Source organism: Thunnus maccoyii, chromosome 16 (genome assembly GCF_910596095.1).
Source record: "Thunnus maccoyii chromosome 16, fThuMac1.1, whole genome shotgun sequence".
Classification (NCBI taxonomy): domain Eukaryota; kingdom Metazoa; phylum Chordata; class Actinopteri; order Scombriformes; family Scombridae; genus Thunnus; species Thunnus maccoyii.
This window is the reverse complement of record NC_056548.1, coordinates 3,932,823-4,004,911: the sequence shown is the minus strand read 5'-3', so window position 1 is coordinate 4,004,911 and position 72,089 is coordinate 3,932,823. Positions and strand designations below refer to the sequence as shown.

The window sequence follows — 72,089 nt, the reverse complement described above, 5'->3', positions numbered from 1 at the left end:
TAGAAGACAAGGCTTCTACAGAGGAGTCTATCATAAACTTGCTCACTAATCATGTAAGTTTTGGTTCATAATCTCTCTCATTCATCCTGCCAACCCGGGCCAATATGCCTTGACGCAGAATGAGAGCCACATGACAGGGAGTGATGAGGAAAATGCAGCAAACCACATCAAGGTCAAGTTATTTATCCCCCAAATAGCTTATAATAGCCCACAAAGTTATTAATTAATATTCAGCTTTTTTGCTGTATCATATGTTTCCCTCACAGCCCGGTGCAGGTCCGCAGATGAGGAAAAACAAGTGTCTGAACGTTTGTCCAAATGATTAAACAAAGTTTTGCTAAATATGGCCACAGTCCATGCACCACAACATAATAATACTAACAACAACGGTATTATTATTATGATTAGTGTTAATTAATAGTATTGTTGTAGTAGTAATAATTACTGAAGGGAACAGGCAGCTGTTTGCAGGCCTGATACTCTGTCTGATTCTCTCATTAATTACAACAGAATGGATTTAGCTGGTTAAATAATATTCTCTGTGTGCACAGCTGCTGAAGCTGGCCAGAGTGGAGGGAAGATGAGGAGCAGAGAGACAGAAAACACACTGGAGTCTCAAAGGTCCATATAATTTGTTTCAATCAATAAACAAAAGAAATTTGAGTGCCAATACAAGAATAGCATTAAGTCTTCCAACCTGCTTTCTCCTTGTAATGTAACAAAGGGCAAAGAAGAGTGAAGTAGTAACTAAACAGACACCTAAGTTTGCTCAGAAAATGATGTTTTTAGATCAGTTCAGACATGATCTGGATCAGTAACTTTAATATCATTCACAATGTTGTCACCACAGCTGTTCATCACAGCTCAATCTAACAAACAGCAAATACAAGAAACAAACATCAGTGGAACAAAAGGTACAAAAACAAGATTTGATGTCTTTTCTCTTTGTGTGCATCCACATATGAGTTCATGTTGTTATTGGATACTTTAAAAACCTAAAATGGATAGGGACAGATATTGAACTAAAGAGAAAATTACATTTTTTGAGTTCGATGAAAACATGAGGATACAGTCGACTTAGAGCGACAAGCGAACTGAGAGAACAGAGAGTGAGCAAACCTAATAAACAGATATTATTTTCCTATTTGGAGGCTGGATGATTCCCTCCAAGCTGCCCACATATTTGATGTTTATGTTAGTTTGGAGAGCCGGGATGCAGGCCTCCTCCTTCTCCTCTTCCACCTCCTCCTCCTCCTCCCCCACCAGCAGCCTTCTGAGGCGAGGAGAAAGGATCAACCTGGATTTCTGACATGTCTGTTGTGTTGCCATAGATAGAACATGCCAGGGGCTCTGCTGGATAGATAGCTAACAATTTATCTCCCTGCAGACGGGACCCCCAGACTGGTAAACCCAACGCCCACATCTCCTGCTCCCCTCGCTCCCCTCCCACGCTGTCTATCTGTCTGTCTGTCTGGACGAAGGGGAAGCTTCAGTGTTTCTGCCCCGGGGGGTTGAAAATACACACTGACAAGACGTGTAGTCGAATAACAGAAACAGCAGAAACATGTCTGCTTTTTGTTTTTAACAAGGGGTGAAAATTAGCTTCAAGCCAGGATGTCTGTAAACATCCACCGTGCCAAGTGTGTCTTGTGTTTTGAACCAGTAGCTCCAGTACAGGAGAGTTCACACACAGACAACACAGGCGGCCATGCCTTGAAGGAGCAGCTCAACAACCCCAAAATGTTTCCCAACAAACACTTTGGCTACGTTCAGACGACGGGAACTTCATGCTCTACACACTCTCCTTTTGTTCTGCACATTTATATCAATGAAAGTAGATTAAATCTCAGTGTAACACAATATAATTCTTTACCACCACAGACCACAAACTCCAGAATGACCATAAATGAACACATCTCTTAAACAGTTTCAACAAAAACTGAACGTTTTGTCCTTCATGAAGGTGGGGTTTACTGCAGGGATGTTGTATTAGACTGCGTTATTTTCCCCTCGGTGTACCTAATAAACTGGCAACTGAGTGTAAAAATGCTAGAAGTGTGGCTGATGATTGTCTCTCAGTCCAGAGTGAACAATCTTAACAACTATCAGATGATTTCCATTAAACTTGGAACAGATATTTATGGTTCATGTGGGACAAACCCTAATTTATTCAACATTTTTAGTAGCATACCTCCAAAATGAATGGCTGAATTCCTGTCAGCCAGCAGCTGTGGTCTTGTCTGAGATAAATAAACAAACAAACAAACATTGGCATGCCTGGATATGTGGTTAGACAGAAATCCAATTTTAACATATGATCCCTGGCCTTATGCTTCATCCTTGTAATACAATAAAATAACAAAATGAATCCTGCCTTAGTTCTACAACAACTCTTGAAATGCTGAAAACAAAAGTTCAACACTTGTCAAACTGTTTACATGTTTAAGTTTGAGACAGATCATCATGTACAAAACATTTCATTTTTCACAAATATGATTTGGAATATCACATGCTGATTTTAGCATGCTAAAACATGCTAAATGTTAGCATTTTGCCATGTACAAATTATCATTAGGATACATGAAATGTGTTTTTGCCTTAGCTGTACTTGGATATAAATGCTAAAACATGCTAAATGTTAGCATTTCACCATGTACTTAGCTGTACTTGGATAAAAATGCTAACATTTAGCATGCTAAAACATGCTAAATGTTAGCATTTCACCATGTACTTAGCTGTACTTGGATAAAAATGCTAACATTTAGCATGCTAAAACATGCTAAATGTTAGCATTTCACCATGTACTTAGCTGTACTTGGATATAAATGCTAACCTAGCACTTTAACATGCTAATGTTAACATTTTAGCACATTTGTTATTGTTTTTTGAAAGCCTGTATAATTGGCCTGATGTTATCCTTTGTGACTATACTATAAGCATCTTTTTGTGAAATCAGGCTGAAATTTGTGATAATACTCAGAAAAGCTTCCAACACCTCTTTAAATATGAATTTTAGAGTGCTACAAAGTCATAGTTTAAACTCAACAATACCTCCCAAATTGTTTTCTGAGTAGGTTTGAATTACTGTCGGGCTGGAGCGGGAAGGTCCATTGAAGGTCTGACAGATTAACTGATTTTTTCCCCTCAAAGGAAACTTCCGCTCGAAATATGCTGCTAAAGATCTATTTGTTTTTTAGCAGCACATTTCCTAGCACAGTTAAGTTTCAGGCATCTAGCAGAGTGACAATAAACAAAATTAAAATTCCTCAAGCATAAAAACAATCTTTGTGCAGTGGAGAGGCCGGATGCAACTTCATCTAAAACATTTAAAAACAGCCTGAGTTGATTTTTTTAGTGCCTCTTCCAAGTTTTCTCATCTGTAACTGGTCACTTATTTAAATTCAGAAGGGATGGGGGGATGAAGGGGGGGGATGGATGCTTTTCCATCACTTTCATTTTCCTCTCTTGCAATCAATAGTTAACAAGGGCTTATGCTTTAAAATCTGTGCTAACAAGGGCAGTGCCATTCCAGCAGTTTTAGGATTTAGTTTGGCCTGGAGGTATAGAGGCCGGCTAATAACTAAAAACACAAAGCTCACTTCTCCTGCCAACATGCCCTTGAGCTTTATTTTTCCCCTTCATTGCTCATTTGCTCAGGCCAGGTAGAGCTGAGTAGGAACATCTGTAAGTAAATCCATAAATATTAGTAGTCCATATTCTTTCCCCACTCCTGCAGTCTACTTAACATACTGAAAGTCTCAGCAGAATGTGTTTACGTAACCCTTCAATCGTTTCTATTCTGTTTTACTGCTTATTTGACATTCTGTTTGTGTGCTGCTATTCTAGTTTCTTTCCCCCTACTGAATCCTGTTATTCTGCTGCTGATGCAACAACTCTTTCCTCTACAGGGATCAGCTAAGTTTAATCTCTAATTTAATAACCAGAACATTTCTGGTGAAATCCCTGGCACCAATAAGAGGGCTTTTTAGCTCCTGAGTGGACGCTAACTGGAACTACATCTGGAATTAGATGGAAACCTCAAACTGACTCTGAACTCTAACCCCTCTGAACATATAAAAGCAATGCTGCAAGCTCCTGCAATACTTTCCTTAGAGGTGATAAATCAGGACTAAATCCTAAAAATATCAGCAGAGTCTGCAGCTAATTCACAGTGAACAATTACTGCATCCGTGAACGTTTGAACATTTTTATATATATATATATATATATATTTTCTGGCTCTCTACTTAAAGGGGACATATAATGTATATAAATATGGTAATACATGGTCAAAGTTCCAAAACTTGAGGTGAATATATGTAAAAATGCTCCCTGTAAGACAAATTTCTTTGTCTTGAGTCTTTTTTACTTTACCATGAGTGTCCATAAACTGCCGTTAGCTTTATTGCTGATGTTGTTCACGTTGTCCACTCGTATATTTCAGACCCAATTTGGGCTCGAACGTGTACGAATGTATCTAAGAAGTTGACATTTCGAGTAAAGAACAAGAAAAAGAAGTGAAATCCATCTACTGTAGTTTGTTTATGTAGCTGAACCAATCAGAACAGAGTGGGCTCATCAGGAGGCGGGCCTTAAAGAGACAGGAGCTAAAACAACCTGTTTCAGACAGAGGCTGAACTGAGGGGCTGCATAAAGGGCCAGTATAAGATAAATAAGGAGTTTTTAACTGTAAATCATGCAAAGATATTCCAGTCGAGCCCCAGAACATAAATATAGAGCTGCAAATGTGCATAATATGTCCCCATTAAGCACATAGGATCTCAAGTGAAACAATAACTACGATGGTAATGTGCTGACTGTCAATGTCCTGCTGCACTGTTCAAAAATTGGGGGACTTTTGTACAAAAAGGGCTACACAGTTCATCTAATGTGGATGTAAAGACCCATAAATTAAAGCTGAAAGTCGGCACTTTAACCTCAATCATTGATAATGTCACATCTAATGTGCTGGAGCACAGTGCCAAAACAACAGATAATATGTCATAATACCGAGCAGAGCGCACTGTAATTATCTGCTACAACCATTATTGACCCCAGAGAGGAGATGCACTGTGCACGGGAAGCACTGTAATTAGTTCTGGGTACCTCGGTACATTTTTTAGTATCAACCAAAATGTGTCCATGGTATCAAAAATAGAAGCAAAAGCTGGAATTAAATGGTCAGATTTGAATTTTACTGCCATACTGATGCTGCAGTGATGCCTCAGACCTCCTATGAGGGACAAACATGCCTGCTGTCCTCAACTACAAGCTGATATTTCAAAGCTTTGCTGACCAAGAACTCAGGGAGTAAACATACAATCTTTCATAATGGATATAAAAAAGCAGCTTAACTGTTGCTTGTATTTGACCGATAGGGATGACAGTATTTCTACACTGACGCTGCCAACAGTAACAATATTCAATACTCGTAGATTCAATCATTTTCATGCCAAAACAATAATATATCCCTATTAATTTATCTGTCTAGTGGAAAACACAGCACTGACAACATTATAATGACTTGGCAAAAGACATAATTAAACATATGATCAGAGAGAGCAATGCACAAAGAAGATAAATTCTCATCACATCATGTTTTAGTAACAGTTTCTTTTATCAGGGAACATACAGTTGGCTGAAATTCAGTGTTTGCCACCAGCAAACCAACATTATGGTCTTTTTTATTGTTCACTTTGGAGAGATCGAGTTATCAGTTATCAGAGTGTGAAAAGTCACTAAATCCAACGGAAAAGTTGCCAAGTTGGCAGCGGTGGAGGAGCACTTAGGGGAGACACTGAATATGAAAAGACATATTTCCACCTGATGTGTGTGACCACTTAAATACTCTTTTCATAATTTCATATCTTCTTAAGATGTGGAGCAGTAGGCGGACTATTTGTTCAGTATCTGGACCGGCAGTGGACTCCTGCCAGACCAGAAGGATGAGACCTTTTAGGAGGACCAGGTGCTCAAAGTTAAATAAGGCCACACACACACCAGCATAATTTACAGCATCACCTGTTGAATTACAACCCAAATAGTGTTCTGTTGGATCTATTAAACATCACACAGCCAAAGGCAACACACTCTGCAGGCTGGATGAGGCTCACTGAGAGCCGAGAACCATAATGACCACAGTATAGATCGTAAACTGTCAGGACTGAGGTTTTGTTATTATAAGTGTGAATGAATGGCAGGATCAGCTCAAGGCTTCCAGTATTTTTTTTGTCTGAAGGACTGAAAATGTTTGAGTGAATGGAATATAAAACAATTTGCTTTCAAAAACAAAACAAAAAAACCCTGAGTGGTGAAAAGGCTGCTCCTTTTTAGCATATACACATTGTTTCTAAACAAAAAAAATATGCTTTTGATATGATGACAATCTCTCTGATCCAGAGCAGAACATGTAGCGCTTCAAATCCCATAACTGCAAAGAATCTTTAAAAAAAAACAACTACAAGGCTTACAACAAGTGGGACGGAAAGGAGAGAATCTTTAAAGACTATAAAATATGGCTAAAAATAATAGAGAAGCAGAGTGAAAAAGTTGTGCAAGAGACAGTTAAACACAACCACGCAGCTGTAAAGTCTCTTAAAAGAAACCCGCACGAGTTCATTTCATAATTTATTTTAATTTACATCTTCGTTTCTGCAAAAGAAAACATAGCGAGATCTATATTTAACAGCTCCGAGCAACACAGCGGAGAAATATTTCTAAATATTTATAAATCCTTCGACACCATTTGTGCTGTATTTCAGAACATGTTTCGGCTGAAATACGTTATTGGATGTTGGATTTTTAATTGTTCTAAAATAGAGATGTCGGTGAGTAAAGACTCAACTTTGTAGGATTCTTTAATTTACATTTTTCACAACCAAAATGTCTCGAGTCAGCACATCTTTAAGATTTAAAACAAAAAGAAACATCCGCTGAGCTGTTATGTATCATTTCTGATGCTTCCAGACTTTAACAGAACTGAATGAAAATCAGAGAGAAGTGTAGCTGCAGGATTTTAGTGAAATAAACTCTAGACATGAATATTTATCATAAAAGTAATATAAATGTCCCCAGATAGTGTGGATACTATATTTAACTGAGCTCAGAATGTAAATTAATCTGTTATTTTTCTGTTCTGTTCTGCTTTTTCTGCAGAGATGAAGTTTCATCCCATAGCGAGACATGATGGAGCAACATTTTCTCCCCAAGTAGCAGCACGACTGTGTCGTTAGCTGGCGGCTAACGGCTGCTTGTACTGTGAATTAACACAAACATGCACGATCACTTCATCTTGTAAAATACACCAAAAAACACACACCTGAATACTAGAAATACAACGTGATTGATTTTAAACACAAATGAAAGTCTCTCTAACTATCTAAACGTCACTGCTGAGCGTCTGTGCAGGGTCGCAGCTGTGCTTCGTTAAGGCACATCACGGATGACCTTTCACCTGCTGCAGGTCATCATGTGACATAACCTGAATGACAGCAACCAGGTCATTTTATTTATAGCTAAAGTATTATTAATTGTTAAATGTTACTCTTGAAAAACAAACATTCAATACGTCATTTTGGACGTCAAGGTCAAGGGACAGTTGCTCGGACACCTTCAGCCCCCCCCCCCCCCCTCCTCCACCTGCATGTGCCTAGATGAGAAAAAAGGAGGGAAGGTGAAAGGGAGGCGAGGGGGGGGAAATGAAGCCTCAGGAGAGGGGAGGGCAGGTGATCAGACCGGCTTCCCACAGTTCTGCAGGATCGTGAGAAAGGCGGCGAGGATTGAGCCCAGCCGTCCAGAGCGTGGGCTAATTGATTTAAGCTGTTTCTACGGAAGGATTTACCTTGCTGGTAATTAGGAGGTGATTTCTGACAGTGCAGCGGCTCACCGGCCCGAGAGCCCCTGCGGTCGGATTTACACCGCAGGATCAAATCCAAAAATCTCACTCTTGGTGTTTTTTTTGTTTGTTTTTTTTAAGCCATGCGGTCAAAATTTGTAAATCTTGTGACAAAAAGGTTTTTGATTGTTCTTACACAGTAGGAGATTAAACGCTAAAATCTCAAGCTGACAATCTGTGAACTGACTGGCTTTGAAGTCAAAATGATGATATATAATACACTGCAACAAATACAGTTATTACAGAGAGCTTAAAGTTATTGATTGACAAACAGAAACCAGATATTCTATGTGTTAAAGATAAATGCTGCAGATGTAGATCTGATGATATGCTGGAGTTTGTACCTTCGAGTTGCACTAAGATGCAAGAATTCTGTTCTGTTGCTCCACATGAAACTGCAGAGAAAATTCCTGATACCTATTTCAATTTGTTCAAGATGAAAGTTCAACTAGATTCTGTGTCATTGCAGGATTTGGCCAAATTTGTTAATGAATAAGATGAAACAACTTTCATGTTGAGCAGGATGTTGGTAGTTCAACACTGGGAATCTGACCAAATACCTTCTCTGATTATCTCCGCTATCTCGACTGCGGCTTATGAAAAGTTATCATTTAAGCTTCGCCACATAACTGATCATTCAAGTGTTTACTGCATACCGAAGCAGCTTAATTATAGAGCTGCAACAATCAGTCAATTAATCACCAACTATTTTGATAATCGAATAATTGTTGTTTTGAGTCATTTTTTAAGAGAGAAATGCAGAAATTTTCTGGTCCGAGCTTCTTAAATGTGAATATTTTCAAGTTTCTTTAGTCTTTTATGACAGAAAACTGAATATCTTTGGGCTGAGGACGTCAACTTCTGACATTTTATAGTTGGAACAAGTAATTGATTAATCGATAATGAAAACAATCATTAGTTGCAGCCCTATTAATTACAGTGGAAGCTGAATGCTATAACAGTGGGACTTTCAATGTATTTATATTTAACAACATATATATATCAGTGTTTCCCTTCGGTTGACTGCTTTGGGGTGGCGGTGGCCTCGGGTGCACTGAGCAAAACTCTTCTTGTTTTATTCTTCTCCTTTTTCCAAGACCTCTAGATGTGCGTTCATGCATAGACATTATCATTGTTTTGTATTTCATATGCAGGTACTGTTGATTTCTCTCCACAGACACAGTAAATCTAGATGTGTATATATTCATATTTGCAGATTACTATGGATGTACTGGTGCGTGCATGTATGTATTGGACAGATTGTGGATAAACCTGCAGATGTTGGGAGGATACACGTGTCTATTTGCATTATTTCAAGGGGGTTGCAGAAAAATGATGTAAAACACTTCCACAACATACAATGCATCTACCTGTGAATATGCATAAACATGCAAAATAAAGAAAGAAAGAAAACAAATATTGATGTTCTCCATAATAATAAATCATGAGGTTTGACATTATCAAGCAGCAGTCATTAAAGTCTAACTTTAGCCCGTGCCCCAGTACTTTGGCACCGCCGTCTAAATATGGAAACCCACATGGAGTCAGATTTTTCCATTTGTTTGGACAACATTTCAAAGATCCAAACTGTGTCACAGATGCAAAAAAAAAAAAAAAAAAAGGCAAATTTGAGCCGGCAGAGTAAATTCAACCTTCTCAAGCAGCGCCTGGTTTCCCTGAAGCGTCACGGTGCCAAGTTTGACTTTGCTCTATTTTAAGCCGGTCGACTGAGGTAACCTCCTGGGTGAGAGAGAGAGAAGCGAGGAAACCTGCTCTACTGTGACACAGACTCTCCTCCCACCCACCCACCTACCCACCCAAAAAAAAAAATGTGTTTCTGCTAGTCACAGGGGTTTGAAACATGTATCATAACTTCAGCTAATGATTTGTAAAAATATTCAGAAAATGCATCGCTCTACTTGAAGAGATGTCCCACTAAAATACTTAAAGTGGAGCAAAAGAACTCAACTCATTAGCGGCAGCATCGTTCTTCAAGGTTAACCATGACTTAATTCCAGCTCTCAAAGACGGCGCTAATGACTGTTTTCATTTGATTTAATGACACTAAACACCAGCAGGTTGGAAGATGTTGATTATGTTGCTTTAATGATTAGTCAATTAATTGCCAACTATTTTGATTTTATTTAAAAAAAAAAGTCCTAAGTAACTTTGAATTGTGAACTGTTGGTCGGTACCAAAGAAGACCTTTGGCTTTAAACAGTGATTGACATTTTTCACCTTTTTAATAGCATTTTATAGACAAAAACAACTAATCAATTAATTGAGAAAATAATCAACAGATTAATGGATAATGAGCTTGGACGCTGCGAAGATGAAGAAACAAACTGAGCTTGAAAGTATATTATTGACCTTGGAAAGAGCAAGTTGACATTTTGACAAATGGACATTTTCCTGAGCTTTAAGCTGCATCTCATGGCCTTCATCAACAGATGGAGTTTGCTCTGTTGAAGCTTAGGAAAATTTGTGGTAAGTAAGTGAACCGAACTCTTCTTCAGGTTTCAATGTTTGTTTTGTGTGTTGCAAAAATGTGTCTAAATGTGCTAAACAGCCACCAAAACAAAGAGATTCATACTCAGATTAGTCTCAGTAGCATCTTACTACTTAATCATTTCCTTGAAGTGTGTGAATCATGTTAAATAATCTTGATTTCTTTGCTTCTTTACACTTGAATCCAGAAATTCACAAAAAAAAAAGCCTTTAAGACTGAAAGCAAAGTGAGAGAGTAGTATTTTGTAGTAAAAGATGATCGTCCAGATGGCAGCTCAGAGGATGGAAGAGCTGCTCGGAAGCCAAATTGCCGGTTACAATGCTCCGTAAATAAAACAGCGCTCGGTGCCAAATGAGCGCGTCGGCCCGCGTGGACGTGTGGGAGACTAATGGCTTAGAATTAGCTGTAGCATGTGGGCCGTCTGTCAGCGCTATCGGCTGGTAAATGGCACTTTGGGACATCTGGGTCAAGCCTGCCTCCTCTGCACACAACCACCCGCCTGGTGCTGAGGAATTATGGGTACTCTTGTTTGTGTGTGTGTTGGCTTCCTTTCAGTTCATTTTTCAGGTTAATTTTATTGGGAAATTTCACTTGTGGAGGAAGCGAGGAAAGAAAAAAAGGTGTGAAGCTCTTCAGGTTGATGAAAGATGCAAAAATAAAACATCCTGTTTTCTAAAACTGATTAAATTAACACGTCTCACATTAAGATTAAAATTAAATCTTCACCTACTGGAAAAATACACTCTGTTAAACAAGCATTTCACTCCCAAACCTCATCTGAAATCAGTTTTTCATTAAAATGAGAGAGAAAACATCTGCTTAAAGCTATAATATGTAACTATTCTGCATTCAAATGTCTATCCCAAATGTTTCCAACAAATTTCAAACCCAGAGAAATCCATAATTTTAATCAAGGTAACAGTCTGTTTCATTTGGTCAATGGTGTCATACCTGCCTACCAAAGAGTAAACTTGCACAAGATGCATGCGTTAGCATTGTGGTTGTCCACCAGAAACTGTCATAAATGGACTTTTATTCAGTTTTAAGCCACATTTTTATGATAAACTTCTTAGATTGTCGTATTTAACTATATATTTTAACCAGATGAAGGATTTTAATCATCGGACATCTGGATCTTAAGTTATTAGAGAAACAATCGAGCTCAGCTAGCAGCAGCTCAGCTAGCAGCAGCTCAGCTAGCAGCAGCTCAGCTAGCAGCAGCTCAGCTAGCAGCAGCTCAGCTAGCAGCAGCTCAGCTAGCAGCAGCTCAGCTAGCAGCAGCTCAGCTAGCAGCAGCTCAGCTAGCAGCAGCTCAGCTAGCAGCAGCTCAGCTAGCAGCCTCTCCCAGATGTCCTGTGTTTATTTTTTTATTTTAACCCAAACCATGATCTTTCCCTAACCCTAACCAAGTGGTCTTTGAGCCTAAACCTAACCAGACCTTAACCACAGCGTCGTCCCACCATAAAACATCATTATTCAACGGGTAGAAATGTTAGCATGCTACGTTTGTAGAAATGTTGATATAATACATATTACACGTGTTGAAATGTTCAATGCCAACATTTTCTTCTGGCGACTGGGTTGTGATTTAGGACTGTGGTATTAATGAGGGTGGTTACTGCACTTTCTCCACTCAGATTTATCCTACCAGTGCAGAGATCGAACCAGCAACCCTTCTCCAATTTCCTACAATTTACTTTTTGTATGAAAATACTGGATGTCTGGAACAGTGGACAAAATACACCCACATCTTCTAAAACACAGTTTACAGCTGCAATTAATTATTTTCATTATGTACTGATTATTTTATCAGTTAATTGTTTTGTCTACAAAATGTCAGAAAAATAGCAGAAAAATGTCTGTTTTCTAATTTCACGGTGACGTCTGGTGACATTTTATCTGATCAAAAGTTCAAACTACAAAGTAAATCTTCAAATCCTCACATCTGAGCAAAGGTTTGGCATTTACTTAAAACATAACAATTATTTGATGATCAGAATGGTTGATGATTAATTTTCCGTGGATCGATTGATCGTCTAATCGTCGCAGCGCGGTTTGCAAACCTTTTCTTGTGTACTTGTCATGGTTCTGTCCCAGTCTGACTCTGTGTCCCTCCACCTGTCCACCAGATGCACTTGAACTGGACTGAGTGGCAGAAGACCTTTTGTACAGGAAATTAAAGTTTGCTTTCACACTAGTTGTTTTAAGGAAATGTGACTGAGGACTGTTGCTCGCTACACGCTGACCCTCGAAGAAAATAAGTGCAAAATTGAGCTGAAACTCGGAGCGACTGTTGTCTTTCAGTCTTATTTTTGTTGTTACAGGCGGCTTTAATATGCAGGACACTCGGCTTGACAGATTTATTGGTTCATGTTTATGCCGACAGCAGTGTTTCCTGTCTTTAAGGTAAAGGTTGGCAATGCAATGCTGCAGTTTATTTGCTAAGTGTGATGTGTGTATTGAAGTTATATATTCATGTGTATGCTGGGTTTTTAGTTTTCAGCTCCCGTGTTCCCAGCCTGCTCTTCCGCCTCCCTCCACACCTGCCCTTGATCAGTCTCGTTAGCCCCGCCCCGCTCTCTGCATCTTCCTCAGCCAATCAGCTCCCAGCCTGCACCTTGTGTCTCACCACCTGTTCCTCGTTGTTTCATTAGTTCAGTTTGTATTTAAGTCCTGGTTTTAAATTCAGTCTGGTTGGATCGTTTGGTCAGTTTTGTTCTGTCCTGCATTATCATGAATAAAGAGATATTCTTCAGTTTCTGCTGCTCCTGCGTCCTGCATTTCCTGCTATACACCCCTGACAGAACTCAAATATACATTACTTTATTGATCCAGTTCATCAAATCTGCCGGATAGATATTGGATGGACGGATTGATTCATTTATTTACTTATTTATTTATTTATTTATTTATTTGAAGTGACCAGAAGTGACCAATCTACATCAAATACTTAAACTATCGCTGCTACCTATTACTTCCTGAAAGTGCTTCAAAATAAATGCATTCTAACATAAAGTCAGTGACTTTTACTGTGAAACTTGAAATGTTGACACTGCCATTTGAAGTTTGCTAACACTATCTCAAACTGAATCACTGTAGTTTTTTGTTTTTTTTAATCTGTCTTATAGCTTCTTTTTTTATTTCCAAACGTAACACTTTTTAATTGTTTTTATGTCTTTTTATTTGTGTTGCTTTTATATTCTGTTTTAATGCCTTTTGTGCTCTATGTAAAGCACTTTGAATTACCTTGTTGTTGAAATGTGCTTTACAAATAAACTTGCTTTTCCTTTTAAAAGTATAATTTTAGGTTAGAATTCTTTTGCAGTTTATTGACCCTGTTAGACTTGATATCTTCCTCTCTAAAAACAGCTTTACACAACTTCTCCTTGTAATATTTACATCCTTTCCACCATCCAGTTGTATCCTTACAATTCAATTTAGACAAGTACAAGAACACACAGCCTATAAATGCACTTATTTAATGCATTTTTCAATTCAGTTTAAGTCACTCGGGACATGTTGGTGCAGGACACAGAAGAATCTATTTCTGATGCTCACGGCGTCTAACTTCTTCCTCTCCAGCATGTTTTATATTCAAGTCTGCTCCAGTGGACACGACTCAGATTATAGCAGCAGCAGCAGCAGCAGAAGGGACCCTGAGTCTGTTGTTACCTCTCGTTCTGTCAGTCTTTAATACTTTTTTTAATCTAAAATACAAAAAACCTTGTCTTCAAATGAACGCCCTTTGTTCCTTTACAGAAAACGACCTTTAGCTTTGTCCAATAAAACGCCGCATTGAGTCCTGTGAGCTTTCAAAGCTTCCTCTGTCCTCACTGGAGATAAAAGAAAATAAGCACTGCTTACATCCAAATGACCTTTGACCTCATCTTGCAACTTCAAACAATCTTAACTGTATCAGCGACAGTAGAACTGTCAGCTCTCTTTTCTCTCCCATCTGTACTGCATCTGCACAAAAAGATGACTAGACAGCTTATTCTAGCTCAAACAAATTGACTGACGACCTTTGACCTTTGCCCAGAATATTTCAGCAGCAAACTATGACAGTTATTCCCCCCTCCCCGTTTCATGTCTCCTCTTCTGTAATACAGAATCTAGGAGAAAGAAAACAGGAACCGAACTACACTGTCCTTTCACAGAAATTGACTATGATCACCTTTGACCTCTCCTCTAGCTGGCTGTGACGCTAAGCAGAGCATGACAGGGTGATTTGACAAGGAGGAGCTGCTGAAGTGACAGCTCTATCAAGTCAAGACTAACGACTTGCAGCAGGAGGACTTGAGGTGCGTGTCTGTTTTTTAAGACGATCGCACAGGAAGAAGCGACTCATTTAGCCGTTCGCAGCTACCAAAAGCCCTCTGCCTCGCCGCCCGCCCGCCTGCCTGCCCGCCCGCCCGCTGAAACATGAAATATTCATCTCATGCATATTTGGAGGGAAAGCTTTAAGAGACTCTGTTGCAGATCCTTCTTTATTACAGCAGGAAAACAAAGCTCATTCAGCCTCCTCCGGTCGCAGATAAAACCGCAGACGTAATTCAGCGTTTGTCTCCTGCTGATTTTTCACCAAACACGGTGTTATGAGCTCAGGTTGTATCTTTCTGTGTAAATCGCGACGCCTCGCCCTCGTGTATCGTCTCTCCATGAATACCTTGATGGAGTTGGATATCCACTCGCTGCCTCCTCTGCTACAGGTGACAAAATACCAGTATCTTCCCCTTCTTTTTATTTATAACATCTCAGTGCTCCTACAGTCAGCGGTTCGCAGCAGATGGCGACTTCAGAGCGACGTTTCTGACATATTCATTGTTCACCTGGCCTGTGTGTGTGTGTGTGTGTGTGTGTGTGTGTGTGTGTGTGTGCACAGCTTTAAATGACAAACTTAAGCAAAGAATATTATTGAGTCAAATTATTTCACTGCACCAGCAAATGAAGTTTGAGCTTCCCATGTTCATCCCTTTATATTATACTATATCATACTGTATATTCTATCATTCCTGTCCTGTGCTACTTGTGAATTATTTTATATTTTAATAATAATCTAGGCCGTGTTTAAATATCTTAAATCTAATTATTCTAATTATAAATCCTCTGATCCATTTCAAAGTGATTTTATAAATTGATAGAGTTCATTTACGGCGAGAGTAGTTTCACATAATAATCTTGATTCCAAGGTCTAACAGTGCTTCCAAGCTTATTCCAGAGCTTTCATCTGCATCTCATGGTCTTCATCAGTGGATGGAGCTTGCACCTGTTGTCAGAGATGGCTCAGTTGTCATCATGTGACCTGAGTACAAAACTGTGAGGAAAAATAAAAGTTTTAAGCACTTCAGATGTTTAGATTCTTGTTCATAATGCAATATAATCAGGGAGGCGTCTGATTGGTCCCAAATTTAATCTGCAAACATCCATCCAGAGTCATGAAGAACTGTCTCCAACTACAAAAAAGAACAAGGAGTCCTGCAGCAGATGGTTTGGCCCCCACAGAGCCCTGATCTCAACATCATGGAGTCAAGTCTGGGATTAAATGAAGAGAGCGAAGCAGCTGAGATGCCGAAATCCACAGAAGAGGCCAGTGGCCCCCGTGGCGCCACCCCCCCCCTTTACTTCCGGCGCCAGTGGATCATCATGTTGGAATATTTCCCGCCAAACATGCTGGACCTCATCTGATCCAAACAAATTTATTTTGGTTTTCATCTGACCAAAGAATGTGCTGCCAATATTCATCAGGCTTCTTTTCATGTTCTTTGGCAAAGTTTAATCTTGCAATTTTGTGCCGTTTTGTGGGCGATGGTTTCCTTTTTGGACATCGTCTGTAGAGATTGATTTCATGCAACGTCCTCCGCGCTGTCTGGACAGTCACTGAAACACCGATTTCCACGGATAAATCCTCGTGCCAAAGTCAGGAGCATTTGCCCGTCTGTTTTTCAGCTGCATAAATAGCAAAATTGTGCGTGCAGTCGTTTTTCGAGGACGGTCACTGGACCTTCTGTTACTGGTAGTACAGATCCTCCTGTACCTCCTAAACACTGTTGAAACTGTGTTTTGGCTTCTGTTCAGCAGCCTATTGACGATCTTGTGCCCTCTCACATCTTTATGAAGTCTCACAATCTGCTTTCTTCAGGCTATATTACCATGTGGAGCCATGTTGCATTAGACACAACCCAGTTTTGGTGTTCACAGGTTCTTTTATAACCTTGTTCAGGCATTTAGTCTTAACTGGAAGTCACAGGTGTTCTCAGTTTTGTTGCAGTGAGGCTTGTATTTTCAATGTAGTATGTTTTACCTGTGTTTTTTAATCACAAATAAGATCAATACCCTGTATGTCACCCTGAAAATACTACACTTATTGTAAGATGATACAATTTTGAATCATTTAACATTTTAATGGTATTCCACAGTATCTGTCTTAGATGTTATATCATAAATAGATAGATAGATAGATAAAAGCTCAACCATTGTATTTTAATTTGAAAGGTTTTATTCATCAGTGTGATGAAGGAGCTTGATTTCTCTATGTGTTTAATTGGATTTGACACATCTGGTCATTTTATCTATAAATGTATTGAATTGATATCATGATATAACATCAGATATCATGACAGAAGATATTATACATATTGCTCACCAATCATCAATTAATCTGTCGTTTATCTTCTTGATTAACTGAGTTGTTTGATCTATAAAATGTCAGAAAATTGTGAAAAATGTCCTAAAGCCCAAGACGCAACCTTAAAATGTCTCGTTTTATCCCGATCAACAGTCCACAACCCAAAGATGTTCAGTTTACTTTCACAGAAGACCAAAGAAACCAGAACATATTCACATTTAAGGAACCAGAACCAGAGAATTTTAGCATCTTTTCATTGTCTAAATTGTTGCAGCAACTCTTCGGTCGGTTTCTTGTGCTGCTGGAACACTTGATTCCTCTCTTGTGAATCAATAAAGTGCTCTCTCCTATCTTCTTTTAATTTCATGAGGATTTTTCAGAAATATGATTAAATATGAAAAAACCTTCATTATCTAGAACTGCAAATGGAATATTGTATAAGATTTGTCACTTTTTGCAGTTGTGTTTGCACATGCGAGTGTGTGTGGAAAAGCCCTGGGGTGTTAGAAACGAGACCAGCTAACGATTTCTCTGCTGCTGCTGCTGCACAACGACCCGTGAAGTTCACATAAAGAACGTGTGTGTGTGTGTGTGTGTGTGTGTGTGTATAAACAATTAAAAAGAGGTGAAACGTTCACTTCCTCACTTAAAAAGGGAAAAAAAAAAGTCTTCCTATTTTCTTCCCCTCATTCATACAGCAGCTCCCGTCAAGTCAAGCTAACAGGAAGTTGAGAACTGAGTGTTTCTCAAGACTTCCTGAGGATGTCACGACATCAGCGACCGCGCTATAAAAAAAAAAAAAACACATATTGACCGAGTCTGATGCGAGAACTTCCTGAGGACGGGGGATTGACTTCCTGTCAGCAAAGGAAGTGATGATTATCTGCACCCTGTCAGGCTCTCTGTTACACCGCACCAGGTGAAGCTACTTCTCAAATCCCTGTCATTGTCTCGCAGAGTTCCCGGGGAGGACAGGGATTAGTGGATGAAGCCCTGTCTGAGTCTGTGCTAATCTCTGGATGTTTTAACACCTTTTTTTTCCTCCTCATCTGACATCCTCATCCTCACTCAGCTGCCTTTTTTTTTTTTTTCCTGCTGTGATGCAGCAACAGAGCTGTTCTTTTCACTGATAATGACATGATGAGGAAACATCAAATTCCTGCAGGTTTGAGTGTTCGGACAATAAAAACAAGATAAAAATCTCTGTGAAAACACATGTACGCTCCCATAAGATGCACCACTAATCTTTCTTAACAGAGAGAAACTACAATCCATATTGACTTTCTCATACTGCTCCTTTTTTATCTGGGGAAAAGAAAAAAATGGATGTGTCCTTGCTGCAGTAGATTTACACCCGATTATAGGTGACATTCTGCGTCTCCTCTTTATTGACTTTCCTTTACTATAACACAGCAGGTGGGAGGAAGAAACAGCACTTACTTTAACAGAGCTGACCGTGAAAGGCTTCCAGATTGGTGAACAGCAATGCAAAGTAGATTTTGATAAAAAAAGGATTTGACAGCAGCTGCTCACAAACTGACAAGCTCCAGGAGAAATGAAATGACAGTTTTATAAACTCATATTTACACCTGAGCTCGACTGCATCCTGCAGAGAGGAAACAAGACTTTACCAAACAGCAACTATTTTATCATGAAAACACCTCAAACTTCACGTTCAAACCCTGCTTCTGTTGAGCCCTAATCGCAGTAGTAGTGACAGACAAGCAATGTTACAACAGGGGAAAGTCCTGTCCTATTAAATGTCACGCTTTTGAATTAACAGCTCACACCTGCAGTGCGGAACTTTTACATATAAATGATCGTCCGTTACCTTCAAGCTCTTGCCAAACAAGTTCACACGATGCTGATTAAGCCTGATCACTGTCAGATAAATCTCTCTGTATTTCACAGTATACAGAGATTTTAATCTGGTGTCAGGTTTGACATTCCTGCACTGGCCAGATGAATGCATACAGTGCACACTCCACTTCCACTGGCTGAGCCGGCTAACTCCCAGTTAGCTTTCTGCTAATTTGAATGGGGATAAAATAAATTAATCATCTGGCTCTTTTAGACTTTCCAAATGTTATCAGAGCAATTTATCCACCGTTTTACAGCCGCAACAGTAGTGACGGAGTCTGTGACGTTTGCACCAGTCAACAGTATTTTTTGTAATTACTCTCCCTGCCAGAAGGGGGAGACAAAAGTCCCAAACTCCAGCTTTAAAACTCAAATAAAGAAATTAGTTTGTGCATGAACATCACTTTTATTGTTGGTTAAGTGTACAAACTAGCTCGACCAACAATCTAGTTAGTAAAACTTTAGAGCTGCAACAATTGAGAGGAAATTAATCTGCAACTATTTTCAAATTGAATAATTATTTTAGTCACTTTTTAAGTCACGTATGAAAAGAAGTTGTGTATAAAAGTATCTTTATTGAGCGAGTGAAGACAGTGTGCAGGTGTCCCGTCTTCTTTTCAGCACATGGCTATTTCACCAACGCACCTGTCACAAAGACGACACAAGTGTACAAGACATTTTTGATGAGTCTTTTTTTTGTTTTTTAAGCAAAAACACCAAAAATTTGCTGTTTTCAACTCCTCAAATATGGTGATTTAATACTTTTCTTTGTCATACATGATAGTAAACTGAATAACTTTGGGTTTTGGACCTTTGGTCAGACATCTTGCGCAATTCTTTATTTAGAGGATATTAAGAACATTTCACCAACAAAGAAATAGCCTTACAGTTACAGAGAGCATTGGAAGTCTGCAACCCTTCCCCTTCTCATTATCCTTCTTCTTAACAATATGCATCCTATAAAGTTTTTCAATAAGTTTTTACATTCTAAACAGAGGGGTGTATAATAGCTAAGATGTACATTAACATATTGGGAGAAAATCCAGTGAGTTATCTATGTTAAAGAAACCGAGCAACAACAAAGGATCTATTCATTTAACCCCATAAAGTGTGACCATGACTGCTGTGCATAAGAAACCCTTTTTGACCACAACTTAGTCGATCTGTTCATTTGTAGGCAAAGTGTAAAAGTATTTTTTTCCATTATGTAAACTTCATTAACTACATCTGTCCGTTCCTCTACTGCGGGGGAGTCAGGAAGCAGCCAGCGCTGAATGATGGTTTTATTACGAGCAGATATCAGAAAAAACCACATAAATATTCATTGATGTTCCCTGAATGAAAGTCAACTTTCAACTAAAAGAAAAGTGCAAAGCTATAAAAGGTATTTTGGTATTAAATATGCTTCTTTGTTTTGTGCATCTCTGACCAGAAATGTCTTATTACTCAAAATATCTCAAAATAAACACCAGTGATCGGCATCCTGGTTCCAACACAGTCTCCAGCACTTTGAATCCTCTCTTGTAAAGTTCTGCTTTGGGGTAATAAAAAAAATCTAATTAGATCCATTGAAAGTCACAATAGATGTACCGTTCCTCCTTTGAAATCTCAAAGTTACCTTCGTTTTCCCATTTATTTTTAACATACTCTGTGGAATGAGATTTTTTTTTATCATGACACCTTTACACAGTCTGGATATAAAACCTCTGTTTAACTCTGACAGATAAGCTCCTAAAACGTCTTTCAGCACCAGAGTCATCCTTATATCCTTATCTAGAGGGTAATTTTTAACAACTTGGTCAAAAATAATGACGTAATTGTAGATACCTATAAAAGTTTTGCTTTTCCAGAGAATATTCTTCTTTCAAAGTTTGGAAATCTTTTAATTCTCCAATGTTATTGAGTAAAATGTTTATTCCTTTTGGTTATCCAGTTTTTAAATCAAGGGTCTAATTGATTAGGCTTAAAATTGGGGTCATACATCTAATTTATTATCATTAGTTTATCTTGTAATTTATATTTCTCCCTAACAGAGTTCCAGACTTTAAGTTGAAATTTTATCCATGGGTTTTGCATGCTGTTTATAAATATTTACCAAATCCTTATTGCCTTATACTGCCTGAATTGAATTGCTTAATTAGTGGTTGAACAGATTCATCAATGGCTTAATTTGAGGTGACTAGAAGTTATCCTCAAAATGTGGTCCAGCCATACCTTCTTCCTCTCGCCTTTGGGAGTCGTTTTAAACTTAACTCTGGGGGTTTTACCTGCCAAATGAACCTGAAGTAATTTTCACCCACTCAGAGAATTGTTTTGTGGAGATTTCTACAGCGAGAATGTTTATTTTTACAGATTCAATTGTTTGGGTTGAGTCTCATGAAAGGGTTGGAGTCTCATCTCTGTATATCTGATCTTATTTTGGTCATAATTAATAATTTCCAGTGTTGAAACTTCTTTGGGTGTACACCTAAATATTTAATTGTAGTCCCATTTCAAATGAAATTTATCTTGCAGTTGTTTTTAGTGGAGCGTAGTTCATGTAAATATCTGGGTTTTCTGAACATTTTAGTTTATATCCTGCATATTTATAAAGAGTATCCAAAAGCTTAAACAGTTGAAGTGGAAGGTTCACGTAAATATTCTTTTCTGACATTTTTATAGACTGAATATGAATCAGAAACAGAAACAGGGGAACTGCCAAGTAGGTTTGCACGTACAAGAAATTTGCTTTGGTGTTGTGGTTCATAAGAGAAGAAAAGAGGAAACACAAAAAACCTTTACAAAATAAGAGAAATTAATGAAAAGAATTGTTAGTTACAGTCTTAGTAAACTTATTGTTGGTTAGATTACTGACAGACAACTGTGGTCTTTACTGTATTTCAATTATTTTCTTTATTTTATAATTTTTAGTTTGAAGTTGCATTAAATTCATCTTGAGTAACTGGTTAAAGCACACAGAGGGATTAACTAATCATTGCAGATGTAAACTTGGCTTGATGCTGAGTGTTTTCACATCCAACCTGTTTGCTAACGATCAATTGAACTCTGGTGTGTTTGCTTATTTGGTTTAGTTGTGAAAGTCAGTCGAACTCTGCAGACTTTACAACCAGACAGACACCGCTTGAAAAGACAGACAGTCGTCTGGTTCTAATCAAACTCTGGTGTGAAAGCACAGCAGACACAGGAGTTTGTGACACTGAGTAAGAGATTTTATCATAAATTCAAAAATTAAATTACTATAAAAACCACCTGCTGATCACAAAGGAAGCAATCTCCAGATTTGTACAAGTCATACATATTTATGTGAGATCGTTTGTTAGAGTTTAACATAAAACCATCATGATACCAATCATAAAATGTACAATAAGTTCACAGGCAAGGAGTGCACAGCTGAGCTTCAACAATTTCAAAAGAGGCTTAACTGCCCAGCAGTCAGTCTTCACAAATCTGGCAAAATCCGGCGAAGCTGTTACACAGGCTGCCGGCAGCTCAAGAAACTGCCAGGCGGAGCAAGTCGTTCAGTGACGGAGAATTTGTGCAAGACTGCGTTTTGAAAGCGGCTGACATTGTATGCCCCGAACAAAAATCAGAGTTCCATGACATAAGTTTGTCAAATGACACGACAAACTGAAGATCTGGCCGACGATCTCAAAGAGCAATTATGACAGCTGGAATTGGTTCTGAATCAGGTCCCTGCTGATAAGACAGGAAATCAACAGCACAAGGCTCTGTGTGTGTGTGTGTGTGTGTGTGTGTGTGTGTGTGTGTGTGTGTTTGCAAGGCACTTTTGAGGCAACTGAATGTTTGATTAATCTTAAAATGAACTCTTGAATGACTGTTCTAAAGAGGGTTTTTTTTTAAGCCTCCTGTATGGTATTGGTGTGATCACTGGTATGGTATGTATGGTTGTTTAGGCTAATAAACAAAACATTTATTTTGAAATTATTGTGTTCTGTTTTTTCTCATGTGGCCCTCAATCCAATATCGGTTCCCTAAATTGGCCCTCAGTCATCAAACTTTGAGAACAGAATTACAGGAACAAAATGAGTAACTTGATTTTAAACTTTAATTACATTTTGCGGCTAATACTAATGTACTTTTACTTGTAATAGAGTATTGTTACTTTGCTGTATTGGTACTTTTGCTGAATCTGAGTACGTCTTCCACCTCTGCCATTACAATCACAAAACACACCCTGTCGATTTTAAAAATGAACTTTCAAAGAAGCTATCTCGCCCCAAAACGTCGCTACACACACAAACACACACATCAGAGATATACAAATGATCCAGACACACCCTGCTGACACACAGACAGAAACAAAACAGCCTGTTGATGCACAGCAGGGGCAGCTCTGTCCTGTGGCGACCAAAACATCCAAACATCTCAGCTGAAAACTCAGGTGACATCAAATAAATACCTGCTTCACAGTCACACCATTATAGCGCAGCAGCTATAAGTCAGCATGAGGTAAATATTTTCCCAGACAGACTAAATTATAGCGATTAGATGAGAACTGTCCATTCAACAATCCATTCACCGGTGTTACAGATCAATTGGTTTTCCTGTTAACTTGTCATCTTTGTTTGCAAACATCATAGTTGACCTTGCAGATGCCTTAATGATTTATAATTCTATATCAATCAGTTTTGTTTAGTGAAACTGTGGCTTCAGAAATATTTTTAACCATATTTTTGTAGTATTTTCTTCAAAATAAAAGCACATGAGAAACCTAAAGGAAAACTTATGTTGCATTGTGCTAGATTTAGGTTTAAAATATCTCTAGATTAACTTGTGACCGCTGTTATTGCAATGATGGCAGCCACAAAAGCCCACTTCTCTGAAATTAAAACAGTTTTTGAAGATCAGAGGTTATAATTTCTGCTTAAGTTCTGGGGGGAAATGACTATGATCATTTGATGTTGATGGTGTCCTCTTTCTCATGACATACTTTTTAGAGAAGTCAAAAAAGAAAAGTTGCATTATTAAAACTCTTGAGATGCATAATGTTGCCCATTCCCATTATAAATGTTTGCTGGAGTGGTTTAATGCATAGTTATTTATTTACAAAGTGAATTATGTAGGACATGGGGCAAAATTATTCTTTGTCTGTGGGATGCCGCCCCCACACAGATCCAGTGGTACCAGTGGCCACATGCTGTGCATTTGATCTGGAAAAACATAAAATACACTTTAGGATCACAAAGTGAAAACAGACTCATGCAAAGAAGATTTCATATCCTTTTCATGTGTTTCTGCCTCAGTTTTATATCGCTTGAATGTCTTTTCCTTCTTAGTATTATCTATCATTTGCTAAATCCTGCTTACTGTATATTTCTATTGGTTAAATAACCTGTCAATCAATCAATCATAGCAGAGGTAAGTTTTATCCCTAGTAGTAGTAGTTTGCACTGCAGAGTTTGGACAATGAGAGCCTGTGTGCGTCTATTGAGAAGCAAGTTTCCTTTTCTGTTCAAAGACATGCTACATTTAACATCCATAATTCATGCTTATGTTAGTTAGCATGGTTAGCTCCGAATTTACTGGGTGTATGAGCTGATGCACAGGTACATGGCAGCAATAACTGTATTTCATGTAACGTTTATCAATGCTGTACCTTGTAAGTCTGGAGTGAAATGGTGGTTGTTTCTAGAAGTTTAGAGGGCGCTCGTAACGAGGAACTGTTTGAGTGTGTCATTCACTGTATACGTAGCAAATAGGCAGGTGTAGTATGAACCAAGATGGCGCTGTCCATTAGAGCCATGTGTTCTGTACATTCATATAAATACATAAGAGATGTTGAATGTTATTCTTATTAATTATAATGTTTATCATGTTTGCCAGCACTGTGTAAGAGTATTAAGGAATACATATTATGTGCATAATGCTATTATAAGGGAGGAGTGTTGTAATACTTCACATATAATTGATAGTCGTTTATATCTCACAAACAGAAACCCGTACTTCCTGTCTGAAAGTATTAAAGGTGCAGAGCGCGTGAAGTTTGCAATAAAGTTCACTGAAGACAAACCCGTCTCAGGAGCATTTTTACCGATGCCCCACAGTGATTACACTAACTGACCGGCAAACTAGTTAGCAGGAGTCAAGTGTCTAATTTAACATCTTTATATGGAGTAAAGCTATGTTTTCTTACCCAGTCAACATGGGTCTGTCTAATGGTTCCTGTATTTTTCTCCCCACAGGATTGGCAGAGATCCAACAGGGAATCTATTACACATATAGTTATTGAACCTTCTGTATACTTAAGGATTTATGCAAGACCATCACATTCATATTCATACCTGTCTCTTTACTTACTTCACAGAGCAGCACCCCACATGATGTGGTGTCCTGCTGGTGGGGAACCTCCTGCAATGAAGGCTAAACATCATGAAGATAGAGGGATCAAAGTATGAGATGCTGCTTTTATGAAATAGTCTATTTACCACACCAGAGATAAAATAGGAGCACTTAGGAGGGATCATCATCTAAGATTTGCTTACCTTGTTATTTCCTTGCATTTCTCCAGCTGGGCACCGGGGGCTCCAAATGGGTCCACAAAAAGGGCCTTTCGTTCCTTAGGGGTACATAACCTGTTTAAAAATACACAGCTGGGCTCCTTAATGTGCATGCAGCTTTTATATGTGCTAAAGATGGGCAAATAGCTTTAGACAAAAGTGCACTTAACCACCAGAGTCCAGTGTCTGTTCCTGCAAACTGCTCCGATGAGTCTGTCGTACTGTGCAGCATCCAGCTACAAAAAAATCCAATTGTTAAAATGACTTTCATTCAAAACCCCTGAGACGTGCCGCTCCAAAAGCCATCATTTCAAACGTGTCTATAACAAACACCTTAGATGGCACATGTCATGATATTACAGACATGTAAGAATTCGATACCTGCAAAGAGAGTTTACTTCGTTATTAATAGGCTTATCTGTTTCAACAAAATTTTAAGCCTGCTTAAAGCTGAATACACAAGTGAACACATGCCTCGCTCTCCAATTCCTCTCCAGGGGGGAAGGCTCTGCAGATCCGAGCTTGTAGGGTCCAACCTTTGCCCACAATATCTCCCCCCTTCCCTGATCCCAAGTGTCAGTCACTGGAAAGTATTTTAAAAGTTACAGAGAGCAGACTGATAAATGGAATACATTATGTTAAATTTCTTATAGGTTTTTACTCATATACCATTGCTTTGGACTGGGTGTGTGACATCAGACGCCGCTTCGGCTGTTACTGGATAATGTGGCTGGAGAGATTGGGGAGAGTGTGTAATGGGAAGGGGTTGCTGGTGCAGGACAGTGTAGCTGAGGAGGCTGAGGAGAAGAGAAGATGATTGGAGGGGGTGTTGACAGCATCCGGTTGATTTTGTTGGTGGGTTGCTGGTGGATGAAGCTAGAGGAAAGGGCCCTTCAAGTCTTCTGAACTTAGCTGCAATCTTCTCCTCTGGATCGATGAAATGAGTCAAATGATCAATGTTTGCAGTCGTCTTGGTAGTTTTTGTAGAACTTTGGCCCTTTTTGTCTTGTAGGTCTGTTTTATTATAAAGGGTCGAAACATATCCACCCCCCCTCCCCCTCCCCCCCTTTCTGTTGTTGCTCTCTTGTATTTTTTAAGAACAATATCTCCTGCTTTGAAATTGTCCTCCTGACCCTTCTCCTCTTTCCTTTTCCTTATTTTTGGATGGGATTTCCTGATGTTTACTTGCACCTCCTGATACACACCATGTTGATTCGGAAGTCCCTCACAAACCACCTCCTCCCCTCCCCTCCCCTCCCTGGTGTCTCCACCTTCTCTTCTGTGATCTACAAGAACATAAATATAAGTGCATTAATATAAAGTCATCACATTTCACTGACTGCCACATCCAAACATTGCAAACACAACTCCATGACCCTCTTACCTCATACTCACTTGGTACCTCAGTGGGGTATCTGGCCTCCCTACCAAATACCAGGTAATATGGACCGTATTTTGTGGTTACTGATTCCAAGCATAGCTGCAGTCAGATACTGGTCCCATGTTATCCGATTTTTCCCCTGACAGCTTGCCCCAGAGATCTAAAATATTCAGTTGCATGTCAGTAAAAAATAACTTCATGTATTAATAATTAACTGTGTAACTTAACGTTGTGATATGTTGTGGCATTTAGTCTTTTGAGATTAACTTACCTTTGAATGGTGCTGTTAAGTTTTTTCCACAAGTCTGTTTCTTTGGGGTGATATGGTGAGCAAAAGCTCCTCTTAATACCCAACTTCTGACAGAGGTGAGTGTTCATCCTCCACATGCCAAGAAATAGAAACACAAGTCAGCATGGATAAATAATACTAGGGTTTTATTCTCACTTTATTTTTAAACTCTGTTCCCTGATCTGTAAGCAGACTCTGAGGAGCCCCAAAGGTGTGAACAAAATGAAGGTTACCTCTTCTGCTGACTCACTTTTTAAGAGAACAGGCCTCTGCCCACTCAGTAGTCAACCATGACACATACGTATATACTGGTTACCACTCTGTGACAGTGAGCTTGAGAGGATCCATTCCCACCAGCTCAGATACCTGAAAGATATGAATGAGTGTTTTTATATTTATATACCATAATATACCTGGTATCGAACCCCAGGTTGGGAGTTTTTTATCTTGAAGAAAATACAAAAAAAATATGGTTGAGAGTATTTCTGATCCAACTGTTTCACTGAACTCCATAAACCATCAATAAGCTAAATGAATCGCTATCATTAAGGCATTTGTGAGGTCATCTACAACGTTTACAATCAAATCAAATCTTTAAAATCAATAATTAATACTGATTCTTACCCTTTTTTTAGATGTCCTTTCTCCCTGGCTTTTATCACAGTGGGTTATTAAATCCCCCAAAGCCAGCTCTCTCCAACCTGACATTGTCTTCTTGTACCGTTAACAGCGCTAATGCTACCGTTAGCTGATAGGCTCGTTAAGTTGCTGTTTTCACTCGATAAAATGGCAGCTACTTAAATTCCTACGGTATATTTCTTCATTACACTTTATAAAAAAGCTGCTGTGATGTTTTTATAATAACATTAAGCCTCCTGGAGTGTTTTGTTTTTGCTGCCTACTGAACTTGGATCAGTCTGTGGGGAAAGAAAAGTCAAACACTTGGTAGCTGACGCCCCATATCGATCACTAAACCTAGTGGGGGTTATTCATTTTAACTTAGGAAATGTGATTTGGCTACTAATCGAAATGTTCACAGGGCAGTGGTGAAAAGTAAGGTTAGCAAGTACATTTACTCAAGTATTGTTCAGTAGCCTACAGTTATAAAGGTACTTATACTTTACTTGAGTTAATCCATTATAAGCTACTTTTTTCTTCTGCCTATATTACAGATATTGTAGTTATTGGGCTATTTAGCAGATTAAGATTTTACATACAAACATAGCTCATAAAATATTACAACCTTAAACTGAAATACCCAACAGTACTAAGTTAATCACCAATGATTACCCAATAATATTAACACTTACAGGAGCTATACTGTCTACATTGTGAGAACTTTTACTTTAGATCCTGTCAGTACATTTTTCTGCTTTAGTAACATTTTGAATGCTTGACTTTTCCTTGTAAAGTGGTATTGTAAAGGCCCTCTCAAGTGGAAAATATGTTTTTTCTTCTGGTTCTGGATGTTTGAGCTTCACTGTGAAGAATGATGTATGTGTAAAGTTTGACACTTGCAGGATGTTTTCACATTCACATGCTGAAAGTGGAAAGTTTCTCTGAGCTCACTTAAAGTCTGTGTTCAAAGCATGTACTTACAAGCATGGTTTGTGACATCACAACAATGTTGGAGCCAACTGTGGTCCATTACGTAACTTACACAAGTGTGACATGGAAACTTGAAGCCTCCAGTGCACATACGCTGACTTTTCATTGAAGTAGGAGACATCTTGTTCCCAGCAGTTAAACTTTTGAAATTAACAGTATCTGCATATTGATATATTGTGGATTTTATTTAATGAGGGAGAAAGAGGAGATTGTAAGAATCTCTAAGGAAGTCATTTATGGGGGGAAAAACCAAAACATTAGACATATCAGACAAACATATCAGATATTCTGAGAAAATGTGAACCAGCTGTTAGATTTAACAAAGTTTTAGGGTTGTGGACTCCAGTCAGCAGCACTTGGACCACCTCTGGGCCAGTGTAAGACCATAGTGTCCACTCATATAATGTAATATATATGTGTGTGGTGGTTGTACAACTATTATACAATATCCTTTTTCAAGAAAAATATTTCCAGGAACTAAAGACCCTCAGGGACTAAACTCAGGATTTTAACGAGGAACTAAAATTCCTTTTTGCCCTTTTCTGTTTGACTTTCCACTGAATTTGAAAAATCTAGAAGACAAAGCAAAGTAGTCCAATATCAGATTTAAAAAACAGATTTATTGTGTTGTATTTACTGCTGTACTTGTTACCGTTGTATTTATCTAACTTTTTATAGCCTAGTCAGCAACTTCACTACATAACTTTCCTTTTAAACGTTACAAACATTACATGAAATGTGCGACCCTGATCCTAATGTTACTGCGTAAACGAAGCTGTAAAAAAGTTGTTGCGGCTGCAAGGTTTATGTCTGACCAATCAGCAACGTTTAACTACCCCCAGAGCAGGGTTTTTTTTTTGGCACCTGGAAATAAATTTAGACCCTGGTACCTCCATTAAAAAGGCAGGTAATGTTCCTGAACTCCTGAAATGGTTCCTTGACCAATTGAAAAGTTCCTGTGGTGGAAAAGAGCTATTAGCAGAACTATAAAGCACTCACTTACAGTTTACTGCAATTCATTTTTTATGCTTTATAACATTAACTGCCTCCCCTCCAGTTACTTTCCTAAATGAACCTCAGACTATCTTCACTTAGAAAAAAAAAAAAAAAATCTTATTTTGGCAAAGCTCCTGCTGCATTCTGGGGCCGTGAAGAGGTAAACTTTCCATAATTAAAGCTTTAGCAATAATAATAGAGTCGGGTTGATTATCTGCCACAGTCACTGAGAGAATTTACCAGCATTTGGCTTGTGGCTGGAAGTAATTTCCCACTCTTGGATGTCTATCAAGACCAAATCTAGATGCATCTTTTGTCAGTGCTGGCGTTCTAATGCCAGGAGTAAATCTGGCCATGCAGATAAAATAACGACAAAAAAAAATAAATATTGGGCTTGAGCCTGTTGCTGTGAGGGCAACAGTCAGGCTTATGCTTCTTAGTGTAAATACCACATGTACACACACACACAGGAAGTATCCAAGAGGAAGTGTGGAAGAGCCGTGAGGTCATCGGAGGTCACAGCCACCTGGGAGGCGGCTATTGTGCGTGATTGATGTTTCCCTGCAAACAGAAGCCGTTTACGTCCCCACGGCTGTCATTTCAACTCTTATCATGGAAATGTGCACTGAACCTGCTGCATCTCCCTCGGGGGAGCAGAGTGTGTGTATGCACGAGGGGATGGGGGAGGAGGGGATGGGGGGCAGCATCAGCGGGGGATTTTATTGAAGCCACGATGCCTCTGCAGAGTAACATCTCCCTGCTGTCAAATAAACAAAAACACAACTGCTGTTGTCTTTTTTTTTTTTCTCCTTGTCTTACTTGCTACTGAATGTTTCCACAGCCATTTATGTGCTGAGTGCTTCATCGCTCCTGGGTTCTTTATAACCTGTTAAAACCCCACAGTTTAATTTTAAAAATATATCCTTTTTATGAGGGAAAACTTTTCAAACTTCTCATAGATGAGTGGGATTTGTTTGACAATATGAAAACAACAAGGCAGCATAAGAACAGATGCTTTACTTTCTTAAGGTGCTAATATAAAAAAGGACTATAACCACGACACAAGAGCACTGTGCTGAAGATAGGTTCATGTTTTTCAAGTCTGTCTTAATATAGAACTATATTTAGTACTATAGTGCTACTAGTAGTAATGTACATGTACTGTACATTAAAATTGGTTGCTCAAATTGTTTCCTCTCTTACTGGCTGCAAAAACATTCCTTTCTAAAGAAATTTCAAATTAAAAGATGCAAACAAAATCCTCCTGTGTAAAAATGTATTACACACTAAATAATGTTGCATGTAGTACAGATAAACTAGTATAATATGACAACACAACATATAACACTTTCATGTATGGGATGTTTTGTGTGCATGTAAGCAGATTAGATTAGTCTAACATTAAGTACCAATTAATAGTATTTTGTCTCACAGTTTGATTGAATCAAAGTATTATTTTGAGAATAAGAGCACAAAGAATATTTATGCACATAAAAGAACAGTTTTCTCAGGTAGACAGCTCACTGATTCAAGCTGATCGAGGCTGAGTGTCAGCACACTCTCTCTATATTCTGAGAAAATATGAGCCGACTGCTAGTTTTGAGGTTGTGGATTCCAGTCGGCAGCACTTGGACCAGCTATGAGCCAGTGTCAGACCATGGTGTCTGCTCATATAATGTAATATACTCGGGCAGATTATGGTGCATCATGATTCTGGCATGAGTTCGGCAACCAGAGTTTGGATTTAGGCTGCTGTTCGGTCAAACCGTCGTTGTTGTTGTAATTCCTGTATGAATTAGTTTAATTCAGTCATTCAATATAAAGATGTACATGTCCTCCAAAATAGAAGTTAAAATCTGCAAACTTATAGTGCAGCCACACAGGTGTTATCACTATTGCTGCCTGTTTATACGTCTTCTCATGAGTGTGCACAAACTGTGCTAGATTGAAATTCTGTTGGTTCATTGGTATCTGTTTGGGCAGGACAACTTACACTGTTATCACTCTGATTAGTGCATAAGGTTTGGTGACATCAAATTATTCTCAATTCAGCTCCATCCAATTTCAACTTGAGCAGAGGTCTATTCAGCCAGAGTGATTGAAAACACCTGCAGAGCCTCTAACATGAAGCTGGAGACTCGATGTTTGACTTGACTGCTGTGAGATCTGACTTACTGAAGAGGGAAAAATGTGCAAATAATAAAAAATGAACAATAAAAATAAAACAGTAGAAAAAAATGGCAATAAGCAGGCATTTGATAGCTTCAGACCTTGTAATAATGAGATCTGTGTTATGAAAAGACTTGGTTTCACCTTTTTGACAGTTAAAATAGTTTTGAAAGGAAAATGTCCAAATGCTGCAGAATTCAGAGACCTAGAAGACCTGCAGTGGACTTGTTTGTTTGTTTGTTTGTTTGTTTGTTTGTTTATGAAGAATTGTGACTTAATTTTGTCCTCAAGACCCTGAAACTTGACCTGAGACTTAATCTCATCACATCTAGTTTGGAAGCCGATCCCGGTCCAATAGTCAACTTATAAAAGCATGATGTGGAAACTTGAAACCTCCAGTGCACAAACACTGACAAGTAGGAGACATCTTGTGTCCTGCAGATAAACTTTTGAAATTAAATATATTTGCATATTCATAAATCCTGGAATGTTTAATGAGGGAGAAGGAGTAGATGTGATTTTAAGGATTTTAACAAGATAATTGAACTTTTTTGTGGTAAAAACACATCACATACAAATTATTATTCAAAGTAAAGTATTTTATATACATCTTAAAGGACCAGTGTGTAATATTTAGGAGGATATATTGGCAGAAATATTGGCAAGATGGAATATAATACCGTAAGTTCTCCTACACGCTTGGAAGGGGAGTTGCAATCTGCAACCTCACCACTAGATGCCACTATATCGTACACACTGGTCCTTTAAAACATGTCCGGAGGGGATCTTTAAACCATTTTTAATGGAGATTTTTTTTTTTTTCTTCCTTGAACTAGTAACCAGTTTTCATATTTAGTTGCCAATAAGAACAGAATGCTCCGTGAACACAAGGACAAACACATGTTTTAGTGTTTAAATCTTTGGGTCTTTTTCAGCATCTGCCCCCACGTCAGCCAGGACTGCAAGGCAGAGACTTTGGACGGTTACATTTCCCTTCAGCCTTTATACAGTATATCATACAGCTGGCATTAATGGTTCACCTGAGCAGTAAATATAAAATACGGCCGCACGCTGGAGTAGCTCATCGGCTGTATTGTGCAGCGTTTTGAGCAGATTTGTGGGGTCGGTGTTCAGTCTTTATTAGACTCTGTTGATCCCAGTTGGCTTCGTTACTGGATAGAAACGTATGACTGAGGCTTGGTGTCACCTACCAGGACAATACACATACCTGTCTGCGTGGTTTTTGCTTTTTTATGTGTATTTTCAGCACTTCTTTGTCATTTGATGGTCACTTGAGATGGCTGTTGTTTTTAGCTTGTTGTTCATGGTGTTTATTACTGCATTTGACCACAATATGAGTTTGTCTGTTTCAGTCGGTCAAAGTGATGTCATCAGATAAACACTTTTTATTAGTGTGTTTTGTCAGATTTTGGTGACAGCAGGTCCTACATGAACCTTTTGAATCTTTTTAACAGGGTCAAAGTTTTACATCACTAACAGAACTACAAAGTGTGAAGAAGTTAAAGTCTGTTTCCACTCAAAAATGTGATTTTCTTCTTGTTCCTTCACTTGGATGTTGTTGTCTTTGCTGTGCAGAATCATGTATGTGCAGCTTGTTTTCACATTCAACTGCTTTCTCTGAGCTCACCTTTTAAATCTGAGTTTAACACATGTACCTACAAGCAGGATTTGTGACATCACAACGAGTTCGGAGCCAATCGTGACCTAATATGCAACTTACACAAGTGTGATGCGGAAATTCCAGTGCACAAGCGCTGGGAATGGATTTTTCAGTGAAGTAGGAGACGTTTTGTGTCCAGCAGTTCAACTTTTGAAATGAAAAACATTTGCATATTCATAGATTATGGATTTTTCAGGATTTAATTAAGTACTTATTAAGTAAATGTCAGACACAAATTACTATTCAAAGCAGAGTATTTTAAATCTTTAAACATGTCCGGAGGAGAATGAATTTATAAGCTCAAGTTTCTGACTGTGCTGCAAAAGATCCATAAACAAATTCCTATCTGTAGGAGAACAGCACACTTCCAGCCTGCTGTACTCAGGTAAACATGAATTCCTATACCGATAGAAAAACATGAACAAGTTGGATTTTCTTCTGATAGCAGCGTTCCACCTGAATTATTTATACAAACTTCAAGTATTCCCTAATTTCAGATCTGCATTTTACTGCTGTCCAATGCATTCAAGTATTATTTGTGAGTTTTGCTTTCATGCCAGTAAAGATTTTTTTTACAAGTGTAGGCGTCGCAGTGGAGAGAGAGAGAGACTGCTGCCTCCTTCATATTGTAACTGCTCAGCAGAGAGTAGCTGAGCTTCGGTGCCAGAAAAATACAACAAGCATCATAAAATAATTTGAAAACGGTGAAAAATCTCAGTTTGGATTTAAACTCATTTTCTCTTTTCAACACTGCTCTTTTTTTTTTTTTTTTTTTTTTGGAGAAGCATTGACTTGCTAAATTCCTATTCAATTTATGCAAATCCCTCCACAATGGCTACTGTTGCAAAGTGTTGCATACTGTAAGCCAGCTAAAGCAGCGTGCTGGGGCCCAAAAGCAGCGCTCCCTTCAGGTTTCACAGTGCTGTAGCTGCACGGGTAGCTTGACACCAGGGAGACAGGATGAATAATAGATGTGTGTGTGTGTGTGTGTGTGTGTGTGTTACTTCACCCAAACGGATGAATAATTCAGGAAGGGACGGGGAGGGTGCGGAGAGAACACAGAAGCACGATGACCGAGCTCAACGTGCAGGCTGCATGCTGGGCTGAGTCTCATCTAAAAATACAGACTCACATGTACTGACTGTAAGGATGCATCAGGCCACATCCGCAGAACATACTAACCGAAAGGGAACAATGTGTGCAAACACATGCAGATACACTCTCAACCTACCTAATACAAAGCGCAGGCACTCAGAAATTTCACATGTCCCCCCGGTGAAGGCTGGATTAAACAAGTTGAATAGAAAGCTGAGAGAAAGGCAGAAGACAGTGCGGTGTAGGAGTGTTTCTGTACTGAGACTCCAAATTATACTGTATATCTAATCCGCTGACCAAACCGCTCAGAGAGTGCATGTCTAGGCCAAAGAGGTTTTAGGGTTTTAGGCGGTTTTAGAGTTTGGCATTGTGTAAGCTAACTCCTGCTCTGCAGTGATCCCACTCCATTTAAAAAAACACACACACACACACATGAGAGAACATTTCCTTTCTTGCTTTTATTGCACATTTCTGCTTTTCACTGGTGGTACTCGTCTTAAAGTCACGCATCTGCAAAGTGAGCCGAAGGTTTTGGGGTAAAACAAAGTTCTACTATCAGTACTGTCAGTACTACAGTTGATACTACTAAAATCAGTTGCATGAGTCATCTTATCTAATGTATGTATTCATGAATAATACATCATGAACTCTACACGTTACTGAGTGAAGCATCAGAAAAGTGTCATTACTGTTACTACTGGCACTGCTACACTTCCACCTTTAATACTTGTGCTGCTACTTCAGCATCATCAGCACAACTTTAACACTATTTTTATCCACACTAGCAGCACGGCTGTAAAGATGTCAGTCTGTCTGTTAACATTTCCCAACAATTTCTCCAAATTAAACCACAAATTCATTGTTGGTCCACACAGAACGACACATAGAAGCGTTTTCTGATCTCTTATTTGCAGTTATGAGCAGGGAGACGTAGTTTGTTCCTTCCAAAACTATTACAAATCTCAAAATAAGGTTCAGGTTTAACCTGAACACTATGACAGGGGTTTTGTTTAGTGATGAACCAACACAGAATCATCACTGGAGCTGCAGTTCCCCGTAGCGTTACAAAGTCTTTTAGTCTATTTTGGATCATTGTTTTAGTTTTCTGGCCCACAACTCGACACCAAAAAGCAGACGTCAGAAGTTCACGACTAGCAAGTGTTTGCCAACAATTTTAGGTGATATGTTGTGTTTTTTTTGCTGCACCAAAGTGTCCAAAAACCCCCAATTAATGCAGCTTTAAATTTAAGCAAAGCCAGATAATGTAGCGCTGAGTCTGAGATGAACTGGCCAAGGAGGATCCGTGATTTAGGACAACTTTTTGGTTCGTGGGCCCTTAAAATGAAGCAGTTGTGACTACTTAATGATAAGAAGCGTGAGCAGTTCAACAGAAAATCTGATTGTCTTCTCAGCCTTAAACAGCTAACGTATGTATTTCACAAGAAAAAAGCAAAATCTTATTCTTATTTATCCTTTTTAAACATCTGGGGACCTTTCAGTTTTTTAGGGGCCCCTTTGGGATCGGGAACCACTGATTTAGGTAACATCGTGACATTTAAAGTGTCCTGTGTTTGTCCCACTATAAGATAATAATCTTTTCTCCTCATTTTTCTCCGTCCAACTCTTCTGTTTTCTAGCTGCGGCTGCTAGCATACCAAAAAGGTTTAATGTTTGTTTTCATTAAAACCTCAAAAATGAATTCTACATCATATGAAGGCTTTAAAATGCATTTTTAGGACTCAGTGTTGCATAATATTAACATATTACAGCCAAACTAATAAAACAGCCATTAAAAACCTTAGTGCTTTTTTATTGCTTGCTAATAAGAGAATTAAAAGCAGCAGCAGAATGACACCATCGGTTGGGTTGGAGGGACGCCAGCGTGGAGCTGTTAACCTTGGGTGTCTGCGTCGGTGTTGTTGTTGTGCTTCGCTTCGCTGGATGTTTTCTCAGCAGAGGTGTTGTGACTCATCTGTCTCCTGTCAGCGGTGATGGGGAGACGAATTTCATCTCCGTAAGAAAAACTCATCCTTCAAACCTGTCTGGAGAAACATTCATCAGCACATCCTCCGCTCACGCTTTCCATTGTCCTTTCCTCTTTCCTTTCAGTTCCTTTTCCCTCTTTTCCTCCTCTTTCCTTTCCTTTCTTTTGCTTTTATCCTTTGATTTTCTTTCTTTTCCTTTTCATTTCGCTTTGTTTCCTTTCCTTCCTCCACTTGTCTTGTTCTCTCCTTTTTGATTTCCTTTCTTTTCCTCATCATTTATATTTTGTTTTCTTGTTTCCTTCCTTTTTTACTCTTTACTTCCCTTTTCCTTTCTGTTGTTTATCCTTTGATTCTTTCTTTTCCCTTACATTTTGTTTGTTTTCTTTCATTTCCTTGTTTTCCTTTTGTTTCCTTTTCCTTTGTTTTCCCTTTTTGTTTTGGTTCTTTTCCTTTTTCCTCTTTACTTCCCCTTCATTCTATTTTTTGTCTCCTTTCCCTTCTTTTGCTTTTTATCTTTCCTTTCCTTTCCACTCTTTCCTTTCCTTTTTGTTTTGTTTCCTTTGTTTTTTGTATTTTCCATTTACTTTCCTCTCTCTTGTTGCTTTTTGCCTTTCCTGTTGAATTCCTTTCCCTTCCTCTGCTTTTTCCTTTTCATTTCCTCTCTGTGTTATTTCCTCTCATATTCTACTTTTCCTTTCATTTTTGTTTAGTTTCTTTTCTTTTCCATCTCTATTCTCATGTCCTTCTTATAGCATTTTACACAATTCACTGTCATCAAATTAAGTGAATAATCACTATAAATAAATGATGGATATCAGCGACTATTTCATGATATTGTTAACAACATTCTCAACATTTAAGCCTTTTAAATCAGTTTTCAGTTAAAAAACTGAATCTTTGCTTCTTCAAAGCTTCAAAGCTGACAGGCTTTTGTTTAATTATTCTAAAATAAAATAAAATAAATTTATGTGCTGTTTCAAGCAGCTTTAACATGAATAATATCTCCATTTTTACTGTAATATTACTGTGAGCTTCCTCGTCTCCGGGATGGTGGAGAAGTGAGAGGACGGTGACATTTAGGAAAAGGTCACAGTCAGGATTTGAACCCATGTTATCATGTTATGCACCTTAGCCTGAGTGCCACCAAAGCCTCCTCTTCCTCCTCCTCCTCCTCCTCCTCCTCTCTGACTGACTTACTAGTCCTCTGAAGGTCACTGGAAGATTAATGAGCTGATCAGTGACAGAGGAAATGTGTCTGACACCGCGGCCTTCCTGTCTGCCTCCTCCTGTAATGATCATCATTTTCTCTTATCTACACAGCTGCTGACTCTCTCACAGCAGGATATTCTGAATCAGTCTGGAGGACATATCTGCCTTTCACCCCCCATTTTTCTCTCTGCCCTGCTGTCTTCTCCTTGTCGTAAGGTGAAAACCTCATTATTCCAAATTCGGCTTCTAAAGGGGTATTTACAGCACAGTCTATGACTTTAGGAAACGTGGGATCCGTTGTGCTTTTGTACGTAGTGTTTTTGTTGTTTTACACAGAATTTTTACAGAAAAATAAACTTTTTAAAGGAGCCATGCAGTTGAAACTGATTTAAACCCAGATATTATGTCCTGATTCATCAAAAAGCTGCGAAAACATGCTGATCACCACAGTTTACAGTAAACAAGATCCTCGTGTAATAATGTAATAGCTCAAAAATATTTGCACAAGTACAAATTGGAGACGAAAAAGGGAGAAACTACAAACGCGATTCTGAATAAGAATGTTTTCTTTCCCAGGTTTTTGTATTAATGATCAGGTCTAAACCTGAAACCTTTGTGTTTCCACAGAAAGTGTTTTCATGCTGAGCTGCGGCGGAGGAATAGTAACACAAATACAGAGATTTGAACTTATCACTATTTTGACTAACTCAGACTGCTGAAGCCTCATTAACTTTAGATAAAAACAGGATGAAGCTCCACATTCACACAAAATACAGCAATGTTGCACCTTCCTGCAGGGTTGTGTGGAGGTGCTTTAAAACATAACCGTCGTGAAACAATCAGAAAATAACGTTTTATTTATCTGATTAACAACTTTCACCAGCGCTGCTCGCTCTCTTCATTCACTCTATAGCTCGCTCGACCATCTTTCTCGCTAGTTTAGCCGCGGAAGAAGGGGCCGACTTTGAACGCTGTGTGTTTACAAACACCAGACACACGACAGACAAATCTTGCATAGTTTATCTTTTTAAAGGACAGGTTCACAATTTTTTCAGTGTCAGGTGTCCATAGTAACAGTGAAAGAGGTTTTCCTCGCTGTAATCATTCCTCCTGTTCATACTGGATATTAAAAGATCCTTCAAATGTGCTTTTAGAGTAAGAGATGGAGGCCAAAATCCACAGTGTGTCCAAAAATGCATTTAAAAGTTGATGTGAAGCTTATATGAGGCTTCAGCAGTCTGAGTTAGTCATATGAAGTGGATATCTGACACATTTACAGTCTTTTTAGCATCAAATTCCCTCTTTGTGTTTCCTCGGACAGTGTTTCCCTGTTGAGCTGCAGGTGGAAGTATAGTAACAAAAAGAGGAACTTTGGCACTAAAAAGACTGTAACGTTGAAAGATATCTACTTGATTTGACTCATTTGGACGCTGAAGCTTCATATTAGCTTCAGATAAACTTTTAAATACATTGTTTGTACAGAAGGAGGACTGTGGATTTTGTCCCCCATCACTTATATTGTAAGGTCATTATGAAGGGATCCTCTGATGGTCAGTATGAACAGGAGGAATGATTACAGCAAGAAAAACGTGTTTCACTGTTCATTTGGGCTCCTGACTGTTGGTTTAAGACACACTTGTAGAATTGTGAAACCGTCCTTTAATACATCGACGGTTCAGATTCTTCTTGTATCTTATCATCAGGTGTTTATTCATTTTCTATTTGTTTTTAAACTTATTATTTTTGCTCTTTCTGCAATGTCGTCTTTGCCTCCTGACCTCTTTTTCATACCTTCTGTATGATCTCACTAATCTCACTAATCTCTTTTCCAAGTAAAAAGTTCAAATACTATTCATTAAGTGTCTCTGAAGCTAATCTTTGATTTGCAGAAAGATTTTTTGTATTTCGGATGTTTTTACGCTCCCTGACTGACTGACACTTGCGTATGGTGTAATTTTTACACGTGTCATATTTTAAACACTATTTGATCAATAATCATCGAAAGACAGACACTTATTTACATAAACATGTCACAAATCATTAAAGAAACTGTGTGAAATGTTTATTTCGCCTATCACGGCGCTGTTCGTGTCATTTTTTAACAAATTACACATCCTACAAACAAAAATAACACATTAAATCCTCTCGTCTCTCTGACACGCTGACAGCCGCGTGTGACAGCAGACAGATTATCTCTCATCCTCTCGCTCCTCCTCCTCCCTTTTTCCTTCCACTTTGACTCGTCGCCTCAGGTTTTCTCTCCTCTCTGGCTCGTTAATTAGCCGCACGTCTACTTTGAATAAAAAAAGAGTTAAAAAAAAAAAAAGAGAGAGAGAGAGTCAGTGCTGTGGGTCCGGGTCAGGGCCTCTCTGAGCTAATTACCACTTAGCTCCAAGTGCCACTCTGTGTTGTCTTTGGCCGGATTCAGGGGGATAAGTGGGAGAGAGTGTGTGTGTGTGTGTGTGTGTGTGTGTGTGTGTGTGTGTGTGTGTTGGCTCTCTGAAGAAAGAAGTTTTTCATGTTTCATATCCGTTTTCTTATCTTTGTTCTTTAAATGTGTGTCGTTCCCAGGGCAGATGGAGGAAAGACTGTGTGTGTGTGAGAGGAATGTGTGTGTGTGTGTGTGTGTGAGGAGTGTGTGTGTGTGTGTTGGTGTAAAGTTGTCTGAGTGTCAGCTCACTGTGCAAGTTTTTTTCTTCGAGGGGTTTTCTTATTTCTGTTCTCTGCATGTCACACTTGACTGCATAACTGATGAATACAGCGACACACACACACACACACACTTGCATACTGTACACACACACACACACACACATACGTCATACTGTCTTTACTGTAAGTCATTAGTGAGTTTGCATCACACACACACACACGGTTATCATGCGAGAATCCTCCCATCTGCTCACACTCCTGCCCGGCCTCATTACCGGGGGCTCCTGTTGATAACAGACTCCCGCTTCTTTTTTTAAAGACTCCATAAATTATTCAGTAATTAAGAGGTTTGTGCTGTTGGGTTTGTTCTGGAAAGCTGCCTGGCTACCACCACCTCCACCTCCACCTCCTCCTCTTCCTCCTCCTCCTCCTCCTGACAGCTCTGCAGGAGGAGACATGACAGATGTAGCAGGGGAAACTCCTCGTAGAGTCAGAGTGAACTTTGCTTCTGTCTTCTTGTGATGGCAGAAAGTCAGTTCATTGACCTTTTCATTTGCAGAGTGTTGTTTACTACAGCTGGGAGAGAGATATATATTGATATCTGAACAGACATCGCCCGGGTTCTCGTTATAACATTACTTCTGTCGAGGAGGACGTGCCCTCGGTCCTGGTTGTATATTATTCATCAGAATATCTCAAACATTTCAACAGATTTTAAATGAAATTCGTTGGATAGTTTGGCCTCGAGCCAAGGAACAAGTGATTAATTTTCTCTGTAAATCCAGGATTTCTTAAATTTACAAGATAGCGCTGCTAGAAAGCGCAGCACTTGCTTGAAGGAAAAAAATAATAATCTGACACATGTATCCCACCACTGTCTCATCATCATGTATATTTTATTGCAGATCCATATGCTCATTAAATATTTCAAAATACTCTCTATTATTTAAACCGGCTATAATCAATATTTCTTATAATAACACTGTATGAAATGTCAGTGCATGGCAACCTACAGAGAATTATCAATGACTCTGCAGCTCACCTCGGCTTTATGGAGCTTTATAGAGCTACTGTATGCTAACTCAGTACCAAACACAGCTAGCTGTAGACTAGCTGGTGAACATAGTGGAACATTTAGCAGCTAAAGAGCCAGATATTTCCCTCAGGAGTTGGTGGAGAACAAAAACAGAGCTAAAAGAGAGTGAATATTGGACTTACATTCACCAGGTGGACAGAAACACGGCTCCAAATAATGATAATGTTGCTCCGTAACTGCTGGATGTGGAAATTAGCAACTGTTTACTAACAAGTTCAACATATCAGTGTTTCTGCTGCCGCCAAGTGGCCCAAAAATCTGTTATTGCAGGTTTAAAATGTGAAATTTAGAGGATAAGATATAGCTAGCTAGCGTGATAGCTAGCTAGACAGATAGAGATAGATAAATAAATAGATGAGCCCATGAACCTAAGAATTACGTACATATCGGATAGTTACACACCTCGCCATCTCCTCATCGCCACAGTAACATTCAGTGTTAATGCAGGAAGTAATGAGACCTTTATGTAGCGAGGTGGAGAGGTCAGATGTGGAGGTCAGGAGTGCTGTATCTTTTTCTAACCTTATTTTATTTGTCTTAGTTTATTTGCCACAACCACAGTCTTTCCCTAAACTTAACCAGATCGTAGTTGCAATGCGCAGATATTGTAGAAATTTTTTAAACACCGGCATAACATGTAAAAGATGTCGTCACTGAATGTAATCTGAGGTTTTGTTCTCTTACTTTCTCAAAAAGAGACACAATTTTCCTTTTCCTCTTTTTCTTCCTCTCAGCTTTCCTTAGTTATGAGCAGAAAGTGACACTGTTCACGTGACGGCGCCCTCTAGCAGCTGTAGTTATTATGACGGGAGAAAAGAAGGAAATGAAATGACTATAACAGATATATTAAAATTTGTGTGTGGAGGAGGTCGGGATGGATGGATTCTGTTTCCAGCCGTGAGTCAACATAGTTTTTTTTTTTAAAAACTATGACAATGAAGGTCAGTTTACCCTCAGAAACAGCATTGTCATATTAGAAAAAGTAATGTTCAGTAATTTATTAGTAATTTGGTTAAATGTAATGATGTTGTTGGGCCGATAGCATCATCTCTTCTGTTTTGTCCCCCTTTCCTTTTGCTTCTCCTGCTTCATTTCACATTTTCCCTCCATCCCATCTCTTTCCATCCTCTTCCTCGCTTTCCATCTCTCTTCTCTCCCCCCCCCCCCCCTCCTCCCTCCTCCCTCCTCCTCCTCCCTCCTGCAGCTGATGATCAGTGTTGACAGTGAGATCGTAGTCGGGTTGTGACCTGCAGCAGAGGTCTGCTCCCTCATGCTTGGTTAAGTGTTTGTGTATTTGTTTGTGTGTATCTGTGTGTGTGTGTGTGTGTGTGTGTGTGTGTGTGTGTGTGCACTCAGAGTTTAACCCCCTGGCGGCAGCGTTCAGGCTGCTGCTGTGGACTCAGGTCAGTCCAGGTCAGAAGCAGAGCAACTGATACATCAGCTTCCTCTCTACCTCCATCTCACATCTTCATTTGCTCCCTCTTTCTCTCTATTATCTCTCCCTCCTTCCCCCTTTTTTATCCTCTCAACCTCCCTTTAGTACTCCATCTCTTCCTCTCTCTCTCTCTCCTGTTCTCCATCCTTTTCCCCTCCTTCCTCATTTTTTCTCATTCATTCTCTTCTTTCCTTTCCTTCTCCCCTTTCCTTCTTCTTCTATAATTTCTTCTTTTCATTCACCTTTTCTCACCGTGTCCATATTTACTCAATCATTCTTCATCTGCTTTCTTTTCCATCCGTCACTCTCTATCCCTTTCTCCTAATCCTCTCTCTCATTTTGTTTTCTTCTTTCTCTTTTCACCTTTCTCTCCATTTTTCTTTTTGTTCCTTCCCCTGCATCTTTCTCTCCCTTGATTTTTTTCCGTTCTCCAGTCAGTCTTCTATTTTCTTTTCCTTCCCTCTTTTCTCATCTTAATTTGTTAATTAAGTCTCTTCCTCTCATTTTCACTTCCTTTCCTCCTTTCCTCCTCTCTCTCATCTCCATGTTTCTCCCTCCATCACATCCATATCTCTCCTCTCCCGTTTCTTCCTTTCCTCTCATGTTTCCTTCTCTTCTCTCCTTCTCTCACTTCCTCTCCTCTCCCGTTTCCTCCTCTCCTCTCTCTTCCTCATCTCTCCTCTCCTCCCTTGTTTCCTCCTCTCCTCTCCTCTCCTCTCTCCTCTCTCCTCTCCATCATGGAGGCAGATCTCCCCAGGGTGCCGGTTATGTAAGAGCTTAGCGTGCTGATGTGATGCGAGAGGAAGTGTTTAGGCGGTCGAGCTGCTTAGACCCCCTCCGCCAAACAAACACACACACACACACACACACACACACACACACACACGCACACTGGAGCTGCATGCAATCTGGCATTTTAGCATGAGTTATACTTCTGCTCCGACTTCTAATCTGTGTGATGTGGAGGCAGAATATCAGAGCAGCTACACTCACACACACATCACGGTGATTGATTCTGATCATCTAATTTAATCAAATCCAATATAATCAAATTTTATGTAAAAACCCATAACCAAATAAGAAAACCTCCATTCAAAATCCCATCAGCCAAAGTCCGTCGTTTAATGTAATTAAACCCACATTTAAAAAGGATGTAATGTAATTTTTTTTCAACGTTATAACCGGAAAGCTGAAAAAATGAATTTGGCAGAAAAGTTAGAGGGTTTTTGTGGATATTTTCTGTGCTCACAAAGCAGATAGTTGTTTAACTTTGTTAAAATCACTAGAATATGGAGAGTAGACACCTGGAACATGCTTTGTTTTTGCAGAAAGACATGCTGAATGAAAACTTGCATTGAATAACATCCTTTAAATCGATATTTCATGACTTAAATGCAACGAAACTTTAAAGCTTTTTCACATGCACGTGCATCTTCCTGCTGTGAGTTTATCCCGACATCAGGATTTTTCTTTGTCTAATGAACAAAGGATGATTTCTTTATCTTTACAACACCATGAATTCACCTCCGTTTTTCGGGTGCACTTGTTGGTTGTCACATTCCACCTACTGAGCCGCACATTTCTTTTTTAAATGCGCACAAATGAGATGCACAAGTGCGGAGGGAAGGAAGCAGCAAATACTGGAAACCATGACTGAGGCTGCCTGGCGACCATACGGCCTCAATCCCGCTCTAATAGGCCTATTAGTCACAGAAACAGACTGTGAGTGATTATGAGCAATCAGGCTGTACAGAGAAAGACCACTAAGGGAAATAGTGGAGGGGAGGGGAAGGGGGAGGAATGGAGGATGAAGAAAAGGGGGGAGATGGAGATAGAAGGGAACGGTAAAAGAGAGATAATCAACGGTAAAGAAGAAGGCAGGAAATGGAAAGAAATATGGAAGAGCGGAGGCGTGGCGAGTCCCTGAGCTGTTGTTATCACTCCACATGGAAAAAGGTTAATTAAGTCATTCAGAGATGGGGAAAAAAAAAATAAAGCATCGACCAGGCTGGACGTACTTCAGCCTCCCACCATGCATCAGACAAATCAAATGAAACCGGCTGGACGCTCGTATTCAGAGGCGGACAATGCGGGCCGGCTAATAGGCCGCGCCGCTAAAGACGATCATTTGTCAACATCAGCATGGCAGAGCAATATAGATCCATCTTTGACACGTGTATATATGTGTGTGTGTGTGTGTGTGGTTAAACCCTTCAACCGTCGCCGTCACAGATGCAATACGGCCGCGGTCGCCATGGCTACGGCGAACGCAGCTCAGGGGTTCGTTCTCATTAAGGAGTTAATTACCTGCTGTGGAAACATTTTTCACCTTCGGCTGACGAGGTCATCGTCAACAGACAGCTGAGGAGCAGAGCTGCTGTTTTTACCGTCGGGGAAATGACAAAATAAATGTGATTTATTCAATAACGGCGATCAAATAAAGTGAGAAAGTTGTGAGTGAGATTTTTATTTGCATAAAATGTGAAAAAACCAACTTGTACTGTAGGACAAACATGTATGATTATTAATTTAGATGTTTTTATATCTATTGTGCAACTTTATTCAGTATTATTTATTCATTCACATAAGCGTTTATGCAATATGCCTTTATGTAGTTGCAAAATATGCTCTGCAAAATACATATTTTATAACTTTTACTGTGTATTTAACATGTTTACCCTTTATTTGTAAGCATCACATTATCAATAATATATTTATGCACGCATTTAACCTTTAACCTTCATTTAACAGGCAGCTCCAGTGAGATTGAGTTTCATTTTAGCATCACGCTAAAAGTAAATGTTGCAGACAAACCAGGCAGCATGTTTGGATCAGTACAAAAATTATTGGGGTGTGTAAGGGAACTGAATCTGACCCTCCCCCCACTGTTATTAATATTTTCTTTGGGCCCTCCCCTTCACATTAAAAAAAAATACAATACACCACCTAATATCTTAAAAGAATCTATCTGGCAAACCTAACAAACAGCTGAAAATATGATCAAAAGTTACTGAAATGGTTTTAGCCACCAAATTTGTGAACTTAGTGTGACAATTTTTAAAATGAAACTATATGTTTGTGATGTCTTCAGTTGGAACCAAACAGCGACTACTGTGGCTTGAGGCTGAAGTAAAGCAGAAGAACCTTCTCGACTTCCCTCCAGAAACACAAAGTCAATCATGAGCCTGAGCTAGCCTATTAGCTGTGTTGCATCATAACCCTGCTCTGTGTGTCCCACAAACAAATATGTGTTTTTGAATAAACTGTGTGAACTTATTGTGTGGTTAGTCATGGCGCTAGATCATTTCTTTACAGCCTGAAGCCAATTTTTTTGGCTTCATGCACCGCTGAGCAACTTTCATAGGAATGAACAGGACGCCATCTTTGAATCCTGTTTCCATTTCTTCCTAATCCATCCACGGCTACAGTAGTTCACCAGGTAACACAATCATTTTTCCAGTGATTTATGGACAAAAGAGTGAAAACAAAAAGCCAATTGATACATAAATGGAAAACTAATTGACAATGATTATGATATTTGATTAACTGTTAGTCATTTTTCCCTTCAAGCTTCCTTAAATTCAATGCTTTACTTTGTGTTATGTAACAGTAATTGCAAACTGCAGCTTTAAGAAGTTGTGATCAACATTTTGTCACAATTTTCTGACATTTTGTAAACTAAAAGATTAAATCACTTAATCTAGAAAATTGTTGGCAGATTGATCGATAATGAAAACAACCATTAGTTGACTTTAACCTCTCTGTAACAGGTAGCCTGTTCGTTTTATTGTCCTGGTCAGGAAAAACAGCCTCATGCTAAAAATAAATGTTGCAGACAAACCGGGCTGCAGCACATTACAACAATCAAATTCTCATTTAACCCGATCAAAGTGAAAACGCTCATGAAACATGAGTTCCACTCTGTTTCTCATCCATTTCATCCTCCCTTCCCTCCTCTCTAACAGATCGAGGCGTTTAGTGTGATGTGTCCCGTTTCAGCTCTCCTGAATGGATCTCTAACTGTCGCCCTGAATTTACAGCACTTCCCTCCCTCATCAGTCGTGCCGTATCACGGTGAGGCGGTAAGTAGGCAGCGAATAATCACTGTAAACATGATCACAATAATAATGATGGTAATTGCCTCTGCTAACGCTGCCAGCAGCTCTCTAAAGCCCTGTTTGTTTTCTGATCCCTCTTCACAGGAGTCATTTTGGTCTAATGGTCCGTTTAATCTCTCTCTTTCTCTCGTTCTCCTTCCCCTCCCGCTCTCTCCATCTCTGTTCCCTCCTTCTCTTTGTCTGAAATGGAGCGTGCAACACACTAAATGGAGATAATAGAGGCTCCATTTTGCAGCTAAGAGGGTAATTTGCTACATCTTTGAAAACATAATTCTCATAACAGTATAACAGAGCTGTTCCTTTGTTGCTCTGTTTGTCGCAGGTCTAATTCAATAGGCCTTTGCAGTTATTTCAACTCTTTTTAAAGCTCATTTTACAGTTGAAAAAGTTCCTAATTTCAAAAGAGCTGAAAGTATTAACATATCAAAACGGCAACAGATCCTGTAAGATCTAATGAAATGAAGGTTCTCTCTGAGGTTGAGATGATAAATGATCAGTGGAGGAAGAAATATTTACATCCTTAAATAAAAGTAACAATACAGCAATGTAAAAATACTCCATTACAAGTAAAAGACCAGATAAAAACAGTACACAGCTTCACACACAAGCGAGTTGAAGTCTGTTACGTTAACTCTACCTACCGTCTCTGGTGGATGATAGAAAACGCGTCACTAGCTTGTGATTTTTCCCTGGAATGTCGTCACCAACACTCAGTTCATAATACTGCAAATGCAAGATCTTTCATCAGTGGGTTATAGGCTCAATCACCATTGTGTTGCCTTATTTGGCGATAGATGATGACTTAACAGACATTTATTTATATGACAGTCTTCCAGATTATTACTTTAAGTAGACGTCTAGATTTTAAAATGCGGTTTTACATCCACACAAGTGTTTCCTGGTCGGTTTTTGAATAGACTTGTCTGTGAAACACCTGTACAGCATTAAAAACCAACAACAAATCTGCATCACAGCGAACATCTGGTAAGGAGCGGGACCAAATAATTAATCTATATTGAGGTTTAAAATGATCACTTACACTGTGTTTAAATGCTGTCGAATTCAAGATATAGTCGTCTCATTTATATACTTTTCTTTTTCTGTTATCAGACAACGGAGCGAATAAGAAATAGTTATTTCATTACATTATAAACTGTTAACCAGCAGTCATTGTGCATTCGGCCATATTGACATTTTAAATGAATGATGTCAGAGAAAGTTAAAGGCGACTTAAGGTTCTCAACTTTACTGCCACACAGACCCGTCAGCTTACGTGATGGTCAAAGTTCCAAAATTTGAGGTGAATGTATGTAGAAATGCTTCCTGTAAGTCAAACTGTTGTGAACGCTTCATTTGCAAAGTTACCTACTTCCTCCTTGTGATGATGACGCCAGATGTGACATATGTCCCCTTTACGATTTACACACTCTGGAGTCTATTTTGGAAACGTTTAGGAGGGAGAAACACTCTTTTAGACTGGACGGAGGGCTGAAACATCTATAGTTTAGTCCCAGTTCATCAGAAACACCTGCTGTGTAGAGAGAGAGTCCAGGTGAAAGCTGCAGTCTCATTATCAGCGAGCGCTTGTTAAGGCTGTCTGGCTAATGAAGAACAGGTGAGGTGATAAAAACGTTTTAAAGCCTTGATGACCCACGTTGGTAAATTTGAATGTAGTTTGTAGTGACGCCTAATCATCCGTACACAGAGAGACAGAATCAAAGCAGCAGTTTCATAAAGCTGCATTTGGTGCCTTGTTTGATAGTTGATTTATTGTTTACAACAGAGCTTTGACTGACATGTTAACTGGTTGTTATCGTGTAAACATAAATCACTGCTACATAGCTGAAGCAAATAGCCATAAATATTCCTGTGTTGGTTTTGTGCAGGTGGATAAACTGGATATACATGAGAAGATCTACTTCCTGATTAGTTTGTTTGACTGTTTTTTAGCATCTTTTACTGCATGCAAACTGGTAGCAAATGCTGATTGAGAGGGATGGTGTTGTTTTGTGGTGAATAGACGGATATAAACATGAGGCTGCAATGTTCATTACACACCAGAAAACAAAACCTTTGACTGGAGAGAAAACTTTGCTGTTCTTAGAACCTTTAAGGAAATTTCAGGCATCTTTTAAACCAGGGTCTTATTCTCATAATTGTGTCTATTCTGACTGTGGGTCATGCTAGCTTTGCACCACCGCAATATGTAATAATTTATTACAAAACATGGGGAAATTTACATAATGCGTTGTTACGTGCCCCCCGTGGAGGTACGTGGTCTGTTGGTGGGTGGGGGACTGGCGGAGGTGGATGCCTCATCATCCGTCTGTGTGGTGGAGCCGCTACTTGTGCAGAATCCCTTCCTCCTCACATGTCTGGCCACAGGTAGCGGCTCCATCCCCAGCAGATGATGATGAGCCACCACCGCTGGAGCCACGTCAGCTACAGGCTCATGGTTTCACCCTACATGAGTCTATCAGGACCTGGGGGCTCGATAGAGTCCTGCATCCCAATGGCCTCATGCATCAGGGAACATAAGATTGTCCCAGTTTTTGGACACTTGAGTGGAGGTAAGTCTTCCCTCCATGCCCATGATCCTTATGACTTCCCTGTGGAGTAGAAAACATGCACGTTTATTATCCCTGATATGATCCCAGACACAAGATATTAATGGTCAACATTAGTAAAAGGGTATCTGTTGTTATTACAGTAAAATGAACATGTCTGAACATATTCAACTGTGGAATTTTATTACTAAAAAAGTCAGTCTATGTTATTATTATTATTATTATTAAAGTATGGCATTTGACTGATGACAGCGTCACATGAAAAGTGAGGGGAACAGCCTAAGTCTTATCACCTACAATAAGATACATAATAATTACAGCAAACGCTATATTTAGTCAGCACATGGACAATAGTGATAGCGTGTCGTTGCATTGATTATCACACAGTGCAGGTGCTAGGGTGCAAAAAAAGCATTGAGAAAACAGACGTGAAACAGTGAACTCACCCTCAGGTCTTCTTGGCTGAATGTCTCTTCCCAGTGAAGAGGTGGTCATATTCTGACCTGTAGTGTATGAACTGTGTCTTCATCTGTCCCTGTTTAATGAGACACATTATTTCACTCACAGACCACGCAGAACAATTCATGACAGGCAAATGTGTATCTATCAGTGACAGTTTGGTTCTTAAAATGAGGAGTTAAGCCAGGTGAATGTTTGTAATTTAATAAATATAAGAGTTTCTAACACATGAGGTCTGATAAATACCAGAATACTGTACAATAGTATGATTAAAGATGTTACACACAGTTTAGGAGGGTGCTGACCTTCATATTTATGACAAAACAGGCTGTGGATGAAATAAACTTAATTGAAATATGACAATGTTCAGGATCCCCATCTTCTTGCATTAAATGTCATTGCTTGTTGGAGTTCTTAATGTAGGCACGTCTGAATTACAGAGTGACTCATTGCAAAGAATAAAATAATGCACTTACACTTGTACTGTTTCTCTGCCATCTCGTTCAATGTGCCAAATGTAGTACTTATACGTCATGGCGTTCAGGTGAATGTCCTCCGGGAAGGCTGCTCTCATGTATCCTTGCTCCTCAAAGCAGATGTAAGTGCTTTGGGACGGCCTTCAAGATGGTAGACTAGAGCAATTTCGGGGGTCAAGGGAGGATCGAGGAGCGGGGAGTGATCAAATAAGGGACTTGTCAGCGGTATGACAGAGTTTCAAGGGGAAAAAAAACACTCTTTTAGTCTGGACGAAGGGCCAAAACAGAGAAAAATATGCGTTTATGAATGTAGTTGGTTTAGTGTGGACATGGTCTCAGTGTTCAGTATGTGCACTGGAGACTTCAAGTTTCCACATCACACTTGTATAAGTTGCATAACGGACCACGATTGGCTCCAGACCGGTTGTGATGTCACAAATCCTTCTTGTAGGTAAACGAGTTAAACTGACATTTAAGGTGAGCTCAGATGAACGTGAAAACAAACTCTGCACATATGTTGTATTAATGTATTTTATTTTATGGGACTATGTACAGTATGACACATAAATGTTGACATTTGATGTACTGTGCCATATTTAGCTTCAAGCTGATTTTCATCTTCAGTCCCTTACAATTAAAACATATAACAGCAGAATAACAAAAACTACATACAACAGCACATCACATACACTCACAATGTCAACTAGAAATTAATAATGTAAGCCTTTCAAATTAAAAGCAGGATTATCTGCATTCATGAGAAGACCGTGAGATGAAATATAGAATTCTGCACAGTGAAGAGAACAACATCCAACTGAAGGAACAAGAAAAAAAAAAAACACATTTTTGAGATAAAGGGGACTTAAGTTTGTCCTGTGGGTCGTGTTTTTATCTCAGACTGCTTATAAAGTTCTGCTCTTCATCATCAGAATCAGCTGTCATCACTCTAAACTAGATTTAGGTTCAGCTGAGCATATGTGAGCTATGTTAAGCGCTTTTTTTTAAGCTCAAGTTAGCAAATGCTATTGTTTTAACATTAATATGCTAATGCTGTTAGCCACTAGCTCTGCTAAAAATGCATCCAGTGCTGCTGACTATAATTTCTGGCGTAAACTATTCATCATGGGAAACAAACTCTCTGTTGAAACTCAGAACAGAGAACGTTTTGTGTGATTTATGTTTTTTTGGGCGGGTTAGAAGCCGTTAAAGGCAGGATGACCCAAGCCACTGGTTTAATTAAGCATTTAAACTTAATTACAGAAAATGTAATTGAACAGCTGAATAAATGGAAACCACACAGTCATGTGCCAGATTTAGTGTTGCCATGGAGCAGTGGTGAACCTCCATCATTCTGACAGGAAAAGACACTGACTGGCCCGGATTCAGTTCAATCAATATATTTGTTTTTCCTCCCTCTCACGGAAGGACTTCCCGATATTCCGCAGACACACCACATCACTTCAGAGGCGTTGGAGCGGAGCTGCAGGCCGACTGACAGACTGGCAGGCAGGTTTCTGTTTTTCCCCTTCAGGTAGAGACGTGTCCCTGAGTCAAATTAGATCCGCTGACATCTCTTCAGCTCTTCCTTTTTCCTCTCTATGTGTGTTCGGCTGAGTCCGCAGTACATCTAAGGCCTCAGACGGGTTGCGGGGACGGCGGCGCCGAGGAAAACGTGCCACCCTCTGTCACAGATGGCGCCGCCAAGCGCATCTGAGAACATCATGCTCTGCTGAGGAAGCGTCAAATTGAATTTGTTGGAGGGAAACAGGTGTGCTGAGTTAGGTGCTGTCGTTTTAATGCGTCCTCCTGTCTCACACAGACACACATACACACTCACTAATACTCTGAGCACACACACACACAGAGGACAAACTTATATGTTTCTGAGGAAGTATCAGTGACACCAAAGTCACACCAAAGTCTTCACATCTTATTGTTTACCACCAAAACTTTTAGAATTAAAATAAAAATGAACTAAAATAATTGTTAATTTGAAAGTTAGTGCCGAACACGTATCATGAGCTCTTCTCAGTGAGCTGCAGGAAAACCTCAGACAAAAAAATATTATTTTTAGAAACACATTTTGCTTTCTTTTAAGATTTATTGGCACTAGCATTTTAAATTTGCATGTTGATTGACATCTGACATCATTCGGTGGAGGAGGAGTCACGGTCGGCTACAACCCAACAGTGGACGTTGCCACGGGAGACCGCTGTTGATTTCCTGTTTCCAAGCGTAACTACGATCGTAACCTTAACCCTGAGGTTAATATTGTTGCCATGACAACACAGGTTAACTTAAAGGAACATTTAGGTTTCAAAAAAAAAAAGTGGGATGTTTTTTCGGGGGTTATTCATTTATATTTTTGTTAATATATAAAGGTATGTTATGACAAAACATCAACATCAGTTTATCACACGAAACACTGCAGTTTAAACTCTTCAGTCCAACTCTGCTTAAATTTGCAGGTGTATTTGGATTATTTAGGCGTAACGCCATCCTGCGCTGACATTTTGACAACAGCTGAGTTAGCTGACCTGCCTGCCCCTTGAATGTGTCTGTGGGTTGCCAGGTTGGGGTGACAGATGTGTTGAAATAGTATGTAGTGTGTGTGTGGATTGTGTTTCATAGACAAACATATAAAACCTATGGATCCGTGTATGATGATTATCCATAGTACAGTCTGAAGTTTGGGAGTTTCCCAGGAGAAACAACAAAGCGGGAGGGTGCTGGCAGACGGCCTCGAAATCCGGGGAGAAACCCAGGAAAAACGGGAATGTTGGCGAGCCTGAACCCACACCACATGTTTCTCTAAACTTAACAAAGTGATCATTTTAACTCAAACCATGATCTCTCTCTAAACCTAGCCAAGTGCTTTTTTTTCTGCCTAAACCTAACCAGACCTTAACCACAGCATCATCACATCATAAAACATCATTATTTCTCAACAGTGATGTGTTACAGTTTTGGAAAGCAAAGATAAATGAGGTTGTCCGGTTGATTACTGCCGATAGTCAACGCACGATATATTTTTAACCCTCATGCAACCAACTACACAATCACAGCCGTCTTGTTTGTTTGTTTATCACCTAACAAACCAATAAGAGAAGAAAATGCATGTACATTTTTGTCTTAGTGATAAAAACACATTCAGTCAACTAAAAGAAATACACACGGAGAGGGGGAATCATATATTATATATAGCGTTATTACATTAAAACATAGTCCTAACATATCCTCCCACTAGCTCACACCTTGTTGGTATTCAGGAGATCTACCAGCCGGTTCAATACTTGTCAAGATTAGCACGCTCCCATGAGTCGGCCAATCACGGTTCACGGTACATGACTTGCCAAACCGAATCACCCAATCCTGAACCAGAGCTGAGCCTGAGTGATGAAGGAGCAGCCGAGGTCTGACATTTGTGTGTGTGTAGATGTGTATGTTGCTTCCTGTGTGTATTTTCTGTGCATGTGATGTTTGTGTTTAGAATTTACATAAATGCACCTTTTTTCTCTCTCTCTCTCTTTTTTTTCCAATTATTTCCATACGGATGCATGTATGTGTTTGAATATTTTGTGTGTGTGTTGTGTTTCTTGCACATGTGTTAACGCATGAATGCAGGCTCATGTTACATTTCCTGTGTATGTGTGTGTATGTGTGTGTGTGTGTGTGTAGCCTATATCTTCTGTATATATGTGTGTGTACGCTTGCCGCTGTCTGGCTACAGATGGGATGTGTCACACGCTGAGCGGACAGGCGTAGTGAGGCGGGGGAGGATATGGATGGGTGGATTGATGGGGGGTGGGGGGGTGTGAGTGGAGGGAGGGGTGGGTGGGGTGGTGATGGTGATGGTCATTTTAACATGAGTCAGCTTTCCTCTGACCTTCACCATACGACTGATGTCTGATGTAGCCGGAGGAGGTCCGCTTCAAAAGGCGTTATGAATATTCAGTGTTTCCTCTCTCCTTCCACAACCAGGCAATCCATCATTCATAAACATGCCTTCACAGCCGGATGGAAGTGTGTGTGACTCTGTGTGTGTGTGTTAGGTATTATTATTGTATTTTTTTCCATCAGCTTTTTGTTCATAACATTAAAAAATGATGCTAAATTTATTCAGTAGCTAAGTTTCAGTCGACCTTCATCTGGCGTTTCACACAATAAAGCCACATTGTTAAGATCCTGCTGGAGTTATCATAAGTCTTGACTAATAAATAGCGTTTATGTCAACATTGAAGCTCTTATTATGACAGGGAAACTCTGATTTCTGATATATCTGACTTGGAACTTGATAAGTCATGTCAATCTTGTTTATATAGCCCGATATCACAAATCACAAGTTTGCCTCGAGGGGCTTCACAACCTGTACAGACCCTTGATTCTAATAAGGACAAAACTCTGCAAAAAACATCTGGATGGACAGACATGAAACAGATGTTGTATGTGCAGAATAGACCACATAACAACAGTATAATGGAAGGATATTTAAGTATGGCAGTGATTTCTTTAAAGGATAATTCTGGCTGCAATTTTAGGTTTTATTTTTGTAGTTTTATCAGTTATGTTAACGTTAAACTCAGTTCCCACTTATGATTACCTTATTATTACTTCTCATAAATTTATTCTGTACTGAAGTTTTGGGTCAAGTGACCTTCATCCGGCGTTTCACAGAATAACGCTGCGCTCACGTCCCGTATGTAAATTCATGTCAAGTCGAGTCGTAATTATGATGGAGAGAAACAGATTTCTGAAAGCTCTGATATTTCCGACTTGCACGTCACATTGTGCGAGACGCCTATAATTAAATCTCTGTCACAATCTGTGTCAGACTGTACGCGTCAGACTGTGTGATGAATATGTGGTGAGTCATAGCGCTACGTTGTAAAAAGAGAAAAGTAGACGAGAGCAGAGACACGTCATCGGCTCGTCGTGCATCAGATGCAGCAAATTGACACGAAGCTCTTTTTTTGTTTCACCTCCGTCGTTTTGCTTTGTGTGTGCAAAGGATGTTTTAAGGAGAATGAGTGTGATTTTCCCCTAAATGTAAATCTAAAAACCCCATTAATGAAATGTCACACCGGCCCATATATTCAGTGTCATTTCATGTCATATTCTGATTGGTTGGTTTGTAGATGTGGGTCGTAGCAGCTGTCACATCATGAGAATCTAGTGGTTCATGGTAGATATATAGAAACTCCTGCACTGTAAACTGGCACAAATTGTGTCTTCTTCTTTTAAAATCTCCTCTACAAGTATAGGAAGCCAAAGATGAAACATCACAGCACGGATCCTGACACCAGGATATATGTCTTAAACGTCTGTCTGTGTCTTAAATTTCTTATTAAACTCCTTAAATGTAACTGATTGGTAAAATATCCTAACATGAGTGCTAACATATGTGTGTGTGAACTGTCAGCAGTGCCTGTGCAGAGTAACATAATGTGCTTACAGATGTACCTGTGTGTGTGTGTGTGTGTGTGTTGTATTTGCATCCTCTCTCACTGGGCGCTGCTACAGCTGATATATTAGCTCAGTAAATCTTTGCTCACAAACCGACTAAAAGGTAAATCTGTGCTCTCATCAGAGCAAACTGGGCAGGAGGAAGTATAAACGCAGCTGCTGCTGCTGCTATCTTTGGTTTCCAAGACAAAATAATAACAGCAATTCAAACTAAATAGCATCATTCTGCACTTCTAAATAGAAAAGTGATGTGTTTTTCTCCACCTGTATTTTGACCTGCACTTGTCACTGTGTTCAAAAATGAAAATGACTGAGCCATCATCCTTTATCTTGTTATCATTCTTTCTGGTGAAACATACATAAGCTATACTATATATAATGTATATTTAGGTAGGAAGTAGCTAACATGTAGCTCTGAGATGAAGGTAATGCTTGTTGAATAGACAAATCACCAAATAGCAGTATTGTTAACTTAAATAAGACCATGTGTTTACTTCAGTGCATTCTGACAGAACTGTAATATTCTTTTTAGACACGAAGTACGTTTCAATTCACCTGTTTTTATTCGCATTCACAATTTGCAGGTAGTAAAACCTGAGTGGAAACACCAGACATGTCAGAAAAATCTCAAAATATTGCAAAACTGCTAATATTGGCATAACAACGTGGACGGAAACTTAATCTGAATTTTCTTTTTGCTGATTTTCCAGAAATTTAGTTAAAATTTGTGCTACATTTGAACAGAAACCTGGTTACTGTTCTTCAGAGAAAAACAAGGAACTACTTAGCTGAGGGATTTCACTCTGAAAGGCTGATTTTTCTTGGTTTAAGAAGAAGTCGACGTCACCAGCAAGCTAGCTTTAGCATTAGCTCAGCTAAGTTTTATGGAAAATAAGGGCTGTTTTTAGCCATCTAGTGGCACAGCTAATGGGAATGTTGGATTGTTAGTTGGACTAAACTGAAATATTTTGACAATTACATCATAAATTGCCATGAATTTGTATAGATAGACGTTAAATCCTAATGACTCAAGTGACCCCCTGACTTTTTCATTTAGCGTCATCATCGACAAAATTTTAATTTATACAGTACTTTAGTTTACCTTCAAATACCTTCAAAACCTTTGACATTCCCATCATCCTCAGCTGTACTTTGTGTTTAGTTGACAATTAGTAATTGTCATTGTGAGCATGTTAGCATGCTGACGTTAGCAGTTAGCCGCTGTGTTTAAATACAGTCTCAGAATGGCTAACTCTCTGTGGGTTCATCAAAATGAGCCTCAAATTAAGATACAAGATAAACTTTATTTAATTTACTGCAAATTGCATTTACTACAAGGTCAACACATAAAAACAAAGATAAAAACTATGGAGTCATTTGATCCAGTGTTAATATAAAAATGATTAGTATCATTAGACATAAAACATTGATTACTGTTGGTGTGATTGTGCCAAACAAATAAATTTATGTAATGTCATCTAAGAAACAATGCCTTTCTTCAGCCCCTTTGTGGTTATTATTTGAGAAATTATTAAAAAAAATAGCAACATCTCATTTTGAGAACATAATAAATTGAAATAATTTCTCTCTGTAAGTAATTACTTGTGCAATTAGGCAAAAAAAAACAAAACAAGAAACAGTCCAATATGCAGTCCAACAAATCAACATAATGGAAAACAGTGCTGCCCATTAACATTAACACAACAAAGCTGAAGCTACTGCTTGTTAAGCCTCCGTTTACAATACAAAACCTATTTCATATCAAACAAAACTTACATGAATGGACAACATGACATTTGAATCATACTTTTTTTTTAAAAATAAAAATGTTTACTTGCTCTTTACAACAACAACAACAACACTGCGTCAGCACCGAAACAATATTTCACTTCCGTTTGACGCGACACAAACACGCAGTGACAGTGAAGCATCTTTTCTCTGATTTCAGATGAAACGCTGTGTGGACCGAGTCTACGTGGACCAACAGAAGCTGAGTCATGTTCACAGCCATGTGTGACGAGAGCGGACACGACTGTCACGGCTCATGTGTCTTTTACAGTTTTAGAGTGTGTGGTGTGTTTTTGCAGGCGCGCACTGAAAGGGTTTGTACTATGTGTGTGTGTGTGTTCGTAACTGTGTGTGGCAGGAGATGAGTGTGTTTTCATGATGTTTATGCATGTGACATGGAAATGAGTAGAGTGTCTGAGAATGTGTGTTTTTTTATGACTGTGAATATGTGTCTGTTGTTGTAGTGTGTGTTGACTTTTTTAATGTATGTGTGTGTGTGTGTGTGTGTGTGTGTGTGTGTGTGTGTGTGTGTGTGACATGGATGTCTCCTGACAGCATGCAGAGAGCTGGCACACAGCTGTCCTCTCCTCCACCCACAGTCCTGTCTGACACGGTGAACGTATCCTCACTTTATGACTGTTTTCACCAATGAGACTCAGGACGACACACACACACACACACACACACACACACACACTTCAGATGGTACAGAGCCTAACACAAACCCTGGGACGAGGTGACAGAGCGTGGACTGTAGACTGTCCTGTTCAATTCCTGCATAACCATCGCAGTGGGCGAATTGTTTTAATGGAGAGCGGCATCTCCGGTGGAAAAAAAAAACGAAACCAAAAAAACTCCAAACAAGTTGAAGTTGAAGTTGCATCGGATGATTTCTGCAACTGACATCCAAACAGCGGGTTCACAGACTCTCTGGAAGGACAGGGTGACCATGAAGCAAAGGGGGTTTTATGCATATTCAGTCCCTGATCTACATCTGAAAATATATATTTTTTATCCAGTTAAAGAACAGCATTAAAAAATAAACATGACCTTGCATCTGCATACAGTAGCTCTGTTTTTGATTTCTGTTTTCTGTTGTTTTTGTGGGAAAAGGAATCTGCACATTTAATATTGCAAGTTCCCAAAAGATTTTTAATGATGCACCGATGTGTTCTTCAAGGTCTTTGTTGGACAAAGAAAAAAAAAAACAAGTTGAACTGTATTCATAAAATAATGTGAGAGTACAAAAGATGATGTTTCTCTGAGGTGAAGGTAGAAAAACAGATTAGATTATAAAAAATAAAACTATATAAATAAAATGAGTGTTTAATGAAACAAACCTTCACCCCAAAGACATAAGAAAAGCCTAAAAAAAAGGCGCTGCTGATGTTAATTTAGTCAACAAAAACTCGCTTTTTCCACAACAAAAATGTGACAAAAACTACATAAAAAGTAACCTTTGAAAACTAAAACTATGAGGAAATGTATTACAATTCTTGTCAATGAATTAAAACTAAACAATAATGTGAAAGATGAACAAATGGATTTACTGAGGATAGTGAGTATATTGTCAGTGTGTGTGTGTGTGTGAACCATTACAGCCTTTATAAGTAAGTAACCTCAAAGATGGCGACAGCTACAGCCTCAGAAGACATAAACATTAAAAAACTAACCAAAAACTTTATTTTTGGGTGACTAAAACAAATATAGTTATGAAGTAGGAGGATCATACCTTGATCTAGAAGTAAAAATCCCATTAATTTTTCCCCATAGTTGGTAATAGTGCCAATCTCTCCCTGTTAAATCATCAGTACAAAAGACGAACAGCTGGGTTAGAAAATATCTAGGTCTTTGATAAAAAAAGTTGAAGGAACAAGCCTGTGGATGTAAAAACTATCAAGTTAATGATTTCCAAGAAACATCCAATCACTCAGTTTAAAGATTAAATAAACTCGAGATGAAGGAGTTGATAAAAACTGAAACACAATCTGCAGCTTGAATTGATTCACTTTAAATTCGGGCTCAACTGTGGATGAATTCAACAACTTTGACGTTGTGTTTTATACTAAACTGCACTACTAGACCGGCTTCTTATCCATAGCAACAGTGGCTCATGGGTATTGTAGTATTTTAAGCCATCCGCCAAAATCACAGACAAAACTTCTCAGAAAAAGTTGGTATAATGAAAACTAATAACATAAACCTACTGTATAGAGTTGTTGAAAGAAAAGATTGAAATGGGAAGACATTTTATTCAAAATTCTAAGACTAAAGTAAATCAGGTGTCAAAATGAACACTGCCAATTACAAAAAAGAACATCTTTGCACAGCTGTGTTTAGTTATTTTGGTTCAACTTTCATGTTTTTGGACCTGTGAATCCGATGTGTCTGAGTTCTGTGGTTCTGTCAGAATCACAGCTGTAAGGAAACACGTGTCAGTAAAAAGGCTGCAAACAAACCGCACGAGATTTTGAAATGTTTGAGACCCCGACACCTAACAAAGTATTTTCAATCATTTTGTCTCTTTTTACTTCTTGAAGCCCACACACAACACGGTCTGTCAGGCGCTGACGTTACACGATAATAAGAATCCCGACTGACCTCAGAGCCGTCGCTCACATTTATGTCTCTGTCAGCAGATGCGCACCGAGGAAACAGACAGACAGGAGAGAGAGAAAAGATCTAAATGAAGCCGTGGCCTCGGAAACTAAACTTTGTTGTAGGTTTTGCAGATTGAACTGGAGGTGAGCAGGTTGTCTGTGCGGTGCACGACTCCTGCCAGTGTCTGTGTGTGTGTGATCAGGAGGCCTTGTACTTAAAAAAACAGAGCCGTCTGTTGTATTTATCACAGAGAGGAACTTTATCAAACAATAAAATGACTTTTTAAATTGTGTGTTGTGTTTTGCCATTAATGCTGCTTGTCTGAGAGCCTGGTATTGATTATTACCAGGTTATAAAACTATATCTATCACATCTATAGGTCATTTAAAACTCAGAGTTGCATAAGAAATGTAAAAAAAAAAACACACTGAATTTGAGCTGGGAAGGTTTTATTAACCCTCCTGTTGTCCTCGGGTCAAATTTGACCCATTTTCAAATGTTTTTATATCACAAATATGGATTTCTTTCATCTAACTGCCTGAAAATCACATGGATGGTTCCATACCACACACTTGGTAAGTAAAAGTAATGATCACTACTTTCATTGTATTTTAGGTGTTTTATTAAAATTTATAGCATCTGTGGACTTTTGTTCTCCGGAGTCAAAATTGACCCGGGAGTACCAAAGTTGCACGGTCGATGGGAAGACAACAGGAGGGTTAATGCAAAACGATAAAACATAACAATAATTTTTAAAAAATAAAGTAAAATTGCCCCATATCCATTTATGTGAAAGTTGTCATTTTATTTTGTAGAGACATTCAAGGTCCCCAAGAAAATGAATCCTAATAACTTTTTTGATCTTCTGACTTTATCACATCAGCATTTTAATGTGTCCAGTACTTTGATATTATTCTCATCATCCTCAGCTGTATTCTTTGTGTTTAGCGCTAATTAGCAAATGTTAGCATACCGTGCTAAACTAAGACGGGGAACGTGATAAACATCGTACCCGCTAAACAGCATGTTAGCATTGTAACCATGGTGACCATGTTAGCATGCTGGTGCTAGTGTGGCTGTAGATCCTATTCTTGTTCCCCAATGTCCAAACTGTGCTGTGAACAACAACAAGCTAGCAAACTGTTTTACATTTATTCATCTGGCAGATCAAAGCAACATATAAATGAGGTAATAATCCAAACTGCAGGAGATCAAAGAGAGACTCAGTTAGGTTGACCTGCCCTGAAAATGGTGCTTTGGTTTATATATATATATATATATATATATATATATATATATATATAAATATATACATGTTGTATATTTGTACATGGATGAATCTAAAGTTATATGACCCCATGAGGCATTTGTATACTCTAGACTCAGGCTGTGTCTTATAATTATACCACTAATCTAAAAAATATGTTTTGCTTTTTAGTAATATGAAAAGGGTTTTGAATATATTGTATGTTTTGACAGTTGAGGGAATCTTTAATGAATAAGCTGTTGTATGTGATCATGAACACACCGCCAACACAGCTGTCAGCTATCATGTAATTATGGGCTGTATTTAAGCACTGTGTCACTTTATGATTGATTTGTCTTGAGAAAAGTCCTCGTGACTCGACTCTTTTTAATAAATCATAAGAGAGGTGAGAGATGTGTGTGACTTTTTTCCTCCACCTGACGCGAGCGCCGCAAGGTTTTCAGGTGCATGAAGTAACATTTAAACGCCGAGCAGAGAACTTTTTCTTTTAATTGCTGTTGTTTTTAGAGAGAGACCTAGAGAAGGATAAAGAGAGAGAGAGAGACAGAGCTTATTAAGTGAGCACTCTTGGAAGAAGAAGGTCTTCAAGTGATTTCTCAATACAGAGGGGGATTCTGCTGACCTAATCAGGTTTGGTGAGTCGTTCCACCACCGGGGGAGCAAAAAGGAGGTTTGGATTGAGATTTTCTGCCTCGCAGTGACAGAAAGCAAGAAAACTTTATAAAAAGTTTATATAACACATTTCACACCGGGGGCAATTCAAACAGCTTTACAGAACAAAAAGGATTTTACTGTAAGAACAATTAAAAACAATTACCAATCTGATAGTACATTAACACTATGTAAACACAAATGCAAAAGAATGATTAAACAATGTAAGCACATAAAACACGTCCAGTAATAAAGCACTCGAGGTGACTGTGATGAGGTCTGAGTGTTGAGTCAAAGGCTTTGGGGAGCAGCTTTAAGTCTGGTTTTAAATGTATCTACAGATGGGGCCCGTCTTTCAATTTTCAGGAAGCCGAACTAAAAGCTGCATCTTCATGCTTAGTGTTAACCCGAGAGACGACTGATAAACCGGTCCCAGATGATCCGAGGGTTCTGGTGGGTTCATAATTAGCAAATGAGAAATGTATTTAGGGCCAAAGCCGCTGACTGCTTTAAAAACAAGTAAGAGGATTTTAAAATGGATTCTAAAAGTGTGTTTGAAGGACTAGTCGATGCACATTTGCAGATCGTAGTGAACGAGGAGGCCCATAAACCTGAATGAGCCTCCTCCGTTCCCAGCAGCGACTAAGGACATAAAAAAGTAACTTGACAAGACATTAGATGACACCAAGCTTGACTTTACACACAAAAATGACATAATCGGGGCCACTCTTTTAAGATTTTCTTTTAAATACCTAAACCCACCCTATGAATATTTGTTAAATGTAGCACTGTGGTAGAAGAGCAGCCCAGATGGCCCCCTTGAACTCATACAGCACATATACTGTAGAGCTGCTCCGTTGCTATAATCTAATAAAATGCTTTAGTGGAATCTGACAAGGCAGAACTAATGTCCGATTTCAGCTACGGACATGAAAATGTGTGCATCTCTGGTTGTGAATCCAGTTAGTAAATTGGTCGTGGGAGGAAAACTATTGAAGCGACTTGTTGGTGGTGTGGTTATATATTAATATATAGAGTTCGCTGTATTTTTTTTTTTTTTGCTGCATATTTTCCACATCTTCTCAGACATGCTGTTCCAGTCATGAAAACTAAAAACCGCAATGGAATCTGTTAAAACCTTCTGAATGGATTTTTAAGCAGAAACCTCATGATTTCTTTAGCAAAACCAGAATGATAATCTTGAACAGTTCAGTTAATTTTATTACCCGGGATATGACTGAATGTTCCGATGTTAAGTGGCTTATTCTGGCTTATAATTATTATATCCCATGTATTATTTGATTAGGAGAAATAACATGTGAGGTACATACTGTATGTTTCCATCATATCTGCGAGCGTTAAATCCATTTAGCCTGCAAGGATTTAAAAACATATGTTGCTTGCATTACATAACAGCGTTACCCGGTGAGATATGTGTTTTGATCGTCATATTCTTTGATATTTTGTTAATGTTTTCTCATGTATATTTGATCTGAACTACCAGGCGCTAATCGGTTCTGTCCTGTGCACTTGTCGATTCAGTGTTGTGTAACTGTCTTGTAATGTGTCAGCAATAATAAACCGAGTCTGTTTCTGCATGCAACCTCTGTACCGGCTGATTAAAGCCATTCTGGTGCTGATCAAAGAGGATCAGGGAGGAAGAGGCCGAAACATTACAGTTCCTTCCTTTTATCTGCTCCTTAAACTTCCACCGTTCAAACTTTTTGTGACATGGTGCGGATGGCGGATATTCTAAAAAGACAAAAAAGCTCGTCTGTCTTCAACTCCGATCAATACTAAATAAAGACTTTTTGATGGAATATAATTTGAATAAAACATCGCACAGCAGTCGGCCTGCAACACTCAGATGTCGGATCTTGTCTTATTTAGCGGCATATAAGTTGTGGCGAAAACACACACATGTTTCCGAATGGTTACAACTACTACACGAGCACGTTTTATGCATCAAAGAAAACAAAAACTGTCTCTCTTTTTATTCAGTTTTGCTCCAGCTACAGAAAACTTTTAGGCACTTTACATGTTTTAGATTATTATCCATAATGCATCACCGTCAGGGAGGCGTCTGATTGGTCCCAAATTCATCCTGCAGCATGACAATGAGCCCAAACATCCAGCTGGAGTCATTAAGAACTATCTTCATCAACACGAAGAACAAGGAGTTTTACACGAAGAGACAGAAGCAGCTGAGACGCCGAAATCCACAGAAGAAGAACTGCGGCAACTTCTCCAAGACGCAGGAACGACCGACCTGCCGACAACCTGAAACACCGAGAAGAAGCTGCTCACAGGAAATACTGATTTCATTCAGGTTTCTGCTGTTTAATGAACTTTGTATGAAATTAATTGATGAATAAAAACTCTTCATGGCATCCTCACTTTACTTTACTACAACTTTTGCACAGTGTTGTGCATTTGAAAGGAAGACAACAGCAATAAATTAAACAACGGGTTACAAAAACAAACATGGGAGACATTTATTCACCTCACAATTATGACTTAGCATCTTGTAATTATTAGGAAATCATCTCCACCATTTCTCTCTTTCAATTAAGAGCCCAAAGTAACATTGTCATATCTTGCTGACAGAGATAAAAGTGTGTATATTATAGTCACTATTATCTTCCGTATATCCCTTTTTTCAGTTTTACCTTGTTAATTTTCTCATGAGAAGGGATTCCCTGCGGTGAGGGAGAGAACTAACATATTACAGTACAGTAGGGGGAAGAAAAAAAAAGATAAAAGGTTTAAAAAAAAAAAAAAAAAAACTGAGATAAAAGGTTTCTTTAGGATGTTCAAACATCACATCATCACAACCGCCGTGTGGTTTCAGCTCACTGATCGTTTTGACAGGCTGCCTAGAAACATCCGCAGAGTGAGTCGGAGGAGAAATCATTTTCTTTACTCTGTTATTTTTGACTTCAGATGTGGTTACAGCGCAGTGTCATCGTTTTTTTTTTTTTTCTTCTTCTTCTTCTTCTACACAGCTGCTTATTAGCTACTGGGGAGATGTTTGCCTGCCGGGGGGCTGTTACAGAGTGTAATCCTGCAGATAAAAAACGATCACTCACCTCATAAAAACTGGCTGAATGATCGTCTCTAATTTGCCTTCAGGGAGGGAGGGGTTAGGATGCGCCCCAGCCTGCTCGCTGAGGGATTTCACCACCGTTCATCCCTGGAGTTTACAGAAGAGTCAGACTTGCCCGGGCCTGATGATAACTAGGCTCAACAGGCTCATTAAAGCAGACCTGAGTAGAGAGCAGAGGAGGACGAGGCTCCGCTGTTACCTGCCAGTCAGGTGTTTCTGTTTTTCTCTACAGGTGACGTCAACACATCGGCTTCCACAAGTGAGTGTCTGGTCCAACACCTCATTGGTTGATTTAAATCCCCCCTAATGTATATTAATGGAGATGTAAAACCTCAATAATAAACATAAAGTAGAATTATCACCTTTCTGGCAATATCAACAAAAACTGAAAAGCTTCATAAAAATAGAATTTATAGCAGAGCTGTTGTGTTCCTGATAAAGTGCTCGCTGCTTGTACATCCATTAAATTTGGGTTTAATTCTACTGAACGACGGACTTTGGCTGATGTGATGTGATGTGGCGTCCGTGTTTGTTTGGTTTTCAAGCACTTCCATATTTAATAAGTGCCATGTCGAATATATCAAAGCTTTCAGAAAGTTCCCCAGTCATAATTACGACTTGGGTGTTGACTTGAACGCTATTGAAAAGTAGAAAACTCTGATATGACATGAACACAGCAAGAGAAGATGTCAACCAATAACTTTCTCAGCAGCTGTTATGGTAGAAATACACAGAAGACTGCAATGACTGGCTACAGAGGTAGAGTTTTGCTGGGTCCTTGGTCATATGTGTCTACTGTCCACCTCGGGGGCATAACGAGTTGCTACCAAAGTTATTTACCTTCACTGAAACTCTCCTCTTGTCATTTTCTTTTTGTTTGAATAAACCAGATCACGAGTCGCTGCATCCAACCATCTCAACCAATCCGCACCTTCGTATCCTGCCTGAGAAATATCACAGACAGAAAAGGGGACAAGAGACATCCATTATCATGTATAACCGATATGAAAACAAAAATCTACAATATTCACTCCATCAAAGTTATCTTGAAACAAAAAACTTTTTTTTATTCTTTGAAAAACACAGAATTGTGTGTTTACAACGGTTTATCTTCACAGTAGGTGTTATAAACCGTATTAATTATTTATCTAAAAGCCGATTAAACATCATCTGAAGAGATAAAGCAAGAATAAGCAACATAATCCATTAAAAGAAGGATTAATACATCTGTAAATGCAAGCATAGACTGTGAGATTAAAAGTAAGCTGATCAAAAGCAGAAAAACATTAAAGCAACTCTTTAAAAGTGTCTTTTTAAAAAAGAGACTTAGATAGACTTTATAGATTTATAGTGCAGAATTTACAGATGACAGATTCCTGGTGGGATGAGTGAGGATGTGTAATCTTATTCAACCACACGCTCGTTCAGAGCTGACTCTCTAACCTCAGGTCTCCTGTTCCCTCCAACGAGTAGGAGGAATAGACATGAAGAACTAAACCGGGTATTCCCCCCACATAGCAAGAAATGTTGTTTTTATTATCCAATTAGGGGAAATTTCAACAAATTCGATTTGCAGCAGGGGCTCCTGTGCTCTTACTTTCAGCTCACATGCAGACTCGTTTTGCTTAACAACAGAGAATTTCAGCCAAGAAATGTGATTGCTTTATTAGTTGCAGATTATACCGCGGGTGGTAGCAGACGCAGGGTGGTCTGGGTGGTACTGAAGAGGAGGTTGACCTAACAAATGGACTGCAGCAAGCGCTGGGATCAAGCCAAGTTAAAGTCTCTTTGAGTATCTTTGATTTACACACACACACACACACACACACACACATGCTGAAATTCTTTCTAATTTTACATCCAGAATTGATTATTGCCGCATACTGATTTCTGGCCCGTTCATAACAGCAACAAGTGGTCTCCAATTGGTCCAAAATGCAGCAGCTTGAGTCCCTTCCCAGATCCAAGAAGTTTGATCACATTTCTCCAATCTTAAAGTTGTTGCATTGGCTACTAATTCAAACCAGAGATGATTTCAAAATCCTCCCTCAGACCTACAAGGCCTTGAAAGGGGACATATTACACTCTGTGGGATTTTCTGTTATTTATATACTGTTATGATGTTGGATGTTAAACAAAGTCACAGTTGCAAATTATGAGATTTACTTATTATATGTAAAAATGCTCCCTAAAAGTCAAAAGCCAGAGCTTCAGCCTGCTCTGAATGCTCCGCTTGCAAAGTTGCCTCTTCTTCCTCCTCGTGATGACATCAGATTGTTCGCACATGCTCGCAAACGGTCGTCTGTTTGTAGTCTTTGTTGCTATATTTTGTTAAGAACGAGAAAAAGAAGTGAAATCCTATTGTTATTATTTCGTTATGTAGCCTCTGGAGCTGCTGAGGGGCGGCTTCTGGAGGCTAACCAATCAGGATAGAGTTCATCAGGAGGCGGGGCCTTAAAGAGACAGGACCTAAAACGGCCTGTTTCAGACAGAGGCTGAACTGAGGGGCTGCATAAAGGGCCGGTATAAGATAAATAAAGAGTTCTTTTTAAATGAGAATCGTGCAAACATATTCCACTAAAGCTGCAGAATATAAATAGAGACCTGGAAATGTGGATGATATGTCCTCTTTAACCCGGATTGAATCCCCCCTACATATCTAGTCTTGTTGATCTATACACTTCATAACATCCTTAACCCCCTCTCCATGCTGGTTTTTAACTGTCTGTAGATTCTGTAAAAATAATCCTTTGCTCACTGTGAGACAGGCTTTGTGAAAATGTTCAAATCCAGGCTCAAAACTCATCATTTTTCTCTGTGCTTTGGTTCCTCTTAGATTCATCATTTGGGTAAAGATCCAACTCCCTCCTACTTGACAACTATATATATTATAGTTATATATTATAACTGTGGTAACTGGGTTTGTACCTGTGTGTTGTGTGTGTTTTTATGCATGTGTAAGGTACCTTAACTTTATGTCTGTTTTATTCAACCTGTGCAGAGATGACTTCACTCAGGATGATGTCACTACAGGTTTTTCAACTAAACAGAAAATTGTCCTCTATGTGAGATTTGTACTACTAATTCACTTAATCTTTCATAAACTGGCAGTTATTACAGCTCAAACCTCTCTTTAATTACCACTATATTAGTCTCAGTGTGTTTGTTGTTTTGTTACAAGAGCAACATTCATGTGGCATTGAATTAGTGGCAGTAAATCATCGTGGTGAGAGAGGATGTCTGCTCCATGTGCATGAATGCGGTCCTGTGAGCTCCACCCTCCCTACACGCTGGCAACTGCTCAATACTTGGAGGCGGGGATGGAATAGACAGTCTGCTCCTTTGATTGGTCATTTAGAATACTGATCATGACCTTTGATTGGCTGTTTGGTTTGGTTACTGACACAGTCAAAGACAGGCCTGAGAGAGCAAAGGGAAACACAAATAATGATATTTAACAGCTGATTCTCTGTTTTTTTTCACCATTTACACTTATGAAAAGTGTTAGGCATCATAACAAAAGCCTTAACACTGTTTAAACTTACTTTCAGATTTGTGGAACCTTTATTTTGCTTATAAAAATTGGAAAAAGAGGCAATTTCACTGATATTTTTCCATCCAGACCACATTAGACTAAGTTCAAAAACCCACTATACTTAGACTTGTCAAACGTGGACTAGATTACCAAGGAGACTCCAGAGACTCATTAAAACACAGCTTCAGATTTGTGAAACCTTTATTCTATTTGTGAAAACTGAAAAAGAGCACAGCCAGGATGACACTTTGTATTAAAAAAAAACACCATATTTGAGCATAATGAGCAGTAATACACAGTAAGTGAATTATGAAGAGGGAGGATGTGTTTGTTTGTTTGTTGTTTGCTTCATTACAGATGAGGTAATTGAGTCTAAGAGGAAATCGCGTGCAGGTCAACAGCTTTACAGTGCAGGGTGTGTTATATTAGAAAGTGATTTAGAGAACAGCTGATGGTGATTTAATTAAAAAAAAGGGAAGGTTATGTGAGGATGCAGTCTGGTGTCCAGTCACACCACACAAATTTGTCATATGCAAAAGCACATGACAAATATTCTGTTTTTCTTCTATTTTTGGTCATTTGATGAACACTGATTGACATTAAAGTCATACTGAGGCCATGATCTGATTAACTGAACTCACCTGCATCTTTTGCTTCTGATTCAGTGTTGGATTTTTGATGTTGACCTTCATATTTCAAGTGGTTTAGCTGCCTGACCTCAACCGTATTATGACCATAATGTAACTAACTGTAACTGAGTACTTTGTGTTGCCTAAACCAGGATTGGATTGACTTAAAGTTGCAATTACTTGAGATTAGACGTTTTAACTGCCTTTCATTTAAGACTTGACTTGGCATTGCATCAAATGATTTGACCCTTGACTCTGAGTTGTCTTGACTGACTTCACATGAACTTTTCTCAAATGACTTTGCAGCTTGACTCGGACATTTCACAGATGACTTAGAAGACTTAGATGAGTCTTGATCAACTTTGACATCAGAGTTGGACTTGGATTTCAAATTGCTTGACTTGGATTGTAGCAGTTGTCCTTGACTTTAGGCTTCACTTGGATTTGTCTCAATCGACTTTGACTTAAGACTTCACATGAACTTTTCTCAAATGACTTGACCTTTGACTTGTGTCTTGACTTGAGCTTTTCACAAGTAACTTAAGCTTCATTTATACTACCGAGCGGACACGGACAGCTGCGGACACCGCGGACGGGTAGTTGATGTGTTTATACTACCGTCTGGGGTCCGGTCGGAGAACGCGCTCCACACATGCGCAGTAGATCGCCGTCTACAGGAACACAACAAATTGCAGGTACACGGATGTCCGCACAGAGGCCATGCGCACACCCTCTGATGATGAGATTTACGTCACGCAGACCCTAGCAGACCCTCACGGACTCGCAGACTATAATTTGAGCTTTAGAATGACTTCGACGTGTCTGGATCTAGTTTGACTTGAGGCTTGACTTGGACATGTCTTGATTGACTTTGACTTAAGACTTCACATGAACTTTTCTGAAATGACTCCAGACTTGACTTGGACTTTTCTCAAATTACTTGAGATTTGATATGGACTTGGATTGATTGACTTTGACTTGAGACAAAGTGCTTGAAATGGGACTTGCAGCAATTGACCTTGACTTGAGAAACTTGATTTGGACTAATTGTGATTGACTCTAACTGGGGACAAATTGCTTGAGATTTGACTTAAGTGGCTAATTTGGATTTTTCTTAAATGACTCAAGACTTTACTCGATCTTGTCTCATTAGACGTCTTGGGTGATCCGATCACAGGTGGACAGCTCTGAGTACGTCTGTTCACACCTGGCATTACAATGTGTCTCCACATGTGTCTTGAATGACCACTTGTGATTGGATCTCACTTCCCCGCTCTCTATGCAAATAAACACATACATCATTTCCATTTGCAAAGACCAAATGCGTTGTTTTTAACCGGCAGGAGGACCAGGTCCCCCCGTCCAAAGCTGTACTCATTTGACAAATATACAACGCATTATGTGTCCCCTCAGGAAAATCAAATGCCCGTCCTATTGATTTGCTCTAGCGATGCGTCAGAACACATATATATACATATAAAACAATAAATGATCTCCCAGCAGCTGCGTTTCCTCATTGAGCGAGAGAGACGCTGTGCGCATTTACGCACGAGGCACAGCAACGTAACTTGATCATTTAAATCTCCCAACAGGATCAGTCAGGATCTAATGGTAATTAATGTTCTTCTACTCATCCAAAAGGTCAGCTGTTACACACACACGGTCCAGGTTCATACAGTGAAACTGTTTGAAGTAAAGCAGCTCCTGATAAATCCTGAACTCATTACAGTCGAGCAGCGCAGCAAAACTAAAAACTGTAATTATCAACTTGACAGGACAGAAGAAACTATTCAGGGGAAATTAAACGTTTAGCTTCTGAATTTTTTGGACAGACAAGTGAAAAACAAGTTATTTTCTGGTTTTGGTTTAATTTCTATTCCAACTGCTGATTTGAAGATGAAAATGGGTTGGAGGGGGAAAGGGAAAAACAGGAAGTGGATTTCATATTTTTTTTAAATTCACACGAAAACACAGAAATAACAAAGTAATGCATTTGTTTATCCTGTTATCAAACCCAGTTCAACACAGTTTTGGACAGAGGGTACACGGAGGCAGCAATGCCCTTTCCATGCCTAGTCTGCCAGAAAATAGAGGACGTCAGTTGAGTGGGCGGTCTTTCAATGTGACCCAGGACAGATTGCGTTCACACTGCTGAAAGAATGTGTCCTCATTGCATCTTGGGTGCGTTCACACCTGTACTTAGAGATGTCAACTTGTGATCTAATCACCCAAGACGCATTTTAATTCCAGGTATAAACAAGGCCTTTGACTTGACACTTAATTGGACTTGTCTCAACTGTCTTTGTCTTGACTTGGACTTATTGCCTCAGTGATCTTAACCAGAGTTAAACAAGGACGACTGGATACATTTTTTTCAGTCTTTCAGAGGGTGTCTGATGACGAGGGAGTCACAGTGTGAAAGTCAGT

General features: G+C 39.1%; 4 long non-coding RNA genes across 5 annotated transcripts in view; 1 reads left to right on the top strand and 3 right to left on the bottom strand.

Annotated features, from left to right (window-relative positions):
• Positions 1 to 5,542: 5,542 nt before the first annotated feature.
• LOC121913931 lies at positions 5,543 to 8,155 on the top strand. Its single transcript, XR_006100403.1, has 2 exons — positions 5,543 to 5,968; positions 7,156 to 8,155. It is a non-coding gene; the product is annotated as an uncharacterized LOC121913931 (long non-coding RNA).
• Positions 8,156 to 26,475: 18,320 nt separating this feature from the next.
• Positions 26,476 to 27,823, bottom strand: LOC121913961. 2 transcript variants are annotated; one of them, XR_006100421.1, is made up of 5 exons: positions 27,701 to 27,823; positions 27,327 to 27,442; positions 27,059 to 27,166; positions 26,791 to 26,947; positions 26,476 to 26,692 (listed from the first exon to the last, which is right to left on the bottom strand). It is a non-coding gene; the product is annotated as an uncharacterized LOC121913961 (long non-coding RNA). The 2 variants fall into 2 exon arrangements; XR_006100422.1 differs by having other exon boundaries at positions 26,802 to 26,947.
• Positions 27,824 to 39,887: 12,064 nt separating this feature from the next.
• Positions 39,888 to 48,527, bottom strand: LOC121881238. Its single transcript, XR_006091726.1, has 3 exons — positions 48,490 to 48,527; positions 47,762 to 47,843; positions 39,888 to 40,109 (listed from the first exon to the last, which is right to left on the bottom strand). It is a non-coding gene; the product is annotated as an uncharacterized LOC121881238 (long non-coding RNA).
• A 16,958-nt stretch (positions 48,528 to 65,485) lies between these two features.
• Positions 65,486 to 72,089, bottom strand: part of LOC121881239 — a 10,724-nt gene continuing 4,120 nt past the window's right edge. The window contains exons 2-3 of the long non-coding RNA XR_006091727.1: positions 66,339 to 66,442; positions 65,486 to 65,658 (exon numbers count right to left, since the gene is read on the bottom strand). This is a non-coding gene — a long non-coding RNA (uncharacterized LOC121881239). The remainder of the gene's footprint in view (positions 65,659 to 66,338; positions 66,443 to 72,089) is intronic.